This window comes from Glycine max, chromosome 14 (genome assembly GCF_000004515.6).
Source record: "Glycine max cultivar Williams 82 chromosome 14, Glycine_max_v4.0, whole genome shotgun sequence".
Taxonomy (NCBI): Eukaryota; Viridiplantae; Streptophyta; class Magnoliopsida; order Fabales; family Fabaceae; genus Glycine; species Glycine max.
In genome coordinates, this window is record NC_038250.2 from 3138168 (window position 1) to 3209668 (window position 71501).

General features: G+C 32.9%; 9 protein-coding genes across 14 annotated transcripts in view; 5 read left to right on the forward strand and 4 right to left on the reverse strand.

Annotated features, from left to right (window-relative positions):
• LOC100781394 (probable inactive receptor kinase At5g10020) overlaps nucleotides 1-4433 on the forward strand; it is a 5905-nt gene extending 1472 nt beyond the window's left edge. For 2 of the 5 annotated variants that reach the window (XM_014767288.3, XM_014767289.3), the window contains 3 exons: nucleotides 1-93; nucleotides 1547-3070; nucleotides 3154-4432. The exon at nucleotides 1-93 is cut by the window's left edge. In XM_014767288.3, coding sequence (XP_014622774.1) covers nucleotides 1-93; nucleotides 1547-3070; nucleotides 3154-3761 — 2225 coding nt within the window. In that variant the 3' untranslated portion in view covers nucleotides 3762-4432. Of the gene's footprint in view, nucleotides 94-1546; nucleotides 3071-3153 lie in introns of all 5 variants that reach the window. The other 3 variants (XM_006595742.4, XM_041009230.1, XM_041009231.1) reach the window with 2 other exon arrangements.
• Nucleotides 4434-9348: 4915 nt separating this feature from the next.
• Nucleotides 9349-10637, forward strand: LOC100800674 (NDR1/HIN1-like protein 13). The gene has a single exon (XM_003545437.5). It carries the CDS (start codon nucleotides 9609-9611, stop codon nucleotides 10428-10430), a length of 822 nt encoding a protein of 273 aa, XP_003545485.1. The 5' UTR covers nucleotides 9349-9608; the 3' UTR covers nucleotides 10431-10637.
• Nucleotides 10638-12756: 2119 nt separating this feature from the next.
• BZIP114 (putative bZIP domain class transcription factor) lies at nucleotides 12757-18097 on the reverse strand. Of its 2 annotated transcripts, XM_014766971.3 has the most exons (7): nucleotides 17699-18061; nucleotides 17406-17477; nucleotides 16097-17244; nucleotides 15651-15722; nucleotides 14955-15169; nucleotides 14509-14732; nucleotides 12757-13832 (listed from the first exon to the last, which is right to left on the reverse strand). In XM_014766971.3, the coding sequence occupies exons 3-7, from the start codon at nucleotides 17202-17204 to the stop codon at nucleotides 13100-13102; spliced, it is 2352 nt and encodes a 783-aa protein (XP_014622457.1). In that variant the 5' UTR covers nucleotides 17205-17244; nucleotides 17406-17477; nucleotides 17699-18061; the 3' UTR covers nucleotides 12757-13099. The 2 variants fall into 2 exon arrangements, with proteins under 2 accessions (XP_014622457.1, XP_003545492.2); XM_003545444.5 differs by having other exon boundaries at nucleotides 17406-18097.
• A 4627-nt stretch (nucleotides 18098-22724) lies between these two features.
• Nucleotides 22725-25895, reverse strand: LOC100808307 (uncharacterized). Its single transcript, NM_001253322.2, has 3 exons — nucleotides 25637-25895; nucleotides 24024-24351; nucleotides 22725-23043 (listed from the first exon to the last, which is right to left on the reverse strand). Exons 1-3 carry the CDS (start codon nucleotides 25782-25784, stop codon nucleotides 22833-22835), a joined length of 687 nt encoding a protein of 228 aa, NP_001240251.1. The 5' UTR covers nucleotides 25785-25895; the 3' UTR covers nucleotides 22725-22832.
• Nucleotides 25896-27916: 2021 nt separating this feature from the next.
• On the forward strand, nucleotides 27917-31589 carry LOC100806887 (alcohol dehydrogenase-like 7). The gene is made up of 10 exons (XM_003545447.5): nucleotides 27917-28286; nucleotides 28434-28570; nucleotides 28737-28783; nucleotides 29530-29855; nucleotides 30047-30129; nucleotides 30226-30301; nucleotides 30411-30475; nucleotides 30562-30657; nucleotides 30987-31151; nucleotides 31305-31589. Exons 1-10 carry the CDS (start codon nucleotides 28235-28237, stop codon nucleotides 31419-31421), a joined length of 1164 nt encoding a protein of 387 aa, XP_003545495.2. The 5' UTR covers nucleotides 27917-28234; the 3' UTR covers nucleotides 31422-31589.
• Nucleotides 31590-34312: 2723 nt separating this feature from the next.
• On the reverse strand, nucleotides 34313-47156 carry LOC106795977 (uncharacterized). The gene is given in 2 exon segments (XM_014766927.3): nucleotides 34313-37058; nucleotides 44310-47156. Coding segments are annotated over 2 exon segments (5466 nt in total). The 5' UTR covers nucleotides 47030-47156.
• On the forward strand, nucleotides 42823-43803 carry LOC100814562 (alcohol dehydrogenase-like 7). Its single transcript, XM_003545454.5, has 3 exons — nucleotides 42823-43075; nucleotides 43225-43361; nucleotides 43551-43803. Exons 1-3 carry the CDS (start codon nucleotides 43024-43026, stop codon nucleotides 43599-43601), a joined length of 240 nt encoding a protein of 79 aa, XP_003545502.1. The 5' UTR covers nucleotides 42823-43023; the 3' UTR covers nucleotides 43602-43803.
• Nucleotides 47157-58205: 11049 nt separating the features above from the next.
• On the forward strand, nucleotides 58206-58832 carry LOC112999383 (uncharacterized). The gene has a single exon (XM_026125531.1). It carries the CDS (start codon nucleotides 58206-58208, stop codon nucleotides 58830-58832), a length of 627 nt encoding a protein of 208 aa, XP_025981316.1.
• Nucleotides 58833-59028: 196 nt separating this feature from the next.
• Nucleotides 59029-60896, reverse strand: LOC100783019 (receptor-like protein Cf-9). Its single transcript, XM_026125532.2, has one exon. It carries the CDS (start codon nucleotides 60889-60891, stop codon nucleotides 59029-59031), a length of 1863 nt encoding a protein of 620 aa, XP_025981317.1. The 5' UTR covers nucleotides 60892-60896.
• Between the last annotated feature and the right edge of the window lie 10605 nt (nucleotides 60897-71501).

The window sequence follows — 71501 nt, forward strand, 5'->3', positions numbered from 1 at the left end:
GCAACCAGTTGACTGGTTTACTGCCCGAAGCTCTATTGAAGGAAAGTTCAATGATGTTGTCTGAACTGGATCTTAGTCAAAACAAGCTTGAAGGTACCTTCTATGTTTTCTGGTGAAATTGTAATGATATTCTTTCTTCAAAGTTAAAAGTTATCCATTTTCTATACAAATGTATCTAAACTCAAAATGCCATTAAAATTGCTAGCCTACTCCCTATTTGTTGCTATCCGTTCTGCTAAACTTCATAAATGAAGTTTTAGGTATGAAAAACTACTGCCAAAAACCCATATGAAGCTGCTGTTTGGTTTCTGAAATATGAAACTGCAACTTTCTTTCTGATGCCCTGTTCTGATATTTTAGATAAACCCTTTGGGGAATTTTCTTCTGTGGAATAAATAGATACTTTTCACACCCTCAATCATTTTTAGTAACATTGATTGTAGAGGAAAGTGCAATATGATGACCAAACTGAACTGAAAGTCTATTAGTGATCAATATTGACTGAAATACAAATTATTTCATAAATTTCTTACCTGTATATGTAATAGTGGAGAACTCAAATTAAAGAAAATCTTATATTTGTCCAATTTGAGCTTTCTGTTCTATGTTTCAACCTATTGATGGATAAATTGTACTTCAAACATAATTCTGTATGCCAAATAAGTACTAATGAAGGCTGGGTTGATTATAAAATAGGTTAAATTAGTTTTTTAATCCTCTAATTTATTATTTAGGTTCAATTTGGTCCTCTAATTTTTTTTTGTTCAATTTGGTCCTGTAATTTTTAAAACCGATTCATTTCTTTTGGAAAATGTACATTTTGTGGTGGTTTTGAACAGTCACAAAGTGTGATCTTTTACAATTTTGACTCTGATCAAATTGAATCAATTTTAAAAATTAGAGGACCAAATTGAACCCAGAAAAAATTAAAAGACCAAATTGAATCTGAAAAATAAATTAGAGGATTAAAAAACTAATTTAACCTTATAAAATACACAGTATATTAAAAACTTAACGTTAGTATTTTGGTTGCATATAATCAGCATGAGTCCAATATATTGATTTATGGAGACAGTTTGAAATGCAAAATTTGAAAAGGAAAAAAAGTAGTTGATGTTAAACCCTCTTGAGGGGATCTTTTGGATAGTATACAACCAGGTATGCAACTGTTAGCAGACCTTTAGATCTTTGCAGAAAATTCTTGTGGTAACCTATATCCACAATGAAGTTGGTGCCCAGGTTATACTATTTTTATGTATTCATCCGTTAATCCTTATAGAAGCTTTTTAATTTTCTATGTACAAACATTGTGGGAACTGGGAAGTGCTTTCAAAATCTGTCCAAAAGTATAATACGTGTGACAAACAATCTATTCTGCACGTAGAAATCTTGGTATACTTTGTTCCCTTTGTCTATCCCCAATTATTTAGCATTGACTTATTCATCAATTTTAGTCATAAAATCACACATGACATGAGTTCAAAGTGTTATTCAATGAGTTTCTGCTTACCCTTTTCCTTTTTTACAATTTAAACTTTCTTTGTAGGTCCCATTGGAATTATTACCTCGGTGACTCTGCAGAAGCTTAATTTATCTTCAAACAAATTGTATGGCCCCTTACCTCTCAGGGTAGGCCACTGTTCCATCATAGATTTGAGTAATAACACACTATCAGGTAATTTCTCAAGGATCCGGTATTGGGGTAACTATGTGGAAGTTGTTCAGCTAAGTACCAACTCATTGGGAGGAATGCTACCAAATGAAACTTCTCAATTTTTAAGGTTAACTGCACTTAAGGTATCCAATAACTCATTGGAGGGATTTCTCCCACCAATTTTGGGAACATATCCAGAACTAGAAGAGATTGATCTTAGCCTCAACCAGCTTTCTGGGTTTGTCCTACCAAGCTTTTTCACCTCAACCAAATTGATTAATCTTAATCTCTCCAACAATAAATTTTCTGGATCAATTCCTATTCTATTTCAACCTCCAAATAATCCATTAGTTTCTGCTGAAAATTTTAGTCTGGTGTTTCTTGATCTTTCACACAACAACTTGAGTGGGACTCTTCCTTCAAATATGAGTAGGCTTCACAATTTGGCATATCTCAATCTATGCAACAACCAATTGGAAGGTACTATTCCCGATGACCTTCCAGATGAGTTGAGAGTATTGAATGTGTCCTTTAATAATCTTTCTGGTGTTGTGCCAGAAAGCTTAAAGCAGTTTCCTGACTCAGCATTTCATCCAGGAAATACTATGCTGGTATTTCCACATTCGCAATCATCACCAAAAGATACTTCCAACCTAGGTTTGAGGGAACATCGGTTACATAAAAAGTCTGCAACTAGGATTGCCCTGATTGCATGTTTGGTTGCTGGTGGTTTTGTGATGGCTTTTGTGGCTATAATAATTTATTATAAGGTCCATCATGAAAAAGAAAGGACTTCTAAACAAAATGAAGCAATGAGCATCACCCAAGAGAGTACTTTCACCTCAAATACAGAGGCACCTGATAGAAATTTGGGAGCATTACCGCCTGCTCAAAGGGGGTCTTCTGATGATGCAAGGAACATTCATCCAGTGGGAAAGAAGCCAATAGATCCTGGCCCTTTTGAATTAGGTAAGAATGAGGAAGGAACATCTACCCCAATGTCTATTTTGTCACCTTCAAATCCTTCATCTTCAAAAAGCTATCAGTTTGAGAATCCTGGTTCCCTCAAAGTCTCCTCTCCAGATAAATTAGTTGGAGACTTGCATATATTTGATGGATCCTTGGTGCTAACTGTGGAAGAACTTTCATGTGCTCCAGCAGAAGTTATTGGCAGGAGCTGTCATGGAACACTCTACAAAGCTACACTTGACTCAGGTCACGAATTGGCTATCAAATGGTTAAGAGAAGGAATAACTAAAGGAAAAAAGGAGTTGGCAAGGGAAATAAAGAAACTTGGGACTATCAAGCATCCAAATCTGGTTTCTGTTCAAGGTTACTACTTGGGGCCAAAGGAACATGAGAAACTGATTATATCAAATTACATGAATGCACAATCTTTGGACATTTATCTCCAGGGTAAGATTATGGCCCCATGCATGTTTGATTGCAGCATAAAACCTAGGCTTTTGGTTGTAAATGGTAATACTTGTTTTATTTAGTTGTTTCAATTTTTTTTGCAGAGACAGATAAAAGAAATCTCCATCCTTTGTCTCTTGATGAAAGGCTCAGGGTGGCTGTAGAGGTGGCGCGATGTCTGCATTTCTTACACGATGAGAAAGCCATACCTCATGGAAATCTCAAATCCACAAACATTTTGCTAGAAACTCCCAACAGAAATGTCCTCCTCACTGACTACAGCCTGCACAGAATACTCACTGCTGCTGGTACTGCTGAGCAACTTCTGAATGCCGGCGCACTCGGTTATCGGCCTCCTGAGTTTTCTAGATCAAGCAAGCCATGCCCTTCCCTGACAAGTGATGTCTATGCATTTGGAGTGGTCTTGTTAGAGCTCCTAACAGGAAGAAATTCTGGAGAAATAGTTTCTGGGATTCCAGGGGTGGTTGACCTCACTGACTGGGTGAGGTTCTTAGCCGAACAAGACCGTTCAAACCAGTGCTTTGATAGGTCTATAATGGACAGGCACAATGGGGAAAGACAATCTAAAATTCTTGATGAAATGCTAAAGGTGGCTCTTAGATGCATCCTTCCAGCATCTGATAGACCTGACATGAAAACTGTCTTTGGTGATCTCTCAACAATAAGGTAGAGTTGCTGATCATATCATATAGCCTTAACCACTAACATCATCATCATCTATAGTTGTTTTTGTTTAAGTTGCTTTTCAAATTTGTTGAATTTTGGTCTGGATATGAAATGAAATTCTTTGTCAAAGGACATTCATTCTTTTTAACCCTTCAATGGGCAGGTTGTATATTCATGAATTTTGCAGTATTGTTCAGTGTAATAATTGATATTGCTAGACGTTCGTTTTGCCATCACTGCAATCAATGGAATAATGCTATGATCCAAACCCATTGCATCTTTTATTGCCTATTTCTCTTCCTTTCATGCTTTGAAATTGTAACAACCTTAGTAGGTGATTGGTATTGGAATTTTTTTTAGTTTCCAGCAATCTGAAGTTTAGGGACGTCAGTTTATCATGCTTGATGTATAATTTTAAAAGAACCTCAAAATATTGTTTTCCAGGATTTTTTTTTTACGTATATTGTTATAAAATTGTTCCTATGGGGGTTGAGAATATAACTTTCTTGAATTAGGAAAATTTTAATGATGTAAAAAGATTACAGTATACTCATTCCATTCATTATGAATTTGAATTCTCATCTAGAATGAGTATTTTGAACAGAAATTCTTCAATGAGAGGATTTTTCTTAGATGAAAGTGTTTTTAAGAATTATTATCTCTGTCGGTCTCGTATATTATCCCAATCTCACATATATTGAATATTTAATTTAGTTTTAATTTTTATTCCTTTTAAATATACTTAATTTTAATTGACCATCTCAAATTATTATCTTCTTATTTTTATTTGTATACTTGATTTTCTTAATTGCTTCTTTTTTTCAATTTATCGTTATCATCTTTATTTAAAAATTGAATTTATAATATTTTAAAATAATTTTCAATATTTAAATAATTATATCAGAATATAAATTGTTTATTATAAATTTAAAATATAATTTACACATTTAAAAATATTTATTTGTTACAAATTTTAATTATAATATAATTTATAATTGAAAAATATTTATTGATTGTAATTTTAATTATATAAAAATAAATATTTATCTTATACATTGCTCATACTAAAATACTACAAATATAAAATTTTGAAACCAGTGATGATTAAAAAGTAGTTTTTTTTCGAGATGTGGAAATTATCATCAAAATAAATAAAGTCTTTCTTCCATGCATGAATGTAATTAGAAAACAAATCTCTGCCATGTTATTTAAGAGCCTCAACTATCAATTATGTCTTGTTAGTTTTACCATTTCTTTTAATAAAGGATAGAGTTCTATATGTTTTCCGATAAAATTGGAAATATATATTTTTCATCGTAAAATAGAAACGTGTTGTTTTTTTTTTCCCAAAGCACATGAATATTTAAATCTATGTCTATAATCTTTTTATATTAATTAGTTATATGTAGTTATAGATAATCGATGTAAAAAATATTATATTTTAATCAATTATACTTATAAATTAGTAATATAAAAAATCATATAATCATAGATTTGGACACAACCAAATCTACTTCAAGCAAAGCAAAGAAAATAACACATTTTAATTTTAAAAGAATAAAAAATAGACTAAAAATTTTGCTTGGACAAAAATCATACCTTATCAATTTTATGAGGACGAGAAAATATATATTTTAAGTTATCCTTTATCTTTGTGATATTAAAAGTAGTTAAAACAAATTATATGATCGAACTAAAAAACTAATTAAACAACATAAATTTCAATATTATTGTCAAAATCTAGTCTTCTCCCGTATAAGGTTAGAGAACGTGTACCTGAGGCTAGTGTGAGTTCCATCAGAGATGCTGGTGGAATTGCACCTGCATCATTGCATGGGATTTCACCAGAGCCACAATCAGCACCCCCACATGTGAATTTTCCTGAAGGGTCCTTGGAGCAGTGAGTTCTTCCCCAAAATCTACCAGACCACCCATCTGGGGCATCCAAGGAAAATGAAGACTTGGATGCATGGAAGTTCAAAGCCTGTTGATGATAACTGTGGTTTGCCTGCAGCAGTTAAGGAGGTCACACTGTGAATGCACAATTGTTTGTGAATGTGAATTTGACTGAGTGTGCACCTGTGATATGTAACGTGTATGTGTATTGTTCCAACAGTGTATACAACAATTTGTTGGTGAAGAATAAAACAAGATTTTGCTATCTACTTGTATATATAATTGGCATATAATAGCAAATGATAAAGAAAGAGAGGGGCAAGAGAATCTGCGTGCATGCCTGAGGCATAGATGCTTAAGAGAGTGAGGGCCAGTAGAGCTTGAGCTTCCATGATTGTTTTCCCCTTCTGCATGTGGTTGTGATTCTCCCCACTTTGTGATGAGACCAATGGTGGATGTGGTGTTATATAGGTGCAAGAAGGATTTATATTTGGCAAATTGTAATGGCAGGCATAGTTAGGATTTAGTTGACTTTTCATTGGTAATTTAGATTTTGTTCCTATGTAAGGAAGGAAATTTACTTTTTTTGATATAGATGAAAAGTATTCTCAATGGGAGATAATCCTATTTAAGTCTTTTGAAATTAGTATATAAAGTTAAATTCTTTCGGTTAAACTAGAGTAATCTTGTGCCAATTAATCTATATGTTCATGTAATAATAATTATTAATTAAAAAATTAATAATTGAGATTCTAATTAGTTTTGATTTTATTATATAATTTAATTATTCAATTTTTTCATAATTTTAACTGTTATTTTATTCTAATTAATGATTATGAATGTATTTTATTTTCTACAATACATATTCTCACATTAGAGGATCACTAAATTCTTATCACTTGTTTGAATTTGTTTTTTATATATAGAATGTATTTAAAGATTATTATTTATTATTTTCACCATTTTTAAATATTATAAACTAGTGTTTAGTATGTACAGTGTATAAGGTAAATATTTAATTTTTATATAATTAAAATTTATAATAGATAAATAGCTTTTAATATATAAATCATAGGTTTTGCTCACGAGTGTCTTTATGACTTTAATTAAAGAATTAAAATGAAAATATTTATTATATAAATTATAGAAAAACATAAAAAGATCAGTTCAATTTTTTGACTTCAAATAAAAAATATTTCTACTCTAAGTTTCTTAATTAATGTTCTTAGGATATTTATTAGCATTTATCACAAATTAAATCATAATTAAATTTTTTAATAAATATTCTCTTCGTCACAAAATAAGTGTCATATTTGAAAAAAAAATATTACAAAATAAATATTATATTACTTTAGTTTTCAATGTAATATAAATTTTTTTTCAATGTAATATTTTTTTTTCCACCTATATCCCTAATAAATATTACTTTAATTTTTCAACATAAAACTAATACCATTCTCTTTTCTAGGTTGTTTTAAACAAACCAAGAAAACTTAATAAATAGATAAAAAAATAATAATTTTAGAAAACTAACTATACTAAATACAAGAAAGAGAGTAATATTATGAGTATTAGTGAAAAAAATAGTTAATAATACATTCAAAATCTAAGGTGACACTTGTTTTGTGGCCATTTTTAATAGTAATTGAATTAATTATGATGTAAATCATTATTTTTAATCATAATTAAATTAATTATTATAAGTGACAAAACTTGGTCGGTAGCAAAAAAGTAGAAAAACAAACAAATTTCTTGGAACAAACACTTTTAGAAGAGCAAGTTGTATATTTTTCTTGGTAAGTATTGAACCATGAGACCATTTCAAGCTAAAGGGAAAAAAATAGGTAAAAGCCATTAATTGGATATCCATTTTATAAACGAAAAAAGATTACATTGATAAAGCGTACTAATTTGGTGCAAAGACAAATGCTTATACGAAAAGGAAAGCATTGAAGGGTTGAGGCAAATCCATAAGAAACAAAACCGCGTGTGGCAAAGCGCCAACTAACTCGTAGACAAAACGAATCGGCAACAATCAGCATACCGTGTGTTTTCATGAAAATTAGATAGACGCCAATCCCATTAAGGAAGATGAAATATCCAAAATTCCAAATACTGCAGCCAAACACTCCTTTGACCCATTCATTTTCCTTTTTTTGCCTTCGTGTGTTTTTTCTAAACTTGCCAACCGTGAGTGATCTCACATTGAACTGTACTCCATTTTTCCTTCTTTGTTTATTAATTATTATATTAATTTATAGGGTCTTCTTAACTTGAATTCTTAGAATATTAATTAAAAAAAACGTGGTAGCTAGAAATTACAAAAGAATGCAAAAAAAAATTATAAACAGCCTAATTTTATATATTGTAATAAAAAAAATTCTCCGGCCTTTCTAATTTCTAAATCAATGTCACTATTTAACATTTGCCTAATTTATATTTATATATTAAATTATCATATCCTTCTTCAAATAAACATAATATTGCCCATTCCACAATCCATGACGTGCTTTCTCACTCCTCCTACTAACTCCCTATAAAATACACATATTACTCGCTCTTTTGTCTTTAATTTGCTATCCTCAGACATTTTAGAATAGGGTTTTCTCAATCTTTTTCATTGCTCCTAGATCAAGTAAGTTATAATCCTTTCTTATGGTTTTCATGCACTTGTTTTGATAGTTTCGTTGTCTTTAAGTTTGATATCTCTTCTATGATCCTGACCTATTTCAATAGAATGTCGTTTAAATACGAGATATATGTCCTTAAACTATTCATTCTTTTAATATGAACTTTCATCCTTGAATGAGAAATATTTTTAGGAGTTATTTTCATCTTGTTAAATCAACTTCTGCTATATTGAGTGAGTATTTTTTATTTTTAAATAGTATTTTATATTTAATTTTGGTTTACATTTTAAATATTTATAATATTATATTAAGTTGAAGATATAAATAAACTAAATTTTAAGATAAATGTGTTCTTATTCAACCCCTAATTCAATTTGATTTTTAAATTTTGATTTTTGAATTGAAATAATTTATTTTCATAATTTTAAAAAAATATGTCTTCATTTTATTCCTATTTCATATAATTAAAATATATTATTAATAATGAAAATATTTATCATTTTTAAATTTATTTTCATGCATAAATTTGATTTAAAATTAAAAATGTTCTAGCAAATAAATAAATTTGCTAATCAAAATATAATTTCTTTTGAATTGATGATATATATTTGCTAGACTTTAACGTAATTCCAGTATTCCTGTAATTTTTTAACAAAAATATATCAGAATAAAATTTTATTCATAGTCACGGCTCACAGTTCTAATTAATTAATTTTGGGAGATTTAAAAAATGCTCCATATGGGTAAGTGTGAGTCATCTATAATTAATTACTAAAAATTAACAATGATTCCAACGTGCAATGCAGCCTTTGTTCATAGGGTATGTTCTTTTTGACTACTACCATCTAATAAAAAACTTTTTGAAGTTACCAATAAAAAAACTTTGACTTAATTTGATTTTGAAAAGTCCCTTAATATTTTTTTAAAATCATACTAGCATTATAAGTTATAAATTTAATCTTTTAGTTAACTTTATTTTTAAATTTTTAATTAATATCTAAACAAATAAATATAATAACAAGATTATTTTCTTAAAAAAAATCAAATTGGACTTAATAATTGTTTTGAAATAAAATATTATCAATATCTATTTATTTTTTTATCCAATAGTAATTTAGATTAAATTTTCATATATAACAGCCTAAAATAGTAGAATTGTTAAACCGCGTGACTATTACATTCCAACGCGTAAACCGTTTGCTTCTTATTATATAATGATAATGATATCTACGGAATAGAATAACGTTGTGATTCACTCACTCTTCTATTTTCCAACTTTACAATTTCATTTCAGATAGCTTCTTGACTCGTTACTGACTCACTCAATGGCTGACCGAGTTCACCCCAGCCACTCGCCTTCCGTTTCCGCGGATTCACAACCGCCATCGCCTCAAGACTCCTCCGTCGTTCCGAAACCGCCGTCGCCACCGTCACCGGAGAAGCCAGTGCCTCCGCCTGGAACCTACGTCATCAAGATCCCCAAGGACCAAGTCTACCGCGTCCCTCCGCCGGAGAACGCTCGCCGCTACGACCAATACGCTCGCCGTAAACACCGCCGGAGCCGATGCTGCTGCTGCTTCTGCTGGCTCATCGGAATCCTCTTCATTCTCGTCGTGCTCCTCGCCATCGCCGCCGGCGTCCTCTACCTCGTTTTCCGTCCCGAGGCGCCGAAATACTCCATCGAAAACATCACCGTCAGAGGAATTAACCTCACCTCGCCGTCGTCCGTGGCGGCGATCTCGCCGGAGTTCAACGTCACCGTCAAGGCCGATAACCCTAACGACAAGATCGGGATCCGTTACTTGAAGGATAGCTCCGCCGAGGTGTTTTATAAGGACGCGAGGCTGTGTAACGGCGCTCTGCCGGCGTTTTACCAGCCGTCAAACAACGTGACGGTGTTTGGGACGGCGTTAAGGGGTGACGGAATCGAGCTGAGAAGCGAGGACCGAAGAGCGTTGCTGGAGGCGCAGACCAAACGGAGAGTGCCGTTGACCGTTAGGATTAGGGCACCGGTGAAAATAAAAGTGGGGTCCATTAGGACGTGGAAGATTACCGTTAAGGTGAACTGTGATGTGACGGTGAATGAGTTAACGGCGCAGGCCAAGATTGTTTCTAAACGTTGTAGTTATGACGTGGATCTTTGGTGAAGAAAACGGTGACAACAGAGGGTGTTTTTTTTTCGTTTATAGATAGGACCGAAATATTGGAGATTATACAAATTTTCGTATACATTAATGTTACATTGTAGCGCATTTATTGATACGCGTACGCCATGTATCTTAGGATTTGATTTGGTTTTGTGCATATGTCATGTGATTTTTATTGAATGATAAAGTAAGTAATTTCATTGTTCATTCTTGAATGTGAATTCTTTTGATTGGTTTTGTGGTCTCTAAGTCTTACCCACCAAATGAAACAACTACTGTATAAAACCTTGTTTCGAGCAAGATGATGGTTGGAAATGTATGTTCTAACACATTTTTTAATATCTTGTATTTAATAAAATTTATCAAAACATTATCAAATTATGAATAAAATTTATCAAATAGTGTATTACTAACAATGAACTCTTTGGGGTGTAAAAAGATAATAATCTCTTTATTGATTAAAATTTATTAAAAATAATATAATTATGTTTGTCTTTGTTCATAATTTTATAATTTTTAATAAATTTTAATTAATAATATTGTGCTAGTAAGAACGTGTTAGATAATATGTTGTTAGTATTATTCTATTTAATTTGTAATTTCTAATAAGTTTTAATAAACACTACACAATAAATATTGTGCTAATAAAAATGTGTTAGATAATATGTTGTTAGTCTATTCAATATAGAAATCAAATATTTTGTTTGTTTTCTTTCTAATTTTTATGTGACAAATATTTTTTTTCTTAACCAATTTTCAAAGTAGAGTAGGTAACATGCTCTATTAATTTATCAACCTTGCTACTTGCTAATAACAGTTATTTATGATTCGAATAGAAAAAGAATGGAAAAATACATTTTTTAATGAAAAATTGAAGTATTTTTTATCCATAAGTTAAATGCATTCGTATTTTTAATATTTTTTTTCTTCCAAAAAGGTAATTCTATTCTATTAGATTCAATTAAAGGGAAATCTATTCATATCCACAGAGCAGAATAACGTTTTGACTCCCTCACTCACTTTTTTCTTTCAAGTTTGCATTTTCATTCTATTTATATGTATAATAACAAATCATTTTTATATTAAAACATCAACTATTCAGTAAAAAAAATCAACTATTAATTTTTTCATCAATAACTAAAATCATTTACTTTACTTTTATTGGACTACGATCCTCCTCCTACCTTTATTCACTTTAGAAAAACTACATTTAATTACTAACTACTCTTATTTGTTTTTACTAATCGGTCAAAATCTGAGTGGGGAAAAGATCCACTCTTTGGTTAAGGAATAATTCCAAGTATTAGGTGCAAGAGGCCACGGTTCTTCTTTTCATTTATATATTTATAATATAGAGTTGTTTTTGTTTTAGTTTAATTAAGATTTGTTTTCTTGTTTTGGTATTTATAATTTATTTTAGTTCTCAAGGTTAACAGACATGACAATTGAAATTGAGTTTGGAATTTTCTCTCTTTTATAGCGGTGTTAGATTCTAGGTTGGGGACGTAATTCCCGTCCCAAGCACTATGTGTACTTTCATAATTTCATTTCTTATAATCATAAAAAAATATAATTATTATTCGGAGCTGTCATATTAGTAATTAGTAATATGACAGTGATAAAATTGTTGTATACAAGGCAGTGATAGAAGTTTTTATTCTTTTAATAATTATTTTAATATTTTTGTGCCTAAAAGAAGATTTAAAGGTCTTGAAAGCAGCCACAGCCAGGGGAGTAAAATACTATATAAACACTTTTTTAAAGACATTATCATCGGTAATGAACTTGTTTTAATGATTTCTTGTCATGTTATCCCTTAACCCAAACCCTATTTTAGTTTTTAGTTTTTTACCTTGAAGCCTTTTTATCTGATGGCTACGTGGTCTGGTGATAAGTGGGTACTTCCCCAACCCAAATAATAATTCGTTACAGTTTTTTCTTCTAAAAAAATCACTGCTTTAACTTTTCATGCATTTGTTTTATTTAAAAATAAATAAATAATCAGAAGCCAAACCTAATCTAAAATATCATTAAAATCAGAAGCTATTTTAAATAGCTTCTCATAAAATCAACTGTTTCTGCTTTTCTTTAAAACCTCTAAAAAAATAATCACTAGATTATTTTAAATCAAAATCACTTCTTTTTAAAGCTATAAAAATTGGTCCAATAATTCTAAAATTAGATATTCACTCTTCCTAACTAAAAGAGCTCTCAGCCATTAGAGTGTTCCTTTATAAAATTCAAACAATATTATTAATCAATAATTATATACACATAACGTAAATGAAAAAATGACACAAGCAAAGAAAATCAAGGAGGGGAGTACAAGTCCTGGTACAAACCCTTTATTAGCAAAAAAATTGCACCCAAATTTCTTCACCATCAGAACCTAGTACTTACAGCTTTTACTGAGTCCTTAACCATGCACTCATAGTCTCTCTAGTGCAATCTATCAGCTCCCTTCTATTCTTAGGACTAAATGAACAAATAAGTGTGGCAATCTGTAATGACTTTATTACATCCTACCATGTACAAATGCTACATCCTGTGGACTTGTATGCTCAACACAATGCTATAATTCTGCAATTCCACAATGTTTCATCGCAATTCTCTTATCGTGTGGATGTTTGTTTTCAGCCTAAACCACTTGAGATTGTAACTCTGATGGATCAACTTTGAGATTCGGAATTCGGATGACCATCTTGAGACTGAGAATTCAAATGACCATTTTGAGACTGAGAATTCAAACGCTGGTAATTTTTTACTTTCTGAATGGCTTGTCGAAGTTCTGTGTACATTTTGACAGAACAACCAGACAAATTATTTAATTGACTAAGAAATCGAATCAAGCTTCGTCGAAATTGATCAAGACCTGCAACCCAGTCCTCTGATATGTCATCTCTCAATAAACCATCTGCTGATTCGCCACCAATATCAGCCTTCCATGTTGACATATGAGGATGAGCACCTTTTCCTTGGTTCTTGTCCTGGTGTGGTAAGAACTGGGCAGTATCTGTCGCCAAACTCTTAATCGAATCAGCTACATCCTTTACAGGTAAGGCACTAAGTTTATCCAACCAGAGCGCACATGTGACATATATTGGAGGATCATAAAAGCTAAGGTCAGATTGAAGCCTCCTTTTTCTCTTGGATGATTTTTCTTCATGACGAACACATTTGTGAAGCCACCCATTTATAGCCTCCAGATAGCATTTCTGAGCTCCAATCCACTTGGTAAAGCTTGATGATAGAAATTGGAGTTCATTTTCAAGATAGGAAGTAATCTGTCTACGTAATTCTGAATGCATGGTGATTCTAGCATGGCTGTTGTTATATGCTGCCGACATTATCTGAAACTGAAGTTTGTGGCATTCATGCATCACTTCCCACATCCGATTCAACCTGACATCAAAGCATAACAGAAACAGATGAAATACAAAAGCTAGAAGCTCATAGCAATCAACATAAGTTGAGGTGTGAACCATCCATCCCTCTGACTATGAAAACATATGTTGCATACTAATCCAAGATCAAAAAACTAGCATTCAAAGGTTGATCGCAGAACATCAGTGAGTCACAATAGAAAGCCATCAATCTTGCATAATCAATTACTAAAAGTTAACTCTTGACACTATAATTTGGAAAACTGTCAATTGCATTTGACGATAATGTTACTCCTAATTTAGACAAAAGGTTTTTGATGCCTAGACTCTTCTGGTAGAAAACTCTAGGTTTCAGATGCAGAAACAATAAATTTCAGCAAGGTTGTTATAGAACAAAAGCAAAACAATGAATTTCAGCAACTGAGCTTTTTTATTATTGACTATTTCTTTGTTGTTCAATAAATTTATAACCTTCAGTGGAAATTATTTTACCAAATAAAGAACTTAATCAATTTTAGCAAGTTCTACCAAAAATAAACTTCCTGACAAATAAACTTTCTTCATTGGAATTTCCTAATTGCACTTCTTGATGCACCTTTTATCCCATTCTTGTATATTATGAATTACTATCAAGGCGGTATACATTGGCATGAAATAGATACTTCATAAAAATAGCAAAACTGACAGGAGCATACCCTTCAATCAACTCCTCAAGTTGTGGCTGAAGCTCTTTGTCTCGTAACTCCGCAATCCTCTTTGATATAGAGTTTATCCTATGAATTGAAACTATGATTCTTGAGTGCAGATCCTTGACTTTAGCACGAGTTTTATCAACTGTAGAGGTCTTTTCTCCTTTTGATTCCAGTTGCCTTAAGAATTTACACTTCATGTCATATTCCTTTCTGACTATCTCACTAGCCTACTCGCAGAAGTAAACAATGATATTAGCAAACAGACAGAGAAATAGCCATATTCTATTATGTGTACCAATTTATTAAAAAAAATTAATTGTCAACATAAAAACTTCAGGGTTTAGTCTAAGATCCGAATCCAATACAAGACTTGTGCAACATATTATTATCAAAATGTAACATACAGAAAATACAGGTTGACAAATATGTTGATAAGAAATACATCGTACCTTCACTTCATCATAGAGTTTCCTTTCCCAAGCATATAGCCTATCCAAGGTTGATGCATGACTTCCGGAGATCATGCAAGAATTATCAAAGAGATTATTTGCATGGTCCTCAGCATTGTCAATTGAGTTTGCTCCTAAAGGGTTTCTGGATGAGGAGGATCGAGATGACGCCGTCCTATGCCAAGTTAAGTACTTAACCGAGTTTTGAGCAGGTTCTAAGAAGATGAATGGAATAGTTATATGTTGAATTCACAAAACAGCCGAAACACAGGCATGAATATCTAAATTACCAAAAAATTAGACGGGCAATTTACTCAGATGGTCTAATATTAATCTTATCTTCTGAAATGAGTTTTACTTTTAAAGGCAGACTAGAGAATGCTTATTACTATGTTGCAGTAACTCAAGATGAATTTTAAAATGAGTAGGAAACAAATAACACCAAATACATCTTCTCAAGAAACCAAATTCTCTCTTCACCACAGAATTAAAAACATTCAACAATTTCTTGACCAACACTAACTGTAGTCATATTTAATAATAGGATTTCCAATTCGCATCACTCCTCCTGAGGGAAAATGTGTACACTTGGAGAATACTTTCAGTTTCAGAACTAACAGAAGATTGGTTCAACCCAACAAGGTCAGCAATGTCTGGGAAAAATGAAAGATAAACAGTTGAAATGACTCAAATTACCTTCTGGAACTTGGCTTGGGTCCTCCCCACATGAGAAACATACCTTCAAAAACGAGGACACCAGAGAACCATCTGTTACAAACAAAAATTCTCTGGTTAAAATTTTAAAGCATTCATTTTGAAATTAATTTCACAGCAATGAAAAGAAACTTCCAAAAGCTTCTTTGAAACAGAAAGTGAATTTTTCTTTCAAACCCCAAGGATATCAACAAAATCTACCATAATGCTATTTAATGGATATCCATGCAGGGAGTGTCTGTAGCCTATAGGGTGTCTACGGAATGTATCTTAAGTAGCATGATTATGGGGGGAAAAATATTCATTCAAAATCTCATCATTATATTTTACTTGCACTAAAAAGTTAAGAACTACTAATATTTAATATTCCCAGATGATAACTGTTTCAAAGCCAGATGAAAAGAAAAGAAGAGAACCAGAAAGATTACTTTCTTTTCCTTGGAATATTGGACGAAAGAGAACTTTGTTTGCTTCAAGCATCTTTGGAACCTCTTGGCCAGATTCTGAAGCTTTAATAAAGAGCAATTCAATATCTCTCACGCTTGAAAAGAAATTCTTAGGGGTGACTTTATTTTCATTACGACTTTCCTTCTCCATTGGTTTATTTGTTTCAGGTGGAGGCAAAGCTGGCATAGGTGCTGTCTTTAATGGAGATAAATAAGCAGAGTTCCCCTTTTCTCCATTCACTAATTCAACTTCAGAAGCTGAATGCCCTCTGAGAGGCTTAGTTGTGGCAGGTTCAAAATTGGCTTGAACATGACTGTTAGATCTATTTAGATTTTCAAATCTTTGGACTAGAGTTTCTGCGGCAGGCTCTTCATCAAATTCGTCTTCAGAGTCCCTAGAGTGTTCCCTTCCATGAGATGAAGCCTTCTCTTCGTCGTCTTCCAACTCAGGAATTCCCTCCTCCTCCCTTAGTCTTTGTATGTCATCAGCATTCCCTATATCTTGATGCATACCCTTCCCATCTTGAAAAGAAAATTGATGGTCAATGGGGTGAAAGAGACCAAAGAAATCCCACTGTGGAGTTCCAGCTGGAAGAGAAGAATCTTCAAATGCTGCTGTTCCAGACATTACACTGGTATTCTGTGTAGTAGTACCTGATGATGTTACTATTCCTATAACAGGTACAGGTGGTTTTTCCTCAACTTTCTTGGAAGAAATAGTGCTATGTTTCATATGATTTGCTCTGAACTTGCTAGAAGAACTAGGAAGGGAGGGAGTTGGAGAGAAATTTTCGTGTTCAGCTGCATCTATGTGATGTGACACAGATGCTGAAGAGAATGAGAGGGTCCTTTCAGTTAAAGCAAGTGGTTGTTCTGGTGTTGCAGTAGTGTACAGAGAAGGCTCAATTGGTCCTTCAGGTTCTGTAAATTTTCTCAGAGCTGTTCCTGTATTTTTCAGTGATTGAATGTATGAAACATGAGCAGCTGCTAATGAGCAACGCCCATCAAGTGCTTGCCTCACAAACTTCTTCCTTTCACGACATAGCTGCAGTGCCTTATCATCCTCCATTTTGGAGCTTGAGGCTCCCATTTGGCTTTCCCTTTATGGAAATCCTTCACTGAAATTCTAACTGTAAATTCATCAAACACCAAATGTATTAAATGAACAATAAATGAATTAACATAACAAACTTAGCAACAATTGCCACAAGAAAAATGCAGATCACAAGTATCTTTTTTAGGTACACAGAAACATGATTGTATTTGTAACACATTAAGAAAATGGACTAACATCTAAAGAACTGGTGGAATGTCACCATCAACTTTCATCTGGAAACACAAGCAAACAAAAATTGCATCTGATCTGAGGAATATGGTGAGGAAAACATTGTTAGTGAAACCACTGGAAACAGCACCAACAATTGAAGTGGGAAAACCAGCTCAAACTCCAAAACAATCAAATAGAAAAAAAGCATCCACTATCCAAAAAGAAAGTTGAAGTTGAAATCCAAAAGACAATGTTCAAAACCCAATGTGAAACACATTGAGTGAGTGCGTGGAGATGCAGAAAGCAACGAAATTTACCACAAAGGAGACAAATTTCAAGGAAGGGATAGATAGACCAGCTCCAAAATAGAAAGTAGGATATTTTTTGAGTAATTAGCCAAAAAAAAAAGTGGGATCAAACCCAAAAAACAATTTATGTAGCAGGAACAAATGGGGAACCCAAAAAGCAAAAAACACAGTGAACCACTCACTAACAAAGAAAATTGGAATTTGGAAAAAGATGGAAAATTTGGTGGGTACTAAAGCTGCAAAAATATGAACTTGGATTTCAGCGAAGACCCATGTAAGAGAATGATTGACAGAATGAGATTTGGGAATTTTCAGAGAAGGAAGAGAAAATAATGCAATGGTTATCACTCATAACTGGTTCCATGCAAAAGAACCATAGGAGGGGACACAGTGAATTAGTGATGCCCACCTCCACGTGGGTCCCAGTGTCTGCCGAAAGTTGAGCGTGTGAGAAATACGCGCTTGGAACATTCAATATATCAATGCACAAGAAAGCAAATTGTACTAGCTTTCTTTTCAAAGGCATATAATTTTCCATCGTTCATTTTCCATCTAAAAAAGTATCTAACTTCCTACAGGTTCATTTATTTATTTATTCGTTTGAAAGATTGAAGAGAAAAAAACAATGCGAAGCATTAATTAAAAATGAAGCTACACATGGATTGGTTGAAGTTCAAGAATATTCTCTTATGCATATCTGTTAGTATAAAAGTATAGTTAGTGTGGGGGTTAGAGTGTCTAAACTGATACAGGTTTATTTATTTATTCGTTTAAAATATTGAACAAAAACATACAAAGCTTCAATTAAAAACAAAGTTAAAAATGTGTTAGTTGAAGGTTAATAATCTCAAAAAACTTGTAAATGTGTTCGATGAAGTTTAATATTCTCAATAAAGTAAGTTATGCAGAGAAAAACTTCTCTCTCTCACACAAATATAAGGATTAAAGAATAGAAATACGAAAATAATATTACAAATGAAAATAACAAAAGTCATAAATTTAATGTAGTTTGTTACATAAACAAATATTGGTCACCTCTCTTTCAGTTGAGTTATTCTTCTAAAAAAAGAAAGTTTAATATTCAATTTCACATTTTTATATTTAAAAGACATCTCAATGAGTTAAAGTGAAAATGATTATAAATTATCATTCGTATTATTTCTAAATCATATGAGACTTTTTTTTTATGTGCTAGGGCTAGAGGGCTAGGGCTTATGTGTGTGGCTTAGGACAACTGTCTGGGTGTGGACCTCAAGTTTACTAAATTGTTAGGTCTAGTGGATTCAAGTAATTATCTCTTTTAGCTCAAATTAATCAGTCTCACAATTTTATCTTTAAAAGGTCTCTTAGCAGGTCAAAAAGAGGATGCATAAAAACTGTTTTCAACTTCAAATCTTAAAAAATGAGACTTTTTTATGTACCACATATCTATAAAAATCTAAATTATTTGAAAAGAATTACTCAAGAGTAATTTTAATATCTTCATCTTTATTTTTCTCTTAATCTAACTGTCAAAGATGAGTTGCACGTTAAGATCATTAGACATTCTATCCCAATCATTTATATCTTATAGTTGAACTATTTAAGCATCGAAATCCTTGTGTGTGATTAGATTACAATATAAAGATTTCTTACACTTCTGATTCATACACTAGTTTACCCTAAAAAAAGTGCATACGCTATTTTCATATATATATATATAAAGCTAAAAAAGAAAAAAAAATTACTATAATTTAATAATATTAAAATGATATCATATATTAAGTTATAAGATATTCAACATTTGCAAAAAGGTGAGCGGGGCTTAGGGTGGTAAAGTGGAACATCATCACAAGAGAAGAAAAACAAAAGTGTGGTGTAGGGAATGTGGACAGCACCCTCCTTGCTGTGGACATGTGATTAGTTTCTTGGCTTGATGACTCTTTTTGTCATGCCTTTAATTGATGCTTTAGTTTTTCTACATCGCTAATTCTAAATTGGAAAAATTGTAAATTTGATTTCTCTATTTGTCTCATTGTAAATTTGATTCCCTGTATTTTAATTTATAAATTTAGTTTTCCTATTTTTTGTAATACTGTTATTTCAGTTTTCAATCTCGAAATTAGATGTTATCGATTACTTGTTAACTTGACTGTCACGTGTAGTGCATTAAAATCTCAACATATGACGATCAATGTTCAATAAAAACATGACTCGTGACGATCAACGCTGACAAGTAACTGTCAATGTTCAATTTTAAGTTAGGATTAAAATAATTGGAAATTAATTAATTTAACAACTGAATAATGTAATATTATATTAAAAATCTTACACATTAAATTTCAAATTATTTAAACTTTTTTTAAGTATGTAATAAATAGTAAAAAGAAAATTTTTAATCAAATTATATTTTTTATGAGTGAATAAAAATAAAGACAACAAAGAGAACAAAACAACTATCTAACAAATGAGATGCCTAGAGCACCAACAAGAAAAGAAGAAGCTAACTCACGTGGATAAGTGATAAGTCTCACAAACTTGACAAAAAGTTGACAAAGAAACTTGAGTCCGTTCATTAAAAATTATGACATTAAACAGAATAAATATTTTTATTTTATATTTATTTAAAAAATGACCGAGAATAATATAATTAATAGATGAGTACAAAACAAAAGGCTTTAATTTTTAAACAATGAAATAATATTTATACATCGTACAAAGTATTAACAAAATACATATATCTCTACTTTTCTTTTTAATAATCGAAAAAATAGTAATTGACCTACATAATCATTTAAAAATACATTAAATTTAGTAAAATTAATTAGTATATTTAATTTAATAATATTATTAAATCTAATTATAAATCATATTTAATTAACACACCATTTAATATATTTTATTATAGGTGTATTATTATTGTCATTGTAATAGTCTTGACCAATATTTTAGTGTCTTTTTGTTTCATTATTAAGCAAAACGTTACATGCATGATAAAATAAATAAGATTTATTTTGCAGAAGTTTTAATCTCATTTAATGGTGGCAAAAGTTTTAAGTTATAATGAAACTCGTTTATTAGTGTACAAATATTAGAGTTCAACTCTTCTACAAACATTAAAATCATACAATATTTTTTCGGTAGACCATTTATTTACTTTTATAAATAAAAAAACCAAATACTTTATTACACTAAATCAGGCGGACTGTGCTATATTTTTTCGGTAGACCATTTATTTTCTTTTAAATAAGATTTTGCCACATAATTAAATACTATTCACATGTTGAAATGACACAAACTGATTAAAAGAGAGATTTTAAAAAAGTCCTGTATTACTCCGTTTCAAAAAAAAAAAAAGATTCACCTATTGGATCCCAAAGCAAGCCTTACTATCATGTTTAGCATTTTTTCCCTAAAAGAAATTTATTATACTATTATTTATTATAAAAATAAAAATATTACTAATAGACTAATATAGGTGCCAAATAATAAATTGTTTATTTCCTTTCTATTTTTTAATTTAATTTAATTTTAATATTGCAATTAATATGTGAAATAAAATATCAACCTAAATCAATTTATAAATTATTACTTGTGTTATTATTAATTAATTGAATTAAATAAAATTAAATTAGATCTACAATATCATTAAATAATTCTACTAATTATTACTATTATTATTAGCAAAAACTTAAAAGTTAATATATAAATTATGTCACATATTAATATGAAATTTATTTATCGTAAGTAATAATAGTTTTAACTTTTAATTATATTTCTCGTTAGTAATAATTTCAATAACTTATAAATATAAAATCTTTAAATGAATAATATTTTGATCATGTGCATCAAAATCACAGTAATTTTAATCTTCAAAAAATATTTCCCCTTTTTAAAACTATTTTATATAAACTTCATTAAAAATCCAAATGTATTAATGAATAATAATTTGATTTAACTCAAATGAAATTCTAAATAATATGATTCGATAAACATATCACAATTTAATTATAAAGCTTATACAAAATTATTAAGTAAGAATTAAAAAAATGAAAGGTAGATCGTCAGTGTTTTATATACATTTTATCTTAAGATCGTCAGTGTTTTATATACATTTTATCTTAATATTTATGAATTTTAATCAAATTCAATTTGAAATACTTGTACCAAAAAAAGTAAAAATTTGAAATCAAAATTGATTTGAACAATACAAAAAATTTAAATATATATATATATATATAAAAGTTAACTTGACCTTAAAAATATATTAATGTAGCATTTATATAAATATATAAATAAACAAAATTTTCTTTATATAATATCATAAATATGACACGATTTTGTTATTTAATAATGTTTTAAAAAGGAATATGAAACATGACCATGCAATTTTTCATCAATAAAATGATCTAATAATTCTTTCGCTTTTGCATACCCCCACATATTCATGTATTTGTAACACGCCAGACAAATTATACAAAATGAGAGAAATTGAAAGGCGATTAAAAACATATAGTTAAAAATGATTTAAATAAATTAATTAATATTACTTATATAAACAAAAAAAATATACTTTTTAATAATTTATCACTTAAAAACTTTCCAGTTAAATTTATTTAACTTAAAATAATTATAAAATAAATAACATTCAGAAAAATTTTCTCGAAAAACATCGTAAAAAGACTTTTAATCGATGAAAAATTTCTGAAGAACAAAAAGTTAAATAAAATATTACAAAGTGAAAACCACCAAGAAATGTTACATAATACATAAGAAAAAGAGAACATTAATAGCTAACTACTATTTTTTAAAAAATTAAATTAAAACTAATTACTCATCTCAATTTATCATATCAACTTTTAAATTTTCGAAAACACCAAAATTTTTGGAAAAAAAAACATACCAATTAAATTTCTAAAGAAAAGGTCAAGAAATAGAATTATTTATTGGTGATTCATTTTTAATCAAAGTATTTTTTTATACTAAAAACACATTAATTTCACATTGAAAACTCAGTATACAACGACTTTTACTAGACCAAGATGATCAGTTCTCCTAAGCAGCAACATCTGTTTTTCTTTTTTCTTTTTCCCTTCTGATACAAAATAAAAACAATACCGTGACAATGCTCATAAGCATGTAATTCCAAAAACATTTATATATCTCACAAGGAAATAATCTTCCTATGTGAATGTGAGTGATGTCCAATCGAAACTACTTCATGATCATGATCATGAAAAAGTAGGGTCAAGACTCCTACTAAACACAGAACAGAACCAACAAGAAGCTTGTCATACCGCTCCACCCAGTGAAACTTCAGTTGACTGGCCCCATAAAATGACAACGCTACTAGCGAAGTCATCACAGTTATTGTGCTGTAAATGCAATGTGTGAAGCTTGGTTAGTAATGAATATCTAAACAATTTTTATTTGCAAACTTAATTGGCATCTAAACCAGAGTAGCATCAACCCAGATTAAGAAACTCAGGGCCTTTAAGATTGTGAATCTTTTAGTGCAGAACAGCATTCAAAATTCAAATACAAGACAGAAATAAGGATTCCTATATGTTCCATCAACCAACCTGAATTTCAAAAAAGTAGTCAAGGGATCTAGCTGAATTGTTAACCATCTTTGTTTAGCTTGGATGGCATCTCAAAATTCAAGTAGTTTGTGGTACCAAAGAGAGGTTTGTCAGACAGACATGATGTCTTATTAGAAGTCTTAGCATAAGTTGTCATGAAAAAAGGTATACATGATGTCATGTTATAACAACTTAATATTCCATGTTCAAGTGATAGAGTAATTGCTGACTAGGCAGTCCAACCAGCTTAACCATTAATTGGACACTTGTCCAATTATAATTCAGTCTCAAAACATAATTGAGGGTCAAACACCTTTGGACCAACTAAAATACTCAACCTGGTTTAACCTGTGTTTACATTTCCTGAAAGGTTTTATAAATTTGATATTGTTTCATGCGATTTACAACTTAAAACTCATACTAGATGGCCAACTGGTCTAACCATGAATTCGTCACTTGACCAATCCGATTATAATTCACTCTCAAAACTGAGTAGATGGTCAAACAACTTCAGAAAAGTTATGGAATCTCCCTATTCCCTACCTAGTTTCACTCTTTGGTCCAGTTTTAACAACATTGAATAGATTGTATTCCATTAGTTTCTCAACAATCAAAACAAATTTTCATGATCATGAAGTAAAAGATTTCTTGGGAGCTTTTGCTTTATTCAATGTTAAGGTCAACATCAGAATTTTTATTATTGATAATCACTGACACCGTTTTACCAACAAATAACATATCACTTTAAATAATCATAGGCCATTGATTAATACCTGAATAGTAGTACTATGATGGCAAGCACCATCATGGAAGAGGAATTTCCAACAGCAAGAAAGACCGGGAGTGTTGTAGCACAAGGAGACAATGCAGGAACGAGAATAAGTCCAGCTACAGCCATTTTCTCCATGGGTTGGTTGTGTGAATGACTATGGCCACCCTTTCCCATCAGAAACAGAATTATATAACTACCACCCAAAAATACAAGCAAAAGTGAAGCAACCTTATGCACAGTTTCTTCACCAGCAATGGTGTTTGCCATGGTAATTGCCGTTATACCAAGCAGTGAAGTGGATATTACGTGCAAAATTGCTCCAAGTGCAGCTACATGAAATAAAATGAATAAGGTTAAAAAACTTTATGAACAGAATCTGAGAACACAGTCTTCTGAGTCTTTGCACTAGACATCATATGGGAATAAGGGCAGATGCAATGGGTTGGTTACATATATGAAACGATGGATAGGGCTAAGAAGGAAATTCAGAGTGCTTTCAATGGCAACAAGGACAGGTGCAAAGAAATTTTGGCAATCATTGATTGAAGATGAGTGTCAACTCAACATCCATTGCATCCAACAAGTCATTTTCTAAATCCTGAGTTCTTTTATAGCTAGCCAAGAATAGCTCTGATCATAAAGTGATAAAAGCACTGAGAAATTTAGTTAAAATGAATAAATCGTATTTTAAAATGAGCTGTCAATATATAAGAAAGCTGGATTGCAAGTAGCAACAAGGCAAAAGGCTAGAATGGCTCCTAATAAGTGAAAGTTCATATTTTAAAGGCTTAAATACATTTTTCGTCCATGTAATTTAATACATTTTTCGTCCATGTAATTTAACACATTTTTCATTTTCGTCCTTGCAATTTTACTTTTTTACATTTCAGTTCTTCCAAAATGTATTTGTTTTGTTTTTTGTCCTTAAAACACTTTAGATAACGCTTTTAACATTAAAAAATATGCTATATAAAGTACTTTAGGGCAAAAAACAAAACAAATACATTTTGCAAGAACTAAAATACTTTTTTTGCAGCAACGAAAATGAAAAAAATGTTAAATTGCAGGAATGAAAAATATATTTAAACCTATTTTAAAATTTAATTACATAACAATTCATGCAAATACTAATGCAAATAACTTTTGCACTGAATAACGGAGGAGGACAACAAGTAATTGCAAAAACTTGCAATTATTGAACTTGACTTGTAGTTTGCCAGAATGTGAGCATAATTGGAGTGCTTTTGAGCATGCAAGTTAAATATCAAATGATTTAAATTTGTAGAGTTTCATTTCATATAACAATTCTGAACCTAACGTTTTCAAAAGTATAATATAGATTTATTCGAGAAGAGAGGTTGCAAGAGGATATGGAAAAATTCATAAGCGCATCACTAGATTTCATCTTTAAACAGAACTCAAGTCATTCATTTGTGAGAACATTTATTAGCCTTTCTCTGCTCACTCACATCCAAACAGAAGAAAAGCACAATCCCTAAACCCTGACGAAGATTCGCGCATCACAGAGCAAGAAACATAGCAAAAGAAGAAAAAAAAACGTCGCTGACCTAAGTTGCGCAATTAGAGAGGGAGAGAGAGAGGAACGTAACGTACTGACGATGAGAGTGGTGGAGAGAGTCCATTTCTGAGCGCGACCGACAATGGAGAAAGGAAGCCAGTGAGTGGGAATGAAGGAATGGAGAAGCGACACGGTGGCGATTCCGCCGATGGTCGACAGATCTTCAGCGGTGAGCCCACCCATTGCCGCCAAATTTGGAGAATCTATTGCTCACAACTCAGATCTACTCCACAACTGCGAATCCCCTGTTTCTGTTACGGATTAGGACCCGAAGAACCAAAATCTGAATAAAGCGGAGAAAAAGACTGGGAAAAGTTATTATATTATATATTTATTAAAATAAAATATTGTGATTTATTTAGAAAAACAAGTTATTTATGACTAAATACCTACTAAATAAATTATTTATTAGGGATGACAAAGTAATAATTTATTCTCGTATATTATCGTTATTAAATTACTCCAGCTTTACTTAGGGTTACATAATACACACTTGTACAAGCAAAATGTAGAAACCCTAAAACTGATCTTCAGACTCACTCACTACTTGTTAATTTATATATTAAGTAACAATATAAGTACATAATTATACTATTTTATATATAAGTAAAAAAATGATAATACTTTATATTGTAAGAATGGTGTATAGTTTCAAAATTATAACGATTTTATTTGTCATATTTGGATAATTTTGTCAAAGAATAAGAATAAAAATAAATCACATTTTTATATTTAAACATTAAGATATATAAATTAAAAATAAATTTTGAATAAATTAATATGAGAGAATTCCTACAAATTAATTTATGCATTAGTTACTTTTATGAAAATCTTTATTTCAATTTTCTTTCTTTTCTCCTACAAATAATACCGATAAAAAAGTTTATCCGGAAAGGATTACTAAAATAAAGAGTGTAAGAGAAAGAAAGATAAGATGAGGGCTATAATAGTACTTCACACTTATATTATCATGTTTGGAGTTGAATTGTCATCTTTATTGTTCTTAGTTACGTAGTCAATGTGATATTCATAATTGTAATAAAATTCAAACAGGGATTGTATTAATTTTTTATTTATTAAATAAAATATATTAATCACAATATCAAATTGCAATCAATAAATTCACGAATAACTCATGAATGTTCAACATTTGGTTCTACTTTTAAAGCATATCTATCTGATCAGATTATATTTTACTACTTTCCTCGATGACCATTTGCATCCTTTTTCTCGAATTTTTATCAAGCATGCAACAAAACAATGTATGGTACTAAACATCCTCCTCTTCTTTTATTTACAACTATCAATAAATAAATATGACATCAAACGTTCGATTATATTAAGCATACTCTTCTATTTTTCTGATCAGAAATCTGGAATGAAAAAAAATAGTAAAAAAAAAAACAAGGAGTTTGTGACTAAGAAAATAATTAATCACAGCCTCCAAAGCATAATAGGAAGATATATAAAACAAAAAAATGTTGATGGCAGCAAAGTATACTAGGTTTTTCACTAGTTAAAAGTCAAAGCAAAATCTTTGCAATACTGTCTCGTTTGTTTGCAACGTGATATTGTTCTAACAAGAAACCTTCAAATTTTGTGTGGCAAGAATTTGATTTATTCATTCATCTCGATCATATATGATCAGAGTTAATTAAGATACTTAGCACTTCTGGACCCGTGATTCTGTGTTGTCATGTACTAAACGGACAAAGCAGAATAAATAAGAGTGAAGATAACATTTTCTAAAAAGTCAAAAGTGTCAAATTAATCAAGAATGTATATATCTTTTCGCAATTTTAAATTGATGACCGCTTCACAATTTAGTGTGTTTAGATATACATTCACAAACTTTAATTTTAAAAGATTTTAATCTTATAAAATTAATTTTGTAAAAATAGAGTTTGAAATAAAATAATTTGTTTAAATTTTTTCATCTAAAAAGTAATAGCAATATAATTAATATTTTCTGAATAGTTTAAAGTTCATATAATTAATGCATATAAGGGTAGTGCCTTTGAAATTACATACTAAACATAAATTAGGTTAAACACGGTTTCATCTACCGCAAAAGCAATTCTAAGGTGGGTAGGTGCAAATTTTGGTTTGGACTTTGGAGAGAAAAACATCATCAAGTGCTGATCATAAACAAAAATTTGTCAAATATGCTATGTTAAAAACCAAAAACTAGTCAATAAAAGCTATTGATGTTTGTTGGATTGAGAAAACGTATATTTCAAACATGCATTATTAAAACCTTCTGGTTTTTTTTTTTTTTTTTTTTTAAATTTAGATGGTGACAAACAAATAACTGAGGGTGACCTGCAAACACGATAATACCAAACTAGGTCGGTAGCTTCACATGGAAGAGAAAATGTAGCTGTCCTTAATTAGTTCATTAGTCTCCACCAAACCATTCTAGATCCACTCATATTATAAGTCATTTCCTTCAACATCCACCCCATTAATATTAATATTAATATTGTATAATAGTATATAATAATAATTCATTACATTTATCTTTGACCCAAAATTTGCACTTATATTTCATAGGTCAGCTCCCAACTCTTTGCTGCACTTAGGCTTAGCTTCTAACTTGGTGCATTGACTCACCATCTTTGCGTTGAATCGCCATGGAAGATAAACTAGCAACAACAAGTGAAGGACAACCCATAAGATGTAAAGGTGTGCCATGCCATGATTCATGAAAAACAACAAATTTTATATGCTCTTTTTTATTATTTCAAATAGCTTTTTAGCTATTTGAAGTTGATATTTATATTTCATATGAATAAAAGGTACTACCTGTTCTTCTTTATTTGCAAACTGTAGCTGCGATTTGTCGCAAGCCAGGTTCTCCATTGAGTATTGAGGAGATCATTGTGGCACCACCAATGCCTCGTGAAGCTCGGATTCGTGTTATATGCACTTCTCTTTGTCACAGCGATGTTACTTTTTGGAAAATGGAGGTTATTACCATCATTTTCTTTCTCTTTGAATGATTTAAAACATTTTTCTTAGTCAATGTCTTCCCTTTACCATTTTTTATTTACTTTCATACTCTTTCTTTTCTTAAAAGTCTTAGTGGAACTTCTTATTGAATTTTTTAAGATTTTTTTTTTGTTGTGTTTGAAGGTCCCTCCTGCAATTTGTCCAAGAATTTTGGGTCATGAGGCTGTTGGGTGAGTGAGTGTATGCCTTTCACTCTTTTTAGTTTTATAATTTTATTTACTGGATCATATTATTCATTCCTAAGGAAAAAGAAATCCACTGTTTATTAATACCCTGTTTGTATTGTATCTTTCTGTATCAACATAAACTTTTGCGCTTTACTTTTTAGGTAGGTAGAGTAAACTTTTGTGCTTTAATATATATATGTTTGGTCAAACTTTATGTGGTTCTTACTCCCTAGTCATTACAGATGTCGTTTCTACAGACATCAGTTGTATTAAGTTTGTGCTATATCTTTTATACATGTAATGGCTAGGTTTTGACCAGTTGTGCTCAAACCTTTGCTCTTTTATTAAATAAATTACTTTTGCCTTTCAAAAGAAAAAAAAAGTATTGTGTGTTACACCTGCTAAAATTGTTTAGAGGCATCTTTGTGGTCTAACTATCAGGAGTAGTTAATTTTCTAAATTCAATCCTAGAGAAAAGATTGGATAATTATGAGGCAAATTTTAATGTTTCAATTTTGATCATGGATTAAATAACAAAGCAAAGTGTGTCTGCAAACCTTCAGATGATTTAACAACAGTAATCTGAACATTGATTTAAGAACAAATTCTATGACTAATTATATTTATCTTTCCTACCTATGTTTTGTGTTGGTTGCAAACGATTTGGCACCTTGAGCCCCTTTATATCTTCTGCATGTTATATTATAGAAGCTGATGATGATGTTCTAGCTAATTTTGATATGATCCAGGGTTGTGGAAAGCGTAGGAGAGGATGTAACCGAAGTCACAAAAGGAGATGTGGTTGTTCCAATTTTCTTACCTGATTGTGGGGAGTGTATAGATTGCAAATCAAGCAAGAGCAACCTTTGTTCAAAGTTTCCTTTTGAGGTGTCTCCTTGGATGCCTAGACATGCCACCTCTAGATTCACGGATTTAAAAGGAGATATCATACACCATTTCTTGTTTGTGTCTAGTTTTAGCGAGTATACCGTGGTTGACATTGCTCATCTAACCAAGATTGATCCAGCAATACCACCCAACAGGGCATGCCTACTTAGTTGTGGTGTATCAACCGGTAATTTGCCTAAACCATGCAAAATTGTAAACATTAAACAAAAAGAATATTGAAGAACTATATCAGTTGCATAATATAAATTATAGTCAGAATCTCTGATCATAATTAAACACCTGCTTGTTTTCACATTTTAGTTCACTACTCAACAACATTCATCTAATTCAGTATTTTGATTAAACTTCCACTTTTAGGGGTAGGTGCTGCTTGGAGAACAGCAGGTGTGGAGCCAGGGTCTACAGTAGTCATTTTTGGGTTGGGAAGTATTGGATTAGCAGTAAGGACTCCACATAGCGCTTTTTTTTTTTTGTGTGTGTGGGTGTTTTGTGGTTTATTATACTGAAACGCTCATTGCAAGTGAATGGTTTCCAAGGTTGCCGAGGGAGCTAGACTTTGTGGAGCAACTAGGATTATAGGTGTGGATGTCAACCCAGAAAAATATGAAACTGGTAATGCATTATCTGCTTAATGATAATGCTTAAATAAATTTGTTTTGTGTCATTATTGTGCTCAAATTATGTAATTGATTTTGTGGGTTTGTTCCTCTGATTTACTCAGGAAAAAAGTTTGGACTCACTGACTTTGTCCATGCTGGAGAAAGTGAAAACAAATCTGTGAGCCAGGTCTACCCTCTTCTAGGTTCCAATCTTTATTTAATTTAGTTTCCTTAAGTCTTGAAATTTACGTCTCATATGTGCTTGTTTAGCAGGTTATCATAAAGATGACTGGTGGGGGAGCAGATTATTGCTTTGAATGTGTTGGAATGGCAACATTGGTGCAGGAAGCATATGCTTCTTGTAGAAAGGTCTCTCTCTTCTCTCTCTATCCCTCTCCCTCTATCTATCTACCTCTCTCTCAAAGTGCCCCCAAACATGCCTTGCACTATGGTTTATAGGCAGACACAGTAATGTGATTGAATGAATAACTGCAGAATAATTTTAAAAGATCAACCTAGCACTAAAAGTAGCACTAGTAATAGTTTTTCTTTTGTGCTGACTAATTTGAAATTCCTAGTACTTGATGAAAACGAAGTTTCCTGTCAAATTGAGACAGGTTTGATTGCAAATTTTAATAATAAACTATTATCAGATGCAAACTTGTTGAATATTGTTAAAACTGATGCGTTCCCTACAGGGTTGGGGAAAAGCAATAGTTTTAGGAGTGGAGAAGCCGGGATCCATGTTGAGCCTTAGCTGTAATGAGGTCCTCCATAGTGGGAAGAGCCTCGTGGGGTGCTTATTTGGAGGACTCAAACCCAAGTCTGATGTACCTATTCTCCTTAAACGCTACATGGACAAGGTACTTTGTGCAATTTTTTTAATTTTTTTTTCAGTCTATGCTCTTGATCCCTGCTTTTATTAACATAGTGATGATTATGTAAAATAATAATGATATCAAACCAAGTTCTCGGGATGCTTCTTTTTAGTAAATTTCATCTGCAATTATCAACAGGAACTGAATTTGGATGAGTTTGTCACACATGAGGTGGAGTTCAAGGATATCAACAAAGCTTTTGATTTATTGATTGAAGGACAGTGCCTTCGGTGTGTGATTTGGATGGACAGATGAGTCCATTCTTGTACAAGTAATTGTTGTTTCGAGCAATTGAATTATGATATCAACAAGTAAAATGTTGGATACTGCTCTTATTTTGTATTTGATGAAAACATATTCAATTCAATGTAAAAGCAGTTGATACCCCAACAAAGTAATTGTTATAAAGGTTGATGATCGTCATCAGTGCTTAAAAGTATTATAGTATCTGTTTCCCTGAAACAGCATCGTTTAGTAGTTACCATTTTTTTGTGGCATATAATCATGCATTGAATATATTATCCAATTTCCATTTGAAAAACAAGTTTAGGCTACAAGTGACAATCCACCACAATTTCATCGGTAACATGCTTGTTTTATACATTTATACCTTTTTATTTTATCCATCCAAATAATATTTTTTTCTATTTATATCTGTATTATTTCTTTATGGTTTAATTGATATTGTTTCCTGCCGATGTTCCAGCTTTATAATTTTTTTCTATAAAAAGTTTAAATTATAATCATTTACATATACATATAAGTTTAGTTTTCTGTTTAACATCATTACTAAGTGACTGAAAAAAAATAGTTTTCTGTTTATTAAGACTATAAACTTTTTCTAACAATGCGAAACTGCCACAAATTTCTTCCACAATAGAAAATAAAGAAAACCACAATCTACTTAAACCTATGCCATTCTCAATTTCCTCTGGCATTTAGTTGAATCTGGATCAAGGAGGTAATCATACAATCATCATCCTAGAGGAGTAACTGAGAATATAATAAGTTTGAACACATCGCAATTTCTCTTATTTTTCTGTTGTGAAAGAAATTTTTAACAATTTTATACCGTCAGAAGTATCTTGTACTGGTGTATTTGCAGTCACATTAGTGATGATATTATCAGTAGAAATCAAAACTTAATTCAAAGGAAATATGTAAGTGCTAAAGCTTATAATTTTTGGTAGACAAGAGTTTAGATTAAAAAAAAAAATGGACCACAAATCATGCACAATGACAGTTAATACCTGTCTCTTTCTCTAGTTTGGAAATTCAAAGTTCCCATTTAATTTTTCAGTTGTCACATCTGTAATGCAGAAACAAGACCTAATTGTTTATTTTTAAAAATTCAACTTTAAAATAGAAATATATAACATTAATATATAAAACTTATTAAAAAATTAGAATCTTGTATAATAATAGTAAAGTCACTGTAGAAGATTGATTCCTCAAAAACTAGATAAGAAAGGATAACACAAACATCGAACTAAAACCTGACCGTTTTTCAGAAATTTGTGCGTGCATCTAAAAATTTTACTCTCATAATCAACAAACAACTATTTTCTTCTTTTTATCAACTCATCAAAATGAGACTAATAATTAGTGTAAAAGATGAGGTACGTGAGGCTGAGAGTGACCAGCAAAAATGAAACCATTCTAGTTTGATAGCTTCAAAGGGTAGCAAAAATGTAAATCCTCTATACAATTAGACAAACATGTTGCATTGACTCATCTTGAGTGTCACACTTGTACTCCACACTCACACCTCAGTGGAAGTCATTATCATCCACAAGTATAGTCGTTAGAGTCCACATGCTTTAGTTACTTTTATATGGTGCTCAACTTTTTCATTTTTACTCGATGTGAGACTCCACCTCACACTTGTATTCTAACAAAGAGATCATTGTGGCACCACCAAGGCTTGGTGAAGCTCGCATTCGTATTATATGCTCCTCTCTCTGTCAAATCAGTATCAGTTTTTGGAACATGCAGGTTGCCACTTGCCACCATTTTTGGTTCCTCTAAATGATTTATTGTGATTTGGAACATTTTTCTCACCCAATGCCTTCCCATAACACCTTTTCATTTTCATTCAATTGCAGTAGAATTTAGATTACTTTTTTTTTTTTCTATGAAAACTTCTGAATGATTTTTTTAAGAAACATTTTCTGTGTTTTGAAGGACCATCCTGCCATTTATCCAATAGGTCTGGGTCATGAGGCAATAAGGTGAGTTTATGCATTTTATTTTGATCCCTCTTTTCTCATAAGGATTCCACTACCTTGTTGGTATGCTAAATGTGTATGCTTTCCCTGTATCAGTATATACTTTTCTTCTTTTTTCGTGTTTTTAGTAGAGTAAACTTTGGTCTTTTTAATCAATAGCCTCAAGTCCTTAGATTTTCTTGTCATATGGGGTTGTGAAGCAGGTTATCTTAGAGATGACTGGTGGAGGAGCAGATTATTGCTTTGAATGTGTTGGTATGGCATCATTGATGCAGGAAGCCTATGCTTCTTGTAGATAGGTCTCTCTCTCTCTCTCAAAGTGCGCACAAACATGCCTTGCACTATGGTTTATAGGCAGACAGAATAATGCGATTATATTGTAACAATAACTACAACATGATTTTCTACTATCACCCTAGCACAAATCTTGAAAAAATCTTAACTGATGCATACTTGTTGAATGCATGAATTGTTAAAACTAATGCTTTGCCTACAGGGTTGGGGAAAAACATTAGTTTTGGGAAAAACTAATGTTTTTTTAGTCTATGCTCTTTGTCCCCTCTATTAATATATGTAAAACTAGTAATTAGTAATGATTATGTAAAAATAATAATGACATAACATAATAGCAATACCAAGTTCTGGGGATGCTTCTTTTTAGTAAATTTCATCTGCAATTATTATCAACATGAACGGAATACGGACGAGTTTGTCACACATGAGATCGAGTTCAAGGATATCAGTAAAACTTTCGATTTATTGATTGATGGACTGTGTCTTCGAGAGTTGAAATACATCACTTGATAATATTGAGAGTTGAAATTTCATTACACAAACAAAGAAGATAAAAATTACAAAAAAGAAATAAAATACATACATACTGATATAAACACACATATAATACAGAACCATATTAAACTAATGCATTCCTTGTCAGTTTGCATGGATTCTGTTATTTGTTCTTTTCACTCCTGAAATATGCACTCCTTCAACAAGTCTCGCAAGCAATGGTGGTTTCCCAGTCATGAAAACATTATATCCCAAAAGCATTCCAAATACCAACCCACATGCAAACCCCACTGCTACAGATTTCCAGCCAAATCCTGATTCTTCATGGTGAAATGTTGAATGTGGTGGCCAATCTTCATCCTTATTGCAGGATTTGGACAAAGGGAATCCACATAGCATTGGATTTCCAGCATAGGAATCATTTCCAAATGTGTTAAACTGTCCACCTGTAGGTATGATACCCTCAAACTGGTTTTGTGAAAGGTTCAACACAGCTAGAAAATTCAAATTGATCAAAGCCACAGGAATCTCTCCTTTCAACTGGTTCCACGAGAGGTCCAACCATTCCAAATTTCTTAAATTACCAAAGGATCGTGGGATGGTACCAGTGATTGCATTGTGCGAAAGGTTAAACCCTTTGAGAGAATGCAATTCTCCAATGACTTTCGGAAGTTCTCCTTCAAACATATTATTTGATAAATCAATGGTCGTGAAAGCAAAAAATATCCTCACCAGCTCCATGTAATGACCTTTCATTACAACCACTACAGAATCATTATATAAATTGCTGGTAGTACCCGTATTTTTCAAACCAATCGAACCAGTTTGGTTGACATTCACATTCATCATTTCTTGAAAGTTCTTGATGTATGATGTTGGCAAAGGCCCACTAAAATTGTTATTTGAGACGTCAAAAATTCTCAGCCTGAGAAACGGATGCTTGGCTCCGTAACAAGTGATGACACCATGAAACTTATTTGATCGCAAACTGAGTACCTGTAACTCTTGCAGGCTTTCTAGCCAATGGGGAAATGTATCCTCTATGTTATTGTCTGCCAGGTCCAAAACTTCCAGATTTGTGCAGTGGGCCAAAGACCGAGGTAATGGTCCATCCAATTGGTTTCCATTCAACTTTATAGTCCCCAATGCATTTCCCTTAGAAAAGTTCCCAGGTATGTTGCCGTAAAGGTTGTTCTTTTGCAAATCCAATGTCCAAAGAGAAGGAAATGTTCCCAGACATTGTGGAATGGGGCCTGCCAAGTTGTTATGAGCCAAGTTGAGTATTTTGAGGGAGCTTGCATTGCACATTGCTGAAGGAATATTCCCTGTCAGCTCATTATTTGAGACTAAAAAGTATTCAATTCCATTGGGTGGAATTGGGAGATCTCCTTGCAGCTTGTTGAAACTGAGATCAATAAAATCAATGTTCTTCCAGGAGTGTAAGAGCTTCTCATGAAACCAATGGGGAATGCTTCCACGAATGTTGTTATGAGAAATATCTAGTTGGAACAAATTTTGAAGTGGTGCTAAGAATTTAGGGAAACTATTAATATTACAGGAAGATAAATATAAGTATCGAAGGTTGGGGGGTAAGATGTACTCAGCGGTACTATCAAAGTTAATAGAGAGAAGACTATTGTGAGAAAGATTAAGGAAATATAGATTTTTGAACTTTGAAAATTGATGGAATTCCAGATGACCACTCAAGTTAGTTGATGACAAACTCAAACCAGTAAGATTTTGGAGTTTAAATATTGAATTTAGAAAATTTGCTTGCAGTTTGACATTAGAGAGTGACAAGTATTCCAAAGAATAAGATGAGAATTCACCAATTGACCCCGTGAGGTGGTTGCCGCTAAGATCTAAAATGGATAGTTGAGTTAGATTAAACAACGATGAGGGAACCAGTCCATCAAAATTGCAATTCTCCAAAGCTAGTATGTTAAGAGACTTCAAATGGCCAATGGAATCGGGAATGTTTCCCGAGAAAGCAGTATAAGAGAGACCCAAGTGCCTTAGTGGAGTACTCCAGTTGAACTTTGGAAGTTCACCTCCCAGGTCTTTATTAACACTGAAAGATAGTATTTGAAGATTGGGTAAAGAGAGGATGTCACTCGATAGATTCCCTTGCAATTCGGTGGATACAAGACTAAGAGAGATGAGAGTGGAAGACAGATTGGTTAGCAATGACAAAGAGCTCTCTCCGATATAAGACATGTCCACGCTATCTAAATTAAGCTCTCTTAAATTAGTTGCGTTTTGAATGAATTTTTTCCAAGTGTATGGATCAACTCTCATTCTCGGGTAGTTGGGATCTCCACTTGTCAAGTACAAGCTACTACCGAGATCAAGAGACATTAATTTGGACAAGTGAGAGATTGTGGAAGGAATGTCACCACTGATTTGAGATCCTGACAAATTTAGATGCATGAGATTGACGAGATCACCAATTGCAGAATATAATGAAGAGCCAGAAAAATCATTATAGGCTAGGTTGAGATGTTGAAGGTGTCTTAGGCTGAAGATGGTGTTGTTGGGATGGAGTTGACCTTCAAGATTACTGCAGCTAAGGTCAAGACCAATCACGTGGCCTGAAATGATGTCGCACGTGACCCCATCCCACTCACAACAATTTGTGCCGTTTTTCCAAGATTCCATCTTTGAAGAAAAAGAGCAATAATCATGAAGCCAAGGATAATGATCAAGAAACCAATAATAATGATGTGAAGTGTTGAGAGCAAGTGAGTTTTTGAAAAGTAGCAAGGCAGAACTGTCATGGTGGTTGCAGAAAGAGGAAGAAGAAGAAGGAAGAGAAAGAAGAAGGAAGAAAAAGTATGGGAGTAGAAGCCAGCAAAGACTGTTATTGATATTCATCCTTTAAACTGAAGAACAAAAATAGAGGATTTTGGATAAAAAGCAATTCAATTCACAAACTTCAATTTATAGCCTACACTCCTTCAAAGGGTTTCATTATTTATTTGTTCCTTTATTTATTTTTACCTTTATTTTTTTTCTCTTGTTATAAAATTAATTATTATATCTGTTATTTTCTTTTTATTCAATTAAGAAATATTTTTACTTTTTTAATATTTAATGAATGTTTAATTTTATTCAATTGATATTAATATAATAATATATTTGTAAATCATTATAAAAATAATTTTCTGTTATTTGGATAATTTTTTATATAGCCAATAATTAAAAATTATAAATATTTATATGTTATCGCGCTAGTTTTCTTTTTCAAAAAATCAGTTAAAAATTATCTTTTAAGATTTCTTCATCATCACCTTAGTTCTCCAATAATTTTATGACTGCATTAATATTTTTTAATTTTAATCTATCATCCGTAAAAAAAAAAGGTTGGTCTAAGTATCAATCAAGTTAATTCTTCAATATTTTGTTATTTATCTAGTTCGTATTTTTTAACGACAAGTAACATGTTCGATAATTCTTTAATAGAAACTTGTAAAATGATTATTTTATTTTTATACTTTGGATCACAATTATATTGAGCCGGCACCAAAAGTAAAAAACAAAGAGCAACCATTTTTTAATATTTTATTTTTGCTAAAACATAATTGACACATATTATTTTTATCTTTATTTTTCTTCCTATCACATTACGTAGGTCACTTAATATATATATATTAGCTTAACCAAAACTAATAAAGAAGAATTTTATTATTAGCTTAACTAATATTTTATTATTCTTCTATCTACTCCTGTCATTGTAGGCAAGTTTGAAACGGAACTAGCTCAAAAGAAAGTTAAAAAGCAATGAGCACTCAATGTCACATCCAAGACCAAGACGCTATAATCATAAAGTAAACAGCGTTTTATGTACGTAGGAGACGTCACAATGCATTATTAGTTACTTGTAATTTTTCTTTGACAGATACAAGATGCTTCATACAACTTGCATTGTAAAGTTACAGAAACATTAAGTCATGAATTATTAGAACAATCGAAAGTCTAACCATGTTATCATTGTCAAAATGAGAATTATGGTCGAGACGTCACAGGACACCATCTGAGCATAAGAAAATTCCGTATTAAGCTTGCCTATTTGTTCATCCAGCAATCTATTGTATTCAAAGACCAAGTCATTGACATGTTCGACAGAACCGCTTGCATTATAATCTCCTGCTGATGTGTGATTGAACTCCCTGGTCATACGAGGTGTGCATCCCAAAGGCAGAATTTCCAAACATGAATTTCCTGGCATTTGCATTATAAAGATACCTCGCAGCATTTGTGTTGAAGTCTTGGCAAGTGCACCAATTCACTTCAAGTAGTAAATCTCGAAAGTCTGAGTATTTTATCCACATGAATTTTGTTGCACTCTGTTAAGATACTCTCAATTTATAAGTGAGAAAAATATATAGTAGCAAGAAGGAGTAGGCACAAGAATAATAATAAATCAAACAATTGAAGAGATAATTAATCAAGATAAGAATGCTAAGACCGGACAAGCCCAATCGGTCTACGATGTATGAATTTATGATGTTTCCTTATCAATGCAAATGAACCTGTTCTATCCACATCTGTTAGTTTACTTGCCCATGCTTTTGTGAAGATTCAATAATTAAAATGCAGTAAGGTTGAATTCTAAATGTTTGCTATATGCATGGGCATTGGGTCATCATTCTATGCCTAGCAATGTTGATCCTATGAATCTTTTCTTTACTTGTTCTTTTAGGCGTTATCCTTTTCCAAATATCTAACCCCTAAAACTCATGCATGCATCCCTTCTTTAACCCTTAGTAGGAATTACCCTCTCCTGAGCGACTAGACTCTAAAAGAAATTCAAGATGGAAATGCAAGATAAAAAAAAAATTAGAACATAAAACCTGGAAGGAATCTTCTTTGCATTAATAACTCTTGAAGTACACCATACATCGTTGGCTTTATAGGCTTGCCGGACCCTAACTAGGGGATTAGCCATTCATGGTCATGAGGGCTTTACAATGAGAGGGCGGAAAGAAAGAATAATAATAGAGAATATAGAGAGAAAGGAGATGCTCTGAGATGAGGTGTGTTATTTCTCTTGGACTGACTCTCTATTTATAGCGGTTGAAATGGGTCTCGGGCTTTCGTAATTGCGCTTAGCGCGACACCCGCGCTTAGCGTGTTTAGATCGTGCGCTTCGCGCGTATTGTGCTCTCAGCGTGTGCTTCTATTGGATCGTGCGCCTAGCGCGTGCTCAGTGCGAGTAACAGATTCTGCATCTTCGTGCTTAACGCCTTGCTTAGCGCTTGTGCTTCCTGACCCGTTTAACGCGGACGCGCGCTGAGCGCGCGTACTGGACTAGGCCTGCTTCCAATTTTCTTCTTTTCTTTAGTTTTTTTCTTGCTTTTTTTTTTCTTGTTACACCTTCAGCCTTCAATTCTGCGGCCAAAATGTAAACTCTATCAATTCTTTAACTTTTAATTACAAATAACTGTTAAATAATTATTTTTAAGCCAATATTTATCTGATTTTTTATTATTAATTTATAATTATTTAACAGTTATCAATTTACCATTTGGTTGACCAAAATGGTAGCAGAATATTGGAAACTGTTCTGGAACATTTGACTCGAACTGGAAGAGTTATGAAGGAATAGCTCAATGTAACCTTCTTTGCCGAAGGAGGGAAAAAATGATGGAGGATTTTGTAAATTGGAGAGCAGTGTCCTCATTCAGCTGCAGTTGCAACAGCTGCATAGTCTCAGAAACTTGGGGTAGTTGTTGGTTAAGAGACTGGTGGCTGTAGCTTCCCTGGTTCATGATTGTAGCTTGTGCTAAACCAAAGGAAGTCCACTGTATGGCTACGTGCCAAAGCATATAAGTATTACCAACATGAGCATTATGAACAATGGTTATTGGTCACCAAAGTCCCACTGTTAGTATCCCAAACATTGTTTGTTATAAGCTCCTGCTTGTAAATTTTTAACTTTAGAGTTGAGAATCAAAATACTTTACCCAACATTATGAGAAGAGCAATAAGTCAACTTCAATATCTTTATAACGGTACACTTTGGAGAAGATTTTAAGTCAAACACCCTAAATTTATGTGTAAATTTTTGGTTGGATTACCGTTAAAACGTCACCTTGAAAAGAAGTGACAAACATAAGTCAATAGTGGTAAAAGTAGTTAAGTAGTTAATATCCTCATATATATTAAAATGTAAGTGCAAATTTGGTTGAATCACTGTTCTAACTTCACCTTTTTTTGCTTTCATTTTGGATCTTATAAATTTTTTAAATGCAAAACTCAATAATAAGATCAGAAAATTATTTTTTTCTAACAAAAAAGAGAAAATATTCATTAAAGAAAAAAGATATCAATACATGGGATAAGCCAGCAAATATTTATTTATATATATATACCCCACCCAACGCGTACGTGAACAAACTATAACTTTCCTACACAAAAACTAATAATACTAACAACTAAAATTTCTCAATAAAAAAAACCTCCCTACACAAACTAGTCCCAGAAATACATGGATCCCAAAATCGTGTCAGGCTATGAAGTTATTGTTTTCAAGAACAATTGCCACATATTTGCTGTGTAAATACTAGTATGATCAATATTATTTCATTTTATAGGTCCAAATATTTATCAATATCGTTTTAACTTTCAAATTAATGAAAGCCTCCCAAAGGTGCCGGCTTTTATAAATGTTTGAGGATAAACAGTTTGTTTAACTTTGGGGTATGAGTTGGCCAATCTAACCTACTTATTTCATCGTTAATTTTGTGTACTCATGTATGGTACTAAGAGGAAAAAATGGTTGCAAAAAATACATAATTGTAATATATATATATATATATATATATATATATATATATATATATATATAATATTATCATCATTAATTTTATTAAATAATAAATTAAACAGATAAACAAATTGCTTTAATAAAGAAAAGATATTTTTATTAATATAACATGTCAAATTTCAAAATTTAATTGAAACGAAAAAAGATTAAAATAACTTTTAAATATAGTTTATAGAAACATTTTTATCTTATATAGTTTATGATTTAAAATTAAAAGTTAAATCAAATTTTAATTAGAATTAATTATATTTAAGTATTTATATTGAAAAGACATAAATTATAAAAATATTTTTTTTAAAAAAGTTAGATACTAAATGCAAAAAAAAAGATACGTAACTTAATGTAAAAGAGAATAATTCATAAAAATTCTCTCATTTAATAGAAGAACTTGAATTATAATACATAAACAGATTAATTACACCAAGATTTGTAAATTGTTTATCAAACATAACTATAAAAATAATTAAAGGTTACTAAAATTGTCTTTTTTTATTTATTTTTACTTTTACGAAGAGAAATATCTAAATTTATTTTTTCAAAAATTTTATGTTATAACTCTAGTTTTATTTTTCTTTTTCAAAAAATCAGTTAATAAATTAATATTAATATTTAAAAGTTTAGTGTATCTATTAAGATTTTTTTATCACTATCTTAGTTCTCCAATGATTTTAAGATTAAATTAATATTTAAAAGTTTAGTGCATCATCCGTAACAAAAAATTAGTCTGTCACTGAGTTAATTCCTCAATTTTTTATGTAACTACTTTTCTCATTTATTTATTTATTTCCCCAGTTCGTATTTTTTTTAATGAAGAGTAACATGTTTGATAATTGTTTAATAGAAACTTATAAAGCGAATGACAAATAGTCAAATAGTGTGTAGTATGTATAGACCATAATTATAAGCGTGACCAAGGGTTGCTCGCTTTCTTATTCCCATTTGTTGGGTCATGATCGAAAAACTTACTGATTTACCCCTTAAGGTGGTTGTCACTAAGATCAAAGCGTAACAAGGAAGGCAAAGAATAACACCAACGTGTAACATGTTATCAGACAAAAGTAGCGCCCATTGGAAGTTTATTGATTTTGGTTGGTATGGGGCCAACTAATTTATCGAATGATAAATCTAAAATGGTGAGTTGAGTGATGTAGTTTGTTTAAGAGACTTCAAATGGCCTATAGAATGGGGAATGTATCCTGAGAAAGCACTGAAAGAGAGACTGAAGTACTTACTGAGGGTTGCTCGCTTTCTTACTCAAGTACTCATTTTATTTTATTGTGTGTTGCTTACTGCTTTTTAGAACACAATTATATTGAACGGACATCAAATAAGAAATAGTAATTTTTTAATGTTTTTTTTACTAAACACAAAATTATCACTCATTATTTGTCTTTAGTTTTCTTCCTATTACATACTAAACATAAATTAGGTTAAACATGGTTTCATCTACCGCAAAAGCAATTCTAAGGTGGGAAGGTGCAAATTTTGGTTTGGACTTTGAAGAGAAAAACATCATCAAGTGATGATCATAAATTTTTTTGTCAAATATGCTATGTTAAAAACCAAAAACTAGTCAATAGAAGCTATTGATGTTTGTTGGATTGAGAAAACGTATATTTCAAACATGCATTATTAAAACCTTCTGGGTTTTTTTTTTTTTTTTTTAAATTTAGATGGTGACAAACAAATAACTGAGGGTGACCTGCAAACACGATAATACCAAACTAGGCCGGTGGCTTCACATGGAAGAGAAAATGTAGCTGTCCTTAATTAGTTCATTAGTCTCCACCAAACCATTATAGATCCACTCATATTATAAGTCATTTCCTTCAACATGCACCCCATTAATATCAATATTAACATTGTATAATAGTATATAATAATAATTCATTATCACATTTATCTTTGACCCAAAATTTGCACTTATATTTCATAGGTCAGCTCCCAACTCTTTGCTGCACTTAGGCTTCTAACTTGGTGCATTGACTCACCATCTTTGCTTTGAATCGCCATGGAAGATAAACTAGCAACAACTAGTGAAGGACAACCCATAAGATGTAAAGGTGTGCCATGCCATGATTCATGAAAAACAAAAAAGTTTATATGCTCTTTTTTATTATGTCAAATAGCTTTTTAGCGCTGTTCGAAGTTGATATTTATGTTTCATATGAATAAAAGGTACTACCTGTTCTTCTTTATTTGCAAACTGTAGCTGCGATTTGTCGCAAGCCAGGTTCTCCATTGAGTATTGAGGAGATCATTGTGGCACCACCAATGCCTCGTGAAGCTCGGATTCGTGTTATATGCACTTCTCTTTGTCACAGCGATGTTACTTTTCGGAAAATGGAGGTTATTACCATCATTTTCTTTATCTTTGAATGATTTAAAACATTTTTCTTAGTCAATGTCTTCCCTTTACCATTTTTTATTTACTTTCATACTCTTTCTTTTGATCTAGATATCTTTCTTTTCTTAAAAGTCTTAGTGGAACTTCTTATTGAATTTTTTAAGATTTTTTTGTTGTTGTTGTGTTTGAAGGTCCCTCCTGCAATTTGTCCAAGAATTTTGGGTCATGAGGCTGTTGGGTGAGTGAGTGTTTGCCTTTCACTCTTTTTAGTTTTATAATTTTATTTACTGGATCATATTATTCATTCCTAAGGAAAAAGAAATCCACTGTTTATTAATACCCTGTTTGTATTGTATCTTTCTGTATCAACATAAACTTTTGCGCTTTACTTTTTAGGTAGGTAGAGTAAACTTTTGTGCTTTAATATATATATGTTTGGTCAAACTTTATGTGGTTCTTACTCCCTAGTCATTACAGATGTCGTTTCTACAGACATCAGTTGCATTAAGTTTGTGGTTCTTACTCCCTATGTGCAATTTCTTTTACTTAATCTTTTTTAGTCTATGCTCTTTGTCCCCTCTATTAATATATGTAAAACTAGTAATTAGTAATGATTATGTAAAAATAATAATGACATAACATAATAGCAATACCAAGTTCTGGGGATGCTTCTTTTTAGTAAATTTCATCTGCAATTATTATCAACATGAACGGAATACGGACGAGTTTGTCACACATGAGATCGAGTTCAAGGATATCAGTAAAACTTTTGATTTATTGATTGATGGACTGTGTCTTCGAGAGTTGAAATACATCACTTGATAATATTGAGAGTTGAAATTTCATTACACAAACAAAGAAGATAAAAATTACAAAAAAGAAATAAAATACATACATACTGATATAAACACACATAATACAGAACCATATTAAACTAATGCATTCCTTGTCAGTTTGCATGGATTCTGTTATTTGTTCTTTTCAATCCTGAAATATGCACTCCTTCAACAAGTCTCGCAAGCAATGGTGGTTTCCCAGTCATGAAAACATTATATCCCAAAAGCATTCCAAATACCAGCCCACATGCAAACCCCACTGCTACAGATTTCCAGCCAAATCCTGATTCTTCATGGTGAAATGTTGAATGTGGTGGCCAATCTTCATCCTTATTGCAGGATTTTGACAAAGGGAATCCACATAGCATTGGATTTCCAGCATAGGAATCATTTCCAAATGTGTTAAACTGTCCACCTGTAGGTATGATACCCTCAAACTGGTTTTGTGAAAGGTTCAACACAGCTAGAAAATTCAAATTGATCAAAGCCACAGGAATCTCTCCTTTCAACTGGTTCCACGAGAGGTCCAACCATTCCAAATTTCTTAAATTACCAAAGGATCGTGGGATGGTACCAGTGATTGCATTGTGCGAAAGGTTAAGCCCTTTGAGAGAATGCAATTCTCCAATGACTTTCGGAAGTTCTCCTTCAAACATATTATTTGATAAATCAATGGTCGTGAAAGCAAAAAATATCCTCACCAGCTCCATGTAATGACCTTTCATTACAACCACTACAGAATCATTATATAAATTGCTGGTAGTACCCGTATTTTTCAAACCAATCGAACCAGTTTGGCTGACATTCACATTCATCATTTCTTGAAAGTTCTTGATGTATGATTTTGGCAAAGGCCCACTAAAATTGTTATTTGAGACGTCAAAAATTCTCAGCCTGAGAAACGGATGCTTGGCTCCGTAACAAGTGATGACACCATGAAACTTATTTGATCGCAAACTGAGTACCTGTAACTCTTGCAGGCTTTCAAGCCAATGGGGAAATGTATCCTCTATGTTATTGTCTGCCAGGTCCAAAACTTCCAGATTTGTGCAGTGGGCCAAAGACCGAGGTAATGGTCCATCCAATTGGTTGCCATTCAACTTTATAGTCTCCAATGCATTTCCCTTAGAAAAGTTCCCAGGTATGTTGCCGGAAAGGTTGTTCTTTTGCAAATCCAATGTCCAAAGAGAAGGAAATGTTCCCAGACATTGTGGAATGGGGCCTGCCAAGTTGTTATGAGCCAAGTTGAGTATATTGAGGGAGCTTACATTGCACATTGCTGAAGGAAAGTTCCCTGTCAGCTCATTATTTGAGACTAAAAAGTATTCAATTCCATTGGGTGGAATTGGGAGATCTCCTTGCAGCTTGTTGAAACTGAGATCAATAAAAGCAATGTTCTTCCAGGAGTGTAGGAGCTTCTCATGAAACCACTGGGGAATGCTTCCACGAATAATGTTATGAGAAAGATCTAGTTGGAGAAGATTTTGAAGTGGTGCTAAGAATTTAGGGAAACTATTAATATTACAGGAAGATAAATATAAAAATTGAAGGTTCGGTAAGATGTAGTCAGCGGTACTATCAAAGTTAATAGAGAGAAGACTGTTGTAAGAAAGATTAAGGCAATATAGATTTTTTAACTTTGAAAATTGATGAAAGTCCAGATGACCATTCAAGTCAGTTGATGACAAACTCAAGAAAGTAAGATTTTGGAATTGAAATATTGAATTTGGAAAATTACCTTGCAGTTTGTTATTAGAGAGTGACAAATATTCCAAAGAATAAGATGAGAATTCACCAATTGACCCCGTGAGGTGGTTGTCGCTAAGATCTAAAATGGATAGTTGAGTTAGATTAAACAATGATGAGGGAACCAGTCCATCAAAATTGCAATTCTCCAAAGCTAGTATGTTAAGAGACTTCAAATGGCCAATGGAATCGGGAATGTTTCCCGAGAAAGCAGTATAAGAGAGACCCAACTGCCTTAATGGAGTACTCCAGTTGGACTTTGGAAGTTCACCTCCCAGGTTATTATTAGGACCGAAAGATAGTTTTTGAAGATTGGGTAAACAGAGGATGTCACTCGATAGATTCCCTTGCAATTTGGTGTCTCTAAGTGTAAGGGAGATCAAAGAGGAAGACAGATTGGTTAGCAATGACAAAGAGCTCTCTCTGATAGAAGACATGTCCACGCCATCTAAATAAAGCTCTCTTAAATTAGTTGCGTTTTGAATGAGCTTTTTCCAAGTGTATCGATCAACTCTCATTCTCGGGTAGTTGGGATCTCCAAATGTCATGTAGAGGCAACCGAGATCAAGAGACAGTAATTTGGACAAGTGAGAGATTGTGGAGGGAATGTCACCACTGATTTGAGAGTATGACAAATTAAGATGCATGAGATTGACGAGATCACCAATTGTAGAATATAATGAAGAGCCTGAAAAATCATTATAGGCTAGGTTTAGTTGTTGAAGGTGTCTTAGGCTGAAGATGGTGCTGTTGGGATGGAGTTGACCTTGAAGATTACTGCAGCTAAGGTCAAGCCCAATCACGTGGCCTGAGATGATGTCGCACGTGACCCCATCCCACTCACAACAATCTGTGCCGTTTTTCCATGATTCTGTCTTTGAAGAAAAAGAGCAATAAACATGAAGCCAAGGAAAATGATCAACAAACCAATAATAATGATGTGAAGTGTTGAGAGCAAGTGAGTTTTTGAAAAGTAGCAAGGCAGAACTGTCATGATGGTTGCAGAAAGAGAAAGAAGAAGAAGGAAGAGAAAGAAGGAAGATAAAGTAGGGGAGTAGAAGCCAGCAAAGACTGTTATTGATATTCATCCTTTAAACTGAATAACAAAAATGGAGGATTTTGGATAAAAGCAATTCAATTCACAAACTTCAATTTATAGCCTACGCTCCTTCAAAGGATTTCATTATTTATTTGTTCCTTTATTTATTTTTACCTTTATTTTTTTTCTCTTGTTATAAAATTAATTATTATATCTGTTATTTTCTTTTTATTCAATTAAGAAATATTTTTACTTTTTTAATATTTATTGAATGTTTAATTTTATTCAATTGATATTAATATAATAATATATTTGTAAATCATTATCAAAATAATTTTCTGTTATTTGGATAATTTTTTATATAGCCAACAATTAAAAATTATAAATATTTATAAGTTATCGCGCTAGTTTTCTTTTTCAAAAAATCAGTTAAAAATTATCTTTTAAGATTTCTTCATCATCACCTTTGTTCTCCAATAATTTTATGACTATATTAATATTTTAAAAGTTTAATCTATCATCCGTAAAAAAAAAAAAAAAAAAGCTTAGTCTAGTATCAATCAAGTTAATTCCTCAATATTTTGTTATTTATCTAGTTCGTATTTTTTTTTTAATGACAAGTAACATTTTTATAATTCTTTAATAAAAACTTGTAAAATGATTATATTTTATTTTTATACTTTGGATCACAATTATATTGAGCGGGCACCATAAGTAAAAAACAAAGAGCAACCATTTTTTAATATATATATATATTTTGCTAAATCATAATTGACACTTATTATTTTTATCTTTATTTTTCTTCCTATCACAATTCGTACGTCACTTAATATGTATATTAGCTTAACCAAAACTAATAAAGAAAAATTTTCTTATTAGCTTAACTAATATTTTAGGTTTAATTACCCATTTGGTCTTTATAGTTTTCAAACTTATCCAATTTAGTCATAACTTTTTTAACACCGTTAGAAGATTATTGTCAAGACCTTAAGTTTTCATCGCTCTTCTCGCACAGCACCGCAAAACTCCCTCGACATTTTCAATTCATCTCACTTTCGGCAACTCAAAACTGATTGTCATTTGCTTCAACCAAAGGTTGACCCATGTCGTCCATTGTTGCAACCAACTGAAAATCCAGACGTGTTCTTCTTTAATAGAGGATGAAGGTAGGTTAAGGTTAAGGTTGATTTATTGTAAAACCCAGAGGTCATCAAGGTTGATTTATTGCGAGTGTGAAAGGAGGTTAAGGTTGTTTATGTCATGAACTGAAAGGAATTTGGGACAGATTCTGTACATGTGCAGTGCGAGGTGTCGTGCGAGATGCCATGTGAGGTGCTGTGCGAAGTGTCGTGCGAGGTGCGGTGCTAGGTGCTATGCAAGGTATCGTACGGTGCAAGGTGCGGTGCTAGGTGCCATACGAGGTGTTGTGCCATGCGAAAACACACCTGAGCGTTTTACGTGCAAGTGAGAGTTCTGAGTGGATTTTGACAACAATCTTCCAACGGTGTTAAACAATTTTAACGGTAATTAAAAGGTAAACTAGAGGGACTAAATAAACCACTTATTAATTATAGAAATTAAATTTGATAAGTTTGGAAATTATAGGGGACCAAATGGGTAATTAAACTAATATTTTATTATTCTTCTATCTACCCATGTCATTGTAGGCTCAAGTTTGAAACGGAACTAGCTCAAAAGAAAGTTAAAAAGCAATGAGCACTCAATATCACGTCCAAGACAAAGACGCTATAGTCATAAAGTAAACAGCGTTTTATGTACGTAGGAGACGTCACAATGCATTATTAGTTACTTGTAATTTTTCTTTGACAGATACAAGATGCTTCATACAACTTGCATTGTAAAGTTACAGGAACATTAAGTCATGAATTATTAGAACAATCGAAAGTCTAACCATGTAAATGCCTTGTCATTGTCAAAATGAGAATTATGGTTGAGACTTGAGGGATGACCGTTTGTATGGAAATGGAGCATTTCCACGGTCTTTAAAGGACAAGTCTGCAGTGTGTCCCGTTTTTCCTTCAAACGTTTGTTCCTTTGTGTGTGTTGGGGAGTAGAAACGTAAGATGCTGCTTGACCATTACCACCTAGATTTAATATATTATTAATTATTTATTTTTAAATTTTAATAATTATAAGTATTGGTTGGATAAGATGTATAGTCATCGGTACTGTCAAAGTTAACAGAGAGAAACCTATTATGAGAAAGATCGAGAAAATTTAGATTTTGAACATTGAAAATTGATGGAATTCCAGATGACCACTCAAGTCAGTTTGGTACAAACTCAAATAGTTAAGATTTTGGAATTCAAATATTAAATTTGAAAAATTACCTTCCAGTTTGGTATTAGAAAGTAACAAGTATTCAAAAGAATAAGATGGGAATTCACCAAGGTTGTTGCTATGCAACAACTCTAACAAGGAAGGCAAAGAAAATTCCGTATTTATTAATTTTCTTTACAAAACATCTTCTATAATATTTTGAAACACAAATAATTCGAATCTAATCTGACTTAGGGTAATAAACTTTAATGATTTCTGTTATTGATAAACACCAGCTTATAGTTTGTAGAAGTGGGGTCAGAGCATTTCTTTCGTGAAGAGTACGTAAGCACTCTCAAAACTAGTACGTGTAACCTGGTGATATTTTGGTAAATATGATACGCCTATCATATAGACACTACTCTCTGCAAAACAAAAAACTGAAGCCAATTGCTTCTTTCTTCCTTCTAATGATTGGTGGTTTGTTACACACATCCACGAGATTAAAAACATGTTATACTATTCACTTGATACTTATAGTGGTTTATTTTAAATTTTAATCCATATACAAAAAATGTTGTAAGTTTTGTAGAAATTTTAGTCACAAAACGTTCTCTTGTGTTGGCAATAGGAACCAAGACTTAACATATAAGCAAACATGAGACTGCCTCAGTCACTATGCTTTGAGCTTTCCGCTCATCCCACGTTTGGGCCAAATACAAGTGACAGCATTGTTCTTGGCTGCAACTGAACACTGATCACTCCGACCACTTTTATTGCTCAGCTCTGTCTGGACTCATTCTGTTGTCTAATCGTATTCCTCTTAATGCACGGGCTCTCCGTTCAATTTCCAAAGCTTCCGTGAAATTCCAGATCCTGACAACACCTTCTTCACCTCCACAGAGAAAAGATTGCTCTTAAATCCGAGTGAGGAACCCAAACAGCTACATGCCAAGCTTTAGACTCATAGCCATCATTAACAATCTCATACATGTGAATTGCACCGTCTTCACCTCCAGTAAAAAGGAAGCCCTCCAACAATGAATGAATCCATCAGTACCACCAGCAACCAATGGTGCAGCCTAGGGGTCGTGAAGATGCAATTGACAACCCATTCTCCATGTCCCACATTCTCACAACAGAGTCATACCCAGAGGTAAATATGATCTTCGCAGAAGCCAATAGGAAAACATTATTAAAATGTAAGTGTAAATTTGATTGGATTACTGTTTTAACTTCACCTTTTTTTTGCTTTCATTTTTGGATCTTATAAAATTTTTAAATGCAAAACTTAATAATAAAATCCAATAACTATGAGAATATTCATTAAAGAAAGAAGATATCAATACATGGGATAAGCCAACAAATACAATATATATATATAAACCCACCCAACACGGTGAACAAGCTATAATACACAAAAATTAATAACACTAACAACTAATATTTCTAAAAAAAAAAAAACCTCCCTACACAGACCAATCCCAGAAATACATGGATCCCAATATTGTGTCAGGTTATAAAGTTGTTTGCAAGAACAATTGCCACATATTTGCTGTGTGTAAATACTAGTATGATCAATATTGTTTCATTTTATTGGTTCCAATATTTACCAATATCGTTTTAACTTTTAAATTAATGAAAGCTTCCTAAAGGTGCCGGCTTTTAAATGTTTGAGGATACACAATTTGTTTAACTTTGGGGAATGAGTTGGCCAATCTAACCTACTTATTTCATTTTTATCATTAATTTTTTGTGTACTCATGTATGGTAAAAAGAAGAAAAAATGGTTGCAAAAAATACATAATTGTAATATATATAATAAATATTATCATCATTACTTTTATTAAATAATAAATTAAATAGATAAACAAATTGCTTTAATAAAGAAAATATATTTTTATTAATATAACATGTCAAACTTCAAAATTTAATTGAGACGAAAAAAGATTACAATAATTTTTAAATATAGTTTATAAAAACATTTTTATCTTATATAGTTTATGATTTAAAATTAAAAGTTAAATCAAATTTTAATTAGAATTAATTAGATTTAAGTATTTTGTATTGAAAAGGGATAAAATTATAAAAATATTTTTAAAAAAAGTTAGATATTAAATGCAAAAAAAGCTACGTAACTTAATGTAAAATTAAAGAGAATAATTCATAAAAATACTATGATTTAATAGAAGAACTCGAATTATAATACATACACAGATTAGTTACACCAAGAGTTGTAAATTGTTTATTAAACATAACTATAACAAATAATTAAAGCTTACTAAAATTGTCTTTTATTTTATTTATTTTTACTTTTACGAAGAGAAATATTTAAATGTATTTCTTCAAAATTTTATGTTATAACTCTAGTTTTCTTTTTCTTTTTAAAAAAATCAGTTAATAAATTAATATTAATATTTAAAAGTTTAGTGTATCTATTAAGATTTTTTTGTCACTATCTTAGTTCTCCAATGATTTTAAGATTAAATTAATATTTAAAAGTTTAGTGTATCATCCGTAAAAACAAATTAGTCTGTCAGAGTTAATTACTCAATTTTTTATGTAACTACTTTTCTCATTTATTTATTTATTTCTCCAGTTCGTATTTTTTTAATGAAGAGCAACATGTTCAATAATTGTTTAATAGAAACTTATAAAGCGAATGACAAATAGTCAAATACTGTGTAGTAGTAGTAGTAGTAGAATGTATAGACCACAATTATAAGCGTGACCAAGGCAAAGAATAACAGCAACGTGTAAGACGTTATCAGACAAAAGTAGCGGCCACAATTTTGGTTGGAATGGGGCCAACTAATTTATCAAATGATAAATCTAAAAAGGAGAGCTGAGTGATGTAGTTTGTTTAAGAGACTTCAAATGGCCTATGGAATGGGGAATGTATCCTTTGCTCGCTTTCTTATTCTCCTTTCTTGAATCATTTTTACTTTATTGTGTGTTGCTTACTGCTTTTAAGAACACAATTATATTAAACGGACACCAGAAAAGAAATAGTAATCATTTTTTAATGTTTTATTTTACTAAACATAAAATTATCACTCATTATTTGTCTTTGTATTTCTTCTTATTATATCATGTCATCTATCATAATTATATATATATATATATATATATATATATATATATATATATATATTATCTCTGTCTTAAAAGAAGAAAAAGTCCGTATGACGGCTGAAGTCAGGTGATGACAAATATTATTTTATTTTTTATTATTCATGTGAAAATTATAATGTTATGATATTATACTAGATTGTGGTATATTGTTAGTGTCATCTGTTTTTCTGTTTTATTTCTTCTTATTTTTCTTTCAAGAAATAATTTGTTAAGACATAAGAGACACTGAAAAAAAAATTAAAAAAAATATAGATTTTTAGGGTCATACCTCCTTCGGCATGAAAATCTTGAGAAAATGTCTAATAATTAAATCTTAAAAGAATAGATGCTCATCTTAAAATTTCTATCTGTAATCATCTATCTACTGGATATGAACTTAGGTGACATCTAGGAGGGAGGGGAAAGTTGTTTTCTTTTTGGCTCTTATTATCATTGTGACTCTCAAAAGTGTTAGAAAAACCAAACATTTATCCTTTAATTCATGCCATTTTTAAGGGTATTCAAAACCTAATTAAACTGTTTATAAACAGTTAAACCAACACAAAAAATCAAAATCTACTTAAAGCAAAAATTGCAACAAAAAATATATAAAATATCGCATGTAGATTTAAACTGCCTAAGAATTTAGGAAAACTATTAATATTACCAGAAGATAAATATAAGAATTCAAGGTTGGGTAAGATGTAGTCAGCGGTATTATCAAGGTTAATCGAGAGAAAATTATTGAGAAAGATCGAGGTAATTTAGATTTTTGAACTTTGAAAATTGATGAAGTCTAGATGATCACTCAAGTCAGTTTTAACTTTCAAATTAATGAAAGTCTCCCAAAGGTGCCAGCTTTTAAAGCATTAGAAGGCTAAAGTTATGGTGACTTTGTTTTATTTATTTTCACTCAGGGAATCTCCCAAAGGGACACATTGGCCTGGGCGTATCTACGATCATCATGCACTCATTTTGATATCTACGATCATCACATTTTAATTTTTCTTATTTGTAAACAACTTGAAATACATTCGAGTCCAGAGAGATGAGATTTGTTACACAAAGGACACAAGTTAAAATTACAGAAAACATACAGATACACACAAAAGAACGTACCACATTAAACTAAGAGTAAAATATTTCCTTCCCTTATGATTTGTCATTTTCACTCTTCATTTATTAAACACACCTTCAACAAGACTCGCGAGCCATTGTGGTTTCCAGTCATAAAAACATTATATCCCAAAAGCATTCCAAATAGAAACCCACATGCATATCCCACTGCTACAGCTTTCCAGCCAAATCCTGATTCTTCATGCTGAAATGTTGAATGTGGTAGCCGATCTTCACTCTTATTGCAGGATTTTGACAAAGGGAATCCACATAGCATTGGATTTCCAGCATAGGAATCATTTCCAAATGTGTTAAACTGTCCACCTGTAGGTATGATACCCTCAAACTGGTTTTGTGAAATGTTAGCACCAGCCAGTCACCCCTGCCAAGGGCCACCACGAGCTCTGACCAGTCATCATCTTCTCCACCAAGGACCACCACAAGACCCACACGCACCAGCAAGCCTCCCCCATACCTGCGCGACTACGATAGGAGCACGTGAAGAAGCTTTAGCTGCTTTAGCTATAATAACACGTGAAGTTGTAATAATAAAGGCACATGCACGATAACAATTAGACATGTGCCAATTGATGCTAACAGAATTAGTTAGGTAGTTACAGTATTTTCAATATAAATACCATGCACGTTGTAAAAGGAGGAATCAATGAGAAAATTCTAGAGTTCTTGAGGAGTTACCCTTACTCGAAATAGGGCGTGTTTCTTCCCCTTTTATCTGCAATCATCTTCTTCCCTCCACCCTTCACCTCTCTCTTCTTCCCTCGTGACCGCTGCTCCCAACAACTGGTTCGACCTGCCGCCGTCGCCGTCGCCATGGCTGACCACGGAACCAGGAAGACCACTACGGACCGCCTTGAAGAGGCTATTGTCCGACTAACCAATAGTCATACCTCAATCAATGACCGCTACAACAACCTTGCGGGCAAGGTTGATGCAATCTTAGAGCACTTGCGGCTGCGCGATTCTGGTGTTCCCTCCACCACTGCGCCGACGCCTTCTCCGAGCCATCAACGAAACACAGTTAAGCTTAATATCCCAAAATTCGATGGCCATGATCCGTTAGGATGGATTTTTAAAATCACACAGCTGTTTCAATATCAAAACACTCCGGAAGAAGAACGCGTCACCATCGCATCCCTGTACCTCGACGGCGCCGCCTTGAGCTGGTACCAGTGGATGTTCAGCAACGGTCTGATCACCTCCTGGGATGGTTTTCTTCAAGCTCTCGAGTCTCGTTTCGCGCCTACGTTCTATGAAGATCCTAAGGGAGCTTTGTTCAAGTTAACACAGCGCGGGACCGTGAATGAGTATCTCACGGAATTCGAACGTCTCGCTAACCGTGTGGTAGGTCTTCCTCCCCCTTTCCTCTTAAGCTGTTTTGTTTCTGGTCTGAACCCTGATCTCCGGCGTGAAGTAATGGCGTTTCAACCTATTTCCCTCCTACAAGCTCAAGCGCTGGCTAAGCTCCAAGAGGAAAAATTACGTGATAAGCCAGTTCCCATACCTCGCAGCTTCTCTCATCCTAAACCTCTCATTAACCAAAACACAACCCTAACCTCAAAACCTAAGTCAGCTTTCGTCCAACGCACTCCGGCAGAGATGGCCTTCCGACGAGAGAAGGGGCTTTGCTATAACTGTGACGAGAAATGGCACGCCGGTCATCGGTGTAAGGGCAAGGTGATGTTGTTCATCGCTGAAGAACAAGCCCCAAGTCCGGATTCAGTAGATCATGAGACCATAGCTGATCCCGGCACCACCATGCTTGATGATCACGAACCTCCGACGGACTCAGACTGCTCGCATATAAGCCTCCACGCCCTCGCCGGATTACCCTCATCGGAGACCTTTAGAATCTATGGTCACATCCGAAACGCTAAATTGACAATTCTGGTTGATAGTGGAAGTACTCACAACTTCCTTCAACCGCGAATTGCACAATTTCTCCATCTCCAAGCTCAACACACGCCTCCACTTCGGGTCATGGTGGGTAACGATGCAATGTTGACTTGCGATCAAGTCTGCCCAGAGACACAAGTCTCCATTCAGGGTCATACCTTCATGGTTTCTTTTCACCTACTTCCGATCAGCGGAGTCGACGCAGTGCTCGACATTGACTGGCTTAAAGGACTGGGACCAGTCACAACGGACTATACTGAGTCCATCATGCGATTCCAACACTGCGGCCACGACATATCGTTGAGGGCAGATGTTGCAATTGGGCCGGAACCCACTTCCGCGACCCAATTAAAACGTCTACTCCAAACGGGCTCAGCAGCTGGGTTCTACCAGCTACACGTGTTGGACCCAACACCTCTTGAACCTCCTTTCGCGCCACACCCCATTCAATCCGTTGAACAATTACTTCGAAGATACGATCACCTCTTTCAGCCTCCTTCGCGGTTACCTCCGGCTCGACAGGTAGTACACCGTATCACTCTCAAACCCTCCACTGCCCCGGTAAGCGTCCGTCCTTACCGTTACCCGCATTTCCAAAAAAATGAGATCGAAAAAAAAATCTCGGAGCTTCTCTCGGCAGGGCTGATACGGCCAAGCTCCAGCCCTTATTCTTCACCGGTGTTGCTCGTGAAGAAGAAAGACGGTACCTGGAGGCTCTGCGTCGACTATCGAGCTCTGAACTCCGTAACTGTTCAAGATCGGTTTCCAATCCCAACAATAGACAAGCTATTGGATGAGTTGGGACGCGCTTCTTGGTTCTCACGGTTAGATCTCAGGCAAGGATTCCATCAGATATTGATGGAAGAGAATGACATCGAGAAAACTGCATTTCGGACACATAACGGACATTTCGAGTACTTGGTGATGCCCTTCGGTCTATGCAACGCACCATCAACTTTCCAATCCGCCATGAACACGCTTCTTCGACCATTTTTAAGGCAATTTGTCACGGTGTTCTTCGATGACATCTTAATCTACAACAGCTCCTTATCAGCCCACTTACATCACCTTGAAACCATTCTTCGTACTCTCCAACATGTGAGTTCTTCCTCAAACGATCCAAATGTCTGTTTGCGCAGGAAAGCTTGGAGTATTTAGGCCATATCGTGTCCAGTAGAGGGGTCACACCGGAACCCTCGAAGATTCAGGCAGTGATAGGGTGGCCGCCTCCCAAGACGACCAGGGATTTGCGTGCCTTCCTCGGCCTCACCGGCTTCTACCGCAAATTTGTCAAAGGATACGCATCCATTGCTGCGCCCCTCACAAAGCTATTGTGTAAAGACTCCTTCCAGTGGACACAGGAATCCCAAACGGCCTTCGACCTCCTCAAAACCGCCATGACCACCATCCCAGTGCTAGCCTTACCCAACTTCTTTGAAACCTTCGTGCTCGAAACTGATGCATCCAGCTCTACCATTGGAGTCGTTCTCATACAAAACGGACACCCCTTGGCATACTTTAGTAAGAGCTTAGGACCTCGATTACTCCACGCCTCCACATATATAAGAGAACTCCACGCAATTGTCGCCGCAGTTCGGAAATGGAGGCAATACCTTCTGGGAAGGCCCTTCACGATACTTACAGACCATAAAAGCATTCGTGAACTAATGACCCAAGTAATTCAAACCCCGGAGCAGCATTATTATCTTTCGAAATTACTGGGATACGACTATTCCATACAGTACAAATCTGGTGCTTCAAATGTGGTGGCTGACGCGCTTTCCCGAGCTCCGGCAGTCGACGGCGAGCTGCTTATCCTCTCCGTTCCTCAGCTTGATTTCCTCCACGACATCAAGAGATCCTTAGAAACTAATTTGGAGTTCCAGCAGCTCACGAAGTCACTCCAGGAGGACCCCGCATCTTATCCTGAACATACCCTCTGTGATGGTCTAATTTTATTCAGAGGAAGGGTTTGGTTGAACAATGGCAATCCTTCTATTCCCAGCCTTCTCTTTGAGTACCACGCAACCCCTCTGGGGGGCCATCTGGGCATCGCTAAAACAACCCATAGACTGGAATCTAACTTCTATTGGAGTAGCTTGAAGGCCGATGTGAAACGCTTCATTAAGGAATGCGTTAGTTGCCAGCAAAATAAGAATCTCCATCAACGTCCGTCGGGGTTGCTACAACCACTACCGGTTCCGGCCAATGTGTGGGAAGACCTGTCTATGGACTTCATTACGCATCTTCCTCCTTCCCACGGTTTTACTGTTATTTTAGTTGTCGTTGACCGCTATTCTAAGGGAATACATCTTGGTGCTTTGCCCACGGGATTTACTGCGTTCAAGGTAGCAACCTTGTTCATGGACATCATCTGTAAGTTGCACGGCTTCCCAAAGAGCATCATTTCAGATCGCGACCTCGTTTTCGTAAGCAGCTTTTGGAAGGAATTGTTCCGCTTGAGTGGCACACGGTTGCGGCTGAGCACCGCCTACCATCCTCAGACCGACGGCCAGACTGAGGTCCTCAACCGCGTCTTGGAGCAATACCTTCGTTGCTTCGTTCATGATCGTCCGGCTTCGTGGTTTCCCTACTTAGCTCTCGCAGAATGGAGCTATAATACTTCCAGACATTCCGGTTCAGGCTTTACCCCGTTCGAAATCATATTCGGGAAACCCCCTCCAACAATAGTTGACTACCTTCCCGGTACAACAAAGAACGAAGTAGTCCACTCAGTGCTGCAAGAACGTGGCGACCTTCATTCAAAGCTTTAGCAGAGATTGAAGAAAGCCCAAGAGGCCATGAAACGTTACGCGGACGCCGACCGTCGTGAGGAGCACTTCAATGTAGGCCAATGGGTCTATGTGAAGTTGAGACCTGGTCGCCAAAGCTCTCTCGCAGGTCACCTTCATCACCCAAAGCTGTCTAGGAGGTTCTTCGGACCCTTCCTAATAACGGAACGAATAGGTGAGGTGGCCTATCGTCTTCAACTTCCGCCGGAATCCCACATTCATCCGGTGTTCCACTCCTCTCTCCTCCGCCCCCATTGTGGCCCTTCTCCAACTTCTACTGCATCGTGCCCCCTGCAGTTTCGGGACCAACAACCGCTGCGCCGGCCCTTGTGTTTCTTAGACTCACGGCTTGATAACACCACCACGCCTCCCACTAGATGGGTTCTGACGCAGTGGGAGGGCGAACCCCTAGAGGATACTTCGTGGGAGTCTTGGACGGCGCTTTGTCAGGACTACCACCTTGAGGACAAGGTGGAGTTTTGGGGAGGCGGTATTGTTAGCACCAGCCAGTCACCCCTGCCAAGGGCCACCACGAGCTCTGACCAGTCATCGTCTTCTCCACCAAGGACCACCACAAGACCCACACGCACCAGCAAGCCTCCCCCATACCTGCGCGACTACGATAGGAGCACGTGAAGAAGCTTTAGCTGCTTTAGCTATAATAACACGTGAAGTTGTAATAATAAAGGCACATGCACGATAACAATTAGACACGTGCCAATTGATGCTAACAGAATTAGTTAGGTAGTTACAGTATTTTCAATATAAATACCATGCACGTTGTAAAAGGAGGAATCAATGAGAAAATTCTAGAGTTCTTGAGGAGTTACCCTTACTCGAAATAGGGCGTGTTTCTTCCCCTTTTATCTGCAATCATCTTCTTCCCTCCACCCTTCACCTCTCTCTTCTTCCCTCGTGACCGCTGCTCCCAACATGAAAGGTTCAACACAGCCAGAAAATTCAAATTGATCAAAGCCACAGGAATCTCTCCTTTCAACCGGTTCCACGAGAGATCCAACCATTCCAAATTTTTTAAATTACCAAAGGATCCTGGAATGGTACCAGTGATTGCATTGTGCGAAAGGTTAAGCCCTATGAGAGAATGCAATTCTCCAATGACTATCGGAATTCCTCCTTCAAACATATTATTTGATAAATCAATGGTCGTGAAAGCAAAAAATATGTTCACCAGCTCCCTAGAACAACCTTTCATTACAAGCTCTACTGAATCACAATAGAGATTTTGGTTACCCTTATATTTGAAACCAGTGTGGTTGTCATTCACACTCACCATTCCTTGAAAGTTCTTGATGTATGATGCTGGCAAGGGCCCACTAAAATTGTTATTTGAGACATCAAAAATTTTCTGCCTGGGAAATGGATGCTTTGCACCGAAACAAGTGATGACACCATGAAACTTATTTGATCTCAAACTGAGTACCTGTAACTCCTGGAGGCTTTCTAGCCAATGGGGAAATGTATCCTCTATGTTATTGCCTGTCAGGTCCAAAACTTTCAGATTTGTGCAGTGGGCCAAGGACCGTGGTAATAGTCCATCCAATTGGTTGCCATTCAACTTTAGAGTCTTCAATGCATTTCCCTTACAAAAGTTTGGAGGAATGGGGCCTGTCAAGTTGTTATGGGCCAAGTCGAGTATAATGAGGGAGCTTGCATTGCACATTGTTGAAGGAATGTTCCCCGTCAGCTCATTATTTGAGACTAAAAAGTATTCAATTCCATTGGGTACAATTGAAAGATCTCCTTGCAACTTGTTGAAACTGAGATCGAGTAGATTTAGATTTTTGAATTTTGAAAATTGATAAAAATCCAGACGACCACTCAAGTTATTATGGTCGAGAAACAAGAATTCCAAAGAATAAGATGAGAATTCACTAATTAACCCCGTGAGGTTGTTGTGGCTAAGATCTAAAAGGAGTAGTTGAGTTAGATTAAACAATGATGAAGGAACCACTTCATCAAAACTGCAATTCCTCAAAGCTAGCATGTAAAGAGACTTTAAATGGCCAATAGAATCGGGAATGTTTCCCGAGAAAGCAGTATTATCGAGACCCAAGACCACTAGTGGAGCACTCCAGTTGGACTTTGGAAGCTCACCTCTCAACTTCTCATTATCATGCAGAAGTATTTGTTTAAGATTGGGTAAAGAGAGGATGTCACTCGATAGATTCGCTTGCAATTTGGTGTCTATAAGAATAAGATCGATGAGAGAGGAAGAGAGATTGGTTAGCAATGACAAAGAGTTGTCTCCGATAAAAGACATATCAACGCCAATTAAATGAAGCTCTTTTAAATTAGTTGCGTTTTGAATGAGTTTGTTCCATGTGCATGGATCAACTCTCATCATGCTCTGGTCGCCAAAGAGATGAAGTGACCGTAATTTGGACAAGTGAGAGATTATAGAGGGAATATCACCAAAAGATTGTGGAGGAAATGTCACATCAAGACCAATCACGTGACCTGAGATGGTGTTGCACGCGACCCCATGCCACTTACAATAATCTGTGCCATTTTCCCAGGTTTCTAGTTTGAAAGGAGTGTTGAGTGAGTTTTTGAAAAATAGTAAGACAGAGCAGTCAGGTTGGTTGTAGAAAGAGAAGGAAGAATAAGGAAGAGAAAAAAGGAAGATAAAGTATGGGAGTAGAAACCAGCAAAGATTGTTATTATAGATATTCATCCTTTTAAACAGAAGAACAACAATAGAGAGGATTTGATATGGATAAAACCAATTCAATTTACTAACTTCTATTTATAACTCGAAAAGAAAGTTAAGAAGCAATGAGCACGCAATATCACATCACATCCAAGACCAAGACGCTATAGTTTACAGCGTTTTATGTACGTAAGAGACGTCACAATGCATTAATCATGTTACTTGTGATTTTTCTTTCACATATACAAGCTTAATTATATGTTTGATAGACTTGCATTGAAAATTTACAAGAAGATTAAATAATGAATTATTAGAACAATTGAAAGTCTAAGCGCGTAAATGTATTGAAAGTTTGCAGTGTATAGTGTGTCCCGTTATTTTTCTTGAAACGTTTGTTCCTTCGCGTATGCTCGCGGATAGGAACATAACACATGCTCGCTTTCTTATTTCCATTTCTAGGGTCTTTTTTTTTTTATTGTGCGTTGCTTACTCCTTTTTAGAACACAATTATATTGAACGGACATCAAAAAATAAATATTAATCATTTTTTAATGTTTTTTTTTACTAAACACTAAATTATCACTCATTATTTGTCTTTATTGTTCTTATTATATTATGTCATCTATCATATTATATATGACTTATGAAGTCACGTGATGACAAATACTATTTTCTTATATATAAAAGGTATAGTCTAGTATCAAGTTAATTTCGCAATATTTTATGTAACTACTTTTCTCATTTATTTTGTTATTTCCATGATTCGTATTTTTTAATGACAAGTAACATGTTTGATGATTCTTTAATAAAAACTTGTAAAATTATTATATTTTATTTTTATATTTTGGATCACAATTATATTGAACGAGCACAAAACAAAACAACCATTTTTTATTATTTTATTTTTTTCTAAACACAAAATTAATTAATATTATTTTTCTTCCAATCACATTGTGTCACTTATTATATATATTATCTTTTCTTTAGTAGATGTCAAGTGTTCAAAAATTATTTTTGAATAAGAACAAATATTAGCTTAACCAAAACTATCAAAGAAGAATTTTATTATTAGCTTAACTAACATTTTATTATTCTTCTATGTAGTCCCGTCATTGTAGGCTCAAGCAATGAACACTGAATATCACATCCAAGACCAAGACGCTATAGTCATAAAGAAAACGTTTGTTCTTCGTGTGTGTTGGCGAGTAGAAATGTAACATGCTCCTTAAGTACTACCACCAACATTTAATATATTATTAATTATTTAATTTAAATGTCAATATATATATATATATTAGTAAATATTTAAATATTTTTATATAAACATATGTTTTAAAAAAATATCATTGTTTGAAATACTATTTTAAGTAATATCTTCGTTCAACGCAGATAAACTATAAAATTAAATATATGATATAAACGTATATATGCATTATTACATTTAGTTGTAATTATCTAAAATTTAATTGATGAGAATTACAATTTTTATAAGATTACCAGAGAAGATTAAAACTACAACCTCTAAAATGTACAAACCAAGATACAACATTTTATATCATATGTAACTAAATATTTATGAACCAAATAATTGAGTTGAAATAATAAACTGTAATTATAAATTGCACAATTTATCATTCTAAATTATAAAACTCTACAAATAAAACATAAGTTATCCTTAAAAAATATAATAAAATAAAAATATGTAATATACTTTTCATAACTGCTAAATAATTGTATTTTGATAGTAGAAAATAAAGTATAATTGTTTTTGAAAATAATTATTTAGCCGTTATTTACACTTAAATGTTAAAGAATTGGTGTTTCGTTGAATCTTAGCGACAGATATATAAATTAGAGGTATTAAAAGCAAAAGTGGAAAAAACAAAGAAAAAAAAAAAGAAATCAGAAAAGGTCCAACTCAGACGTCAGACTCAACGTGCATCATGCATTGAGAGTCAGGAAAATACAGACATTAAGCGAGGCGTTAAGCACGAGATGTGGGTCTCGCGCTCAGCACGCAACACGCGCCTAACGAGTGCAACAGAAATAGAACACGCGAAGCGCGCAGCACGCGCTAAGCACTCGATCCAATAGAAGCAACATGCACTCAGCGAGAAGATCGCGCTAAGTGTCTAATCCAACGGAAGCAACACGCGCTCAGCGTCCGGTTTACACGCGTTAAGCCAGCTTACAAAGGCCCAAAGTCCACTTCAGTAGCTATAAATAGAGAGTCTGGCAAAGAGAAATGGCACACCGAGTCTTAGAGCAATTTCACTATTGTCAAAAGCCTAAGAACTCCTCTTTTCTTCTCTCTTTTGTCATTTTATTTTTTTTTTCTTTTTTTTTTTTTTGGAAAGAGACTTTGGACTTACAAGTTTTTTTTTTTTTTTTGGGTGCCTTATTATGTGCTACTTTTACATTCCCTAGACCATCTTCATTCTACCCATCCCCCAAATTAGGGGTTTATTATGACTAAAACCTTTATGCTCTCTTAGAACCCTAAAATAAGGTTAGAGATATCACAATTAGGCTCAGGGGTTTTTTTTTAAAAAAATAATTACTAATTTTGGCTCAACAAGGGTGCAAGGGATAAATTTTATCACAGGTTGGCTTTTTGGCTATGTGGCTAAAATAAAAAAAACATGGCCTTGATCATATCCACCTTATGTAAATAATCTAACAGTCTAAGAATGATGCAAAATTAGGAATTTAAAAACAGACGTTCTCTCATAATTAAGTTCACACAACTCTCCGGGTCAAGATAAAGTTATTGGCTTACCGGAACGTGATCTCTTCCCATCAAGCTAACCTTTTCTCTCTTTGTGATTCATGTCTCACTGGTTGACTGACTCTTGTTTCCAGGAAACCAGTATTTTCACAATTGTCATGTAGCATTTCAAGTGTTGAATCCTTCAGAAAAAGCCTAAATAGTAACTTCACAAATATCATGCAATTTTTATTCAATGACTAAATTTAAACTACTGAAATTAAAATGCATAAAATCAAAATGCACAAATTCAAAATAAAGAAAAGAAATAACACAACTATCCTAAAAGAAACAAATTGCAATTAACTAAAAGAGATAAAGTTAGAAATCTTGGGTTGCCTCCCAGTAAGCGCTTCTTTAACGTCATTAGCTTGACGGGTCAAATGCCTTCAAGGTGGCATGAAGGTCACAAAGAACACATCTTCCTTGCATTTTCGCCTCTTAGCTAGAGACTCCATGAAACTCATGTATGCTGGAAACACCTTCCATATTGTAGCAAGAAAAGTGTTGGTGGTCAAGGAGAGAAGGACACTTAAGGGTTTATCATGTTTTCCATGTCTTTCTTCCTTGACAATCAGTTGATGAGGAGTGGTATTGACTTGGAGAATACTTTCTTGTTGAATTTCTACTTGTGAGTACTTCTCCCATTGTTGTGCTTTCTCCTCATTTCTTTCTATCTCTTCCTTCTTTTCTTCTTCCACATCTTCCTCAGTTAAAATTACCTTGCACTCCTTTTTGGGCTTCATCTCAGTATTTACCGCAAAGGTTTCGGTGGGCTTTTCAGCAACTAGCTTAGCTAATTGTACTTCCAGATTTCTGATTGCTGCATCAGTGCTCTTCTGATGTGACCTTGTTTCCTGCATCAATTGTACCAGCAATTCTTCTAGCCTACTGCTTTCTTCCTGTGGCCTGGGCTCTTGGTCGCATAGAATGACATAATCATTGGCCGCCATATTCTCTATTATCTCAATAGCTTCTTCTGGAGTCTTTAACTTGATCTTCCCACCGGCTGAGGCATCAAGGAGCTGCTTGGAATGGGGTTGCAAGCCATCAATAAAGATGTTGAGCTGCACTGGCTCGCTAAACCCATGTGTAGGAGTCTTCCAAAGTAACCCATGAAAGCGATCAAGGGCTTCACTCAACGATTCATGAGGATGTTGGTGGAAGGATGAGATTTCCACCTTTCCCTCAATGGTCTTGGACTCTGGGAAGTACTTCTTCAGGAACTTCTCCACCACCTCGTTCCATGTCCGCAGACTATTCCCCTTAAACGAGCGAAGCCATGTTTTTGCTTCACCGGCCAAGGAAAAACAAAATAAGTCAAGGTGGATGGCATCTTCAGGCACTCCTACTATCTTCACCGTGTTGCAAATGTTGATGTATGTGGCCAGGTGTGCGTATGGATCTTCACTTGGTAGGCCGTAAAATAGATTCCCTTGAATCAGTTGGATCAAGGAATATGGATATGAGAAGTTGGCCGTCTGCACCTCTGGTCTAGCTATGCTGGTGAAGTACTGAGGTATAATAGGGCTAGAGTAGTCCTCTAGCGACATTCTCTGTGGACGATTTTCTGCCATGATGCGTTCTTCAAAGAAGGAGTGTGCACTGTTAATAAAAGAAATAACTACCGTGCACGTTATCACAGAATAAATAATTTTTATTTTTTTTTAAAAAAAGAAAAGAATAAAGTAAGAATGAGTAACGAGAAAAAAAATTGAAAAAATAAAATAAAGCAGCTAAAATAAATAATAGATAATCACCCCTCTCTCATTGTAAAACCCTCATGGTCATGAGTGACTAAGCCCCTAGTTAGGGCTTGGCAGACCTAAAAAGTCAAGTGATTCATGGTGTACTTAAGATTTATCAATGCAAAATGATTCCTTTCTAGGTTTCTTCTATTCTATTATCCTTCATATTTCTATCTTACATTTTCATTTTTACATTCTTTTAGGGGTTAGATGTTCGGGAGAGAGTAACATCTAATTAAGATTTAAAAGAGAGTATGAATGCATCAATTTTAGAGGTTAAGTGCTCGGAAGAGGGTAACCACTAATAGAACAAAAAAAAAAGATTTCATAAGAAAATCATTGCTAAACATAAAATGATATTTTTTATGTTCATGCATTTTATGCAAACATCTAAAACTTAATCCTCATGGGTTTTATTTATTGACTCTTTTCAAAGACATTTAGGAGATAGGTAAATAAAATAGATTTGTCATCATGAGACAAGTAAATTGATAGATGTGGGTGAAATAGATCTAATTGCATGGATAAAGAAAATCATAAACTCATACATCCTAGACGAACAAGGTATGTTAGGTCTTAATATTTGTATTACATTGAATTTTCTCTTTAATCATTCTTCTTTTCATTCTTTTGCTTTTTATTATTTATAATTCACTACTATTGCTTCTTATTCTTTCATCTACCCCTTTATTTCATTATTTCTTATCCTTATAAATTGAAAAATATCCAAGATAAGTAGAACATAACATTTATGTAGAATACATTTATGTAGAATTCGATACTTGAATTTCTGAGATTTTATGATTTGATACATTTCTCAAACGTATAACAATTTTATATAGTAAATTGTCTATTTATAAGATGATAAATTCATAAAAATATTTTTAGAAAAAAAATTCTTAACACAATTTCTCACAAAATACACCAATAAAATTTATCAAAAAAAATATGTACTTAAATTATAAATAAATCGAAGACAAAATAAATTCATATGTTTGATACAACTTGCATTGTAAATTTAGAAGAACATATAAATCATGAATTATTAGAAACCGCGGAAATGTCTTGTCATTGCTAAAATGAAAATGATGGGTGAAACGTTTGACGTTTGTTCCTTTGTGTGCCTTGGGGAGTAGAAACAACCTGTTCCTTGACTACTATCATCAAGATATAATATATTATTAATTATTTAGTTTAAATTTTGATAAATATATTATCGTGTATATATATATATATATATATGATTAATTGGAGTGTTATTCTAAATAAGATTTTGGTGGTGTACAATAATTTTTTGATCATGCTAAATGCAGTTCTTTGATGGTAGTCCTTTGATATATATAAAAAAAGGATGTTAGCTGTACTTAAAAGAACTTCCATTCTCAAGTTAATTAATATGAGTTTGAGTCTGAATGTAATAACTCTTGTGTCTTTAAGAATCTATAGAATTCTTTTTTTCCTCTTCAATTTTTATTATATTAACTAAAAAGAATTAGTAATCATTTTTTAATGTTTAATTTTACTAAACACAAATTTTATCTATCAAACTCAAGACTCTTGGCCACCATTGTTGCTGGATGTCTCCGATGTCTGCCATTGCAGCAGGGCAGCTAGTGAACAGCCACATGAAATACAACAGATCAAGCAAAGATGTAACCAAAATATCATCATCTTGAGGTCAGGGACGTGGTTGCAGTCATTAATAAGCGGATTTAGGGAAGGAAAATGGAGAAACATTAGATTAGATTGTTGGCATCCACGTGGAATTGGTGTCATCACACCACTTTCTAAGCCGGTTCCGGTACAACCGTCGTAGAATTGGTGTCGTAAAAAGCTATTTTTGTAGTAGTGCACGTTTGGCTCTGCATTGCTGGCTGTTTAGATCTTTTATTATTTGGAGAGAGCAAAGTAGAGTTATACTCTAGATCTTCCCTGTCCCTTTTTGGATCATTTCTTCTTTGCATTGCTTCTTCTGCCGAGCCATTTTCATTTTCTGTTCAAACTAAGTAAGATGCTTAGCATTGGTGTTTTGAGGTATTTCATTGGCAAAATGCTTTTTCAGTATTCAAGCATAAGGATCATCACTCAATCATTTGATGTTGGCTTATCGATGTTATAGGATGAACTTCTAAGTACATTTTGCTCTTTTAAATTGTTTTGTGGTTGTCTAGCTATTTTGGTAATACTGGGTTTTAGTTTTGGGGTTGAGTCAACTTTGTTTTATTACACCATTTCAAATTACATGTGTTTTGTTTCAGAATCGTCACGGGAAGCTAGTTAAGGTTTATATTTAGAAATCGTCTTGGGTAGGATGAATGTCACGACCTGACCTACTCTTGTACCTGACATATAAACTATGATATCTTCAGTTTGATCAGCATATTCTATAAAAAAAAAAAAAAACACATAATATATCTTGACACGCAAATCCTTAATGTATTATTCAAAATATTCAGTAATAACAATATTAATTATTATTATAAATACAAACCATCAAGTGTCTCAGAATATCATGATATTTATAAGAAAGAATCATTTAAATTTTAAAATAAAAGATTTTTTTTAAAAATCTATTCCTATCCTGGTCCTTATAGCAACATTATACTGAAATTACAAATAAAATATCCAAACGTAATTAAGGCCTACCAAAATTAGAGAGGATTTGATATGGAAATATACAACCAATTCAATTCACTAACTTCTATTTATAGCTTCAAAGGCTTTCATTTCGATTCAACTGTTTGCTAGCTCCTTGTTTCTTTCTTTATTTTTTATATTGTCAACAATTAAAAAGTCTAAAATATTTATATGTTATCACACTACTTTTCTTTTTCAAAAAAACAGTTAAAAATTATCTCTTAAGATCTCATGGTCACCACCTTAGTTCTCCAATGATTTTATGACTATACTAATATTTTGAAAGTTTAATCTATCGTCTGAAAAAAAAGTATATATAGCCTAGTATTAAGTTAATTTCTCAAATTGAAGGAGCACAAAAATTAACAGTCATTTTTTTTATATATTTTATTTTTGCTAAACACAAAATTATAATACTCATTACTTTTGTCTTGATTTTTCTTCCTATCACACACTATGTCACTTATCATATATATATATATATATATATAATCTCTTTTTGTTAAATGTTAGTTAACATTTTGATCGAGTGTTTAAAAATTATTTTTAATAAGAAAAAATATTGGATTAAGCAAAACTAATAAAGAATAATTTTATTATTAGCTTAACTAAAGTTTTATTATTCTTCTATCTACTTCCGTCATTGTAGGCTCAACTTTGAGAAGGAACTAGCTCAAAAGAAAGTTAAGAAGCAATGAGCACTCAATATCACATCCAAGACCAAGACGTTATAGTTATAAAGTAAACAGCGTTTTATGTACGTAGAGACGTCACAATGTCTAATATTAGTTACTTGTGATTTTTCTTTCACATATACAAGCTTAATTAATTAAAATGTTTCATAGAACTTGCATTGTAAATTTACAAGAAGATTAAATCATGAATTATTAGAACAATTGAAAGACTAAGCGCGTAAATGTTTTGTCATTGCCAAAATGAAAATTATGGTTGAGACTTGAGAGATGATCACCGTTTTTACTGAAAGTCCGCAGTATACAGTGTGTCCCGTTTTTTTCTTGAAACGTTTGTTCCTTCGCGTATGCTCGGGGGTAAGAACATAACATGCTTGCTTTTTTATTTCCATTTCTAGGGTCACTTTTATTTTCTTGTGTGTTGCTTACTCCTTTTTAGAACACAATTATATTCAACTGACACCAAAAAAATAAAAATTAATCATTTTTTAATGTTTTTTTTACTAAACACTAAATTATCACTCATTATTTGTCTTTATTATTCTTATTATATTATGTCATCTATCATATTATATATGACTTATGAAGTCACGTGATGACAAATACTATTTTCTTATATATAAAAAGTATAGTCTAGTATCAAGTTAATTTTTCAATATTTTATGTAACTACTTTTCTCATTTATTTTGTTATTTCCGTAGTTCGTATTTTTTAATGATAAATAATATGTGTGATGATTCTTTAATAAAAACTTGTAAAATTATTATATTTTATTTTTATATTTTGGATCACAATTATATTGAACGAGCACAAAACAAAACAACCATTTTTTTTCTAAACACAAAATTAATTAATATTATTTTTCTTCCAATCACATTGTGTCACTTATTTTTCTTCAAAAATTATTGTTGAATAAGAAAAAATATTAGCTTAACCAAAACTAACAAAGAAGAATTTTATTATTAGCTTAACTAACATTTTATTATTCTTCTATGTAGTCCCGTCATTGTAGGCTCAAGCAATGAACACTGAATATCACATCCAAGACCAAGACGCTATAGTCATAAAGAAAACGTTTGTTCTTCGTGTGTGTTGGCGAGTAGAAATGTAACATGCTCCTTAAGTACTACCACCAACATTTAATATATTATTAATTATTTAATTTAAATGTCAATATATATATATATATATATATATATATATATATATATATATTTAAATATTTTTATATAAACATATGTTTTAAAAAATATTATTGTTTGAAATACTATTTTAAGTAATATCTTCGTTCAACGCAGATAAACTATAAAATTAAATATATGATATAGACGTATATATGCATTATTACATTTAGTTGTAATTGTCTAAAATTTAATTGATGAGAATTACAATTTTTATAAGATTACCAGAGAAGATTAAAACTACAACCTCTAAAATGTACAAACCAAGATACAACATTTTATATCATATGTAACTAAATATTTATGAACCAAATAATTGAGTTGAAATAATAAACTGTAATTATAAATTGCACAATTTATCATTCTAAATTATAAAACACTACAAATAGAACATAAGTTATCCTTAAAAAATATAATAAAATTAAAATATGTAATATATTTTATATAATAAATTATCTATTTATAAGATGATAAATTCATAAAAATATTTTTAGAAAAAACATTCTAAACTAAACAATTTCTCACAAAATACACCAATAAAATTTATTTAAAATATATATATATATATATATATATATATATATATATATATATATATATATATATATATATATAATGTACTTAAATTATAAACAAATGGAAGATGAAATAAATTTATATGTTTGATACAAGTTGCATTGTAAATTTACAAGAACATTAAATCATGAATAATTAGAAACAGCGTAAATGTTTTGTGTGAAAATGATGGGTGAGACGTTTGCATGGAAATGGAGTATTTCCACAGTCTTTAAACAAAGTCCGCAGTGTATTCCGCTTTTCCTTTAAACGTTTGTTCCTTCGTGTGCGTTGGGGAGTAGAAACTTAACCTGCTCCTTCACCACTATCATCAACATTTAATATATTATTAATTATTTACTTTAAATTTTGATAAATATATTATCGTAAATATTTATATATATATATATATATTAAAATATGATTATTTGGAGAGTTATTCTAAATAAGATTTTGTTGGTGTACAATAATTTTTTGATCATGCTAAATGCAGTTCATTGATGGTGGTCCTCTGATAAAAAAAGAAAAATTAGGATGTTAGCTGTACTTAAAAGAACTTCGATTCTCAAGTTAATTAGTATGAGTTTGAGTCTGAATGTTATTACTCATGTGTCTTTAAGAATCTATAGAATTCTTTTTTTCCTCTTCATTTTTTATTATGTTAATTAAATCCCTTTTGTTGAGGTTGAGTAGATTTTCACATATCATGTTAACCTTTAATTAGAATAATTAATAAAATTTTGTTTGAAGAGTTTGAAGTATTTGCATATCGTTAATTTTGTGTACTCATGCATGATGCTAAAGAGGATAAAATGGTTTTAAAAAACATATAGTACGTATAAATAAAAATAATAAATGCTCTCATTATTAATAATAAATAATCAATTTTATTAAATAAAAAATTAAATAGATAAATAAATTACTTAATCTAGACACGTCATTTTATTAAAATAATATGTCTAATTTCAAAATTTAATTGAGAGGAACAAATATTACAATAATTTTTAATTATATTTCATAAAAAAAACATCTTTTCTATATAGTTTATGATTTA

What these genes read in the sequence shown, in the direction of transcription:
- LOC100800674 (XM_003545437.5), top strand. Translation starts at nt 9,609, where the DNA reads ATGGCTGACCGAGTTCACCCCAGCCACTCGCCTTCCGTTTCCGCGGAT.
- BZIP114 (XM_003545444.5), bottom strand. Translation starts at nt 17,204, where the DNA reads ATGGGAGCCTCAAGCTCCAAAATGGAGGATGATAAGGCACTGCAGCTA. An exon ending in CCCAAGCCAAGTTCCAGAAG is followed by an intron (nt 15,170 to 15,650) that starts GTAATTTGAGTC and finishes TCATCTTCTTAG; the next exon opens with AACCTGCTCAAAACTCGGTT. An exon ending in CTTGAGGAGTTGATTGAAGG is followed by an intron (nt 13,833 to 14,508) that starts GTATGCTCCTGT and finishes CTTTGATGTCAG; the next exon opens with GTTGAATCGGATGTGGGAAG.
- LOC100808307 (NM_001253322.2), bottom strand. Translation starts at nt 25,784, where the DNA reads ATGGGTGGGCTCACCGCTGAAGATCTGTCGACCATCGGCGGAATCGCC. An exon ending in CTCCACCACTCTCATCGTCA is followed by an intron (nt 24,352 to 25,636) that starts GTACGTTACGTT and finishes TATTTCATGTAG; the next exon opens with CTGCACTTGGAGCAATTTTG. An exon ending in ATCATAGTACTACTATTCAG is followed by an intron (nt 23,044 to 24,023) that starts GTATTAATCAAT and finishes TTGCATTTACAG; the next exon opens with CACAATAACTGTGATGACTT.
- LOC100806887 (XM_003545447.5), top strand. Translation starts at nt 28,235, where the DNA reads ATGGAAGATAAACTAGCAACAACAAGTGAAGGACAACCCATAAGATGT. An exon ending in TGGGAAGTATTGGATTAGCA is followed by an intron (nt 30,130 to 30,225) that starts GTAAGGACTCCA and finishes ATGGTTTCCAAG; the next exon opens with GTTGCCGAGGGAGCTAGACT. An exon ending in CATATGCTTCTTGTAGAAAG is followed by an intron (nt 30,658 to 30,986) that starts GTCTCTCTCTTC and finishes CGTTCCCTACAG; the next exon opens with GGTTGGGGAAAAGCAATAGT.
- LOC100814562 (XM_003545454.5), top strand. Translation starts at nt 43,024, where the DNA reads ATGGAAGATAAACTAGCAACAACTAGTGAAGGACAACCCATAAGATGT. An exon ending in ACAACCCATAAGATGTAAAG is followed by an intron (nt 43,076 to 43,224) that starts GTGTGCCATGCC and finishes TGCAAACTGTAG; the next exon opens with CTGCGATTTGTCGCAAGCCA. An exon ending in TTACTTTTCGGAAAATGGAG is followed by an intron (nt 43,362 to 43,550) that starts GTTATTACCATC and finishes TTGTGTTTGAAG; the next exon opens with GTCCCTCCTGCAATTTGTCC.
- LOC112999383 (XM_026125531.1), top strand. Translation starts at nt 58,206, where the DNA reads ATGAAACGTTACGCGGACGCCGACCGTCGTGAGGAGCACTTCAATGTA.
- LOC100783019 (XM_026125532.2), bottom strand. Translation starts at nt 60,891, where the DNA reads ATGAATATCTATAATAACAATCTTTGCTGGTTTCTACTCCCATACTTT.